Source organism: Rattus rattus, chromosome 7 (assembly GCF_011064425.1).
Source record: "Rattus rattus isolate New Zealand chromosome 7, Rrattus_CSIRO_v1, whole genome shotgun sequence".
Lineage (NCBI taxonomy): Eukaryota > Metazoa > Chordata > Mammalia > Rodentia > Muridae > Rattus > Rattus rattus.
This window is the reverse complement of record NC_046160.1, coordinates 4400665-4472480: the sequence shown is the minus strand read 5'-3', so window position 1 is coordinate 4472480 and position 71816 is coordinate 4400665. Positions and strand designations below refer to the sequence as shown.

General features: G+C 42.7%; 1 protein-coding gene across 3 annotated transcripts; it reads left to right on the top strand.

Annotated features, from left to right (window-relative positions):
- The first annotated feature begins 24223 nt into the window (after positions 1-24223).
- Positions 24224-68277, top strand: Foxn2 (forkhead box N2). 3 transcript variants are annotated; one of them, XM_032908704.1, is made up of 6 exons: positions 24224-24331; positions 45505-46055; positions 54354-54448; positions 59782-59846; positions 65166-65234; positions 67530-68277. In XM_032908704.1, exons 2-6 carry the CDS (start codon positions 45519-45521, stop codon positions 68048-68050), a joined length of 1287 nt encoding a protein of 428 aa, XP_032764595.1. In that variant the 5' UTR covers positions 24224-24331; positions 45505-45518; the 3' UTR covers positions 68051-68277. The 3 variants fall into 3 exon arrangements, with proteins under 3 accessions (XP_032764595.1, XP_032764596.1, XP_032764597.1); XM_032908705.1 differs by lacking the exon at positions 24224-24331 and adding an exon at positions 24473-24556; XM_032908706.1 differs by lacking the exon at positions 24224-24331 and adding an exon at positions 25190-25365.
- The last annotated feature ends 3539 nt before the right edge of the window (positions 68278-71816 follow it).

Here is a 71816-nt window from a genome sequence, read left to right as displayed (position 1 = left end):
TGCAGAGTATACAGTTGTCACTAGACACCAGAAGCCAAGAGGAGGCCTTTGGTTTGTACTGGGTTGGCTTGTGGGTGGCCGGCACCAACTGTTGCATGAGCACAGACAGGAGCCGCAATGGCACTGAGACAGAGGGCACATGGTGTTGAGGATGAACTAAAGTATGAGAGCAGAGGGAAAGGGATCCTAGGCATGGACTGGAAGCACAGAATAGAACAGTCACTGAAGTCTTGGAACTTGGTCTGTACAACCCTGAGGCTTCAGCTCTGTGTCTCCTAAATGCCAACCTTTGTCAGGATTTTTTGTTACAGTAATGAATGAGAAAAGTAATCCAGATCTCCAGAGTAGAATATCAACCAATGAACCAACCAACCAATCAACAGCCAACAAAACCAACCAAACCATAACCAACCAATGAACCAAGAGTCCACCAGATAAACACCAACCAACCAACCAAATCAACCAACCAACCACCAAACCAATCAAACCAATCATCCAACAAACAATAACCAACCACATAACAACCAAGTAATAAACAACCAAACAGCAAACAAAACAACAAGCAACAACCAAATAAACAACCAAACACCAAACAATTGAGCAAACAAATAACAAGGAAACAAACAACTAAAACCAACCAACCAAACAATAAACCAACCAGAGCAAGCCTGGAGAAGATGTAAAGTGTAGTTAAAGCTACTAACATATAAAAACATTCTTTTCTTCTATAACTATCCTTCTGTTGACCAATCATACTTAGTGCCATGCTTCCTCCCATGGCCATGCTTAGCTACAGCACTGAACAGAGCTTTACAGGCGCCATAGACACTAATGGCTGGGCCCAGTGGTCTGAACACCCACCAGTTTACCAGGTTCATACTCTCACCAGCCATGGGGACCAGGACATCTGGCCCTATAAAAGAAGCCACCAAAGGCCTGAGCAACCCCACACCCACACCAAAGATTGCAGCTTTTCAGTGCCTAAAAGCACTTGGTATCTGGAATCACAGATAGCCACTAAATTAATGCCTAGCGCCACTCAGAGCAGACATGGATGGCTGCCCTCCTTCCCTAACCCACCCGTGAACACCCCTCCTACCTAGGCCCTTTCCACAACCTGCCTAGGTCAGTCTCCATTAGAATTTAGACAGAACATACTCTGTTCATCCTTAACCTTGGTAGCACCCTGGCCATGGGGTTGGGCAAAGGGGAGCAGACAACAACTGGGGTGCTAGAGCTTGGGAGAGCCAGCACCCGAGACCCTATCCTGGGAAGCAGAGTTATATGGCAAGAGAATGTGAGCTAAGGGTCCAGACCTCCACTGTAACTACACTGCTTCAACAAACTTTATGTACAAAACCCAAATGCAAAGATAACATTAAGACACTTGAGGCTGGGCTGGAGAGATGGCTCAGTGGTTAAGAACACTGACTGCTCTTCCAGAGGTCCTGAGTTCAAATCCCAGCAACCACATGGTGGCTCACAACCATCTGTAATGAGATCTGATGCCCTCTTCTGGTGTGTCTGAAGACAGCTACAGCGTACTTATATATGATAAATAAATAAATCTTAAAAAAAAAAAAAAAAATGCAGTTGCTAAAAAGGGAAAAGTTAAAAAAAAAAAAAAAAAAGACACTTGAGGCTGCAAACACTAAGCTGGAAAAACAGAGTCCTTGCGCTGGCATGATGGCTGCATGGGCGAAGGGCTTGCCACCAGTTCTGACAATCTGTGTTTAGTCCAGGAGTCCACATGGTGAAAGAAGAGAACTGACTCTTATAACACGAACAATAAATAAAGCAGGGCTCTTCTCAACATGTAGCTTATGGGAGGAACCTGACCACAGCCACAAGCTGGGCCCGCATGAGGAACTGATGTCCCTTCAGAGTTGCCAAGACGAAGTCATGAACACCTGTGTGCATGCATAGGCACGTGTCTGTCTCCGGGTTGGAGTTATTTTTAGATAAATATCCAATGGCTTGGCAGGACTCGTGCATGTTATGGTGCCGAGGAACAAAATAATAAAAGTAACTCTTCCAAAGAGACTATGAAGCTTTGATGAAGAAGCAGGTGGAGAAACACTGCGGTGGATTTTACAGTATTTTAAGTGACCATATGAAATGCAATTACAGAATGCATGTACATTTTGAAAGCTTTTAGACCTTCGAAGGTGGGGAAATCATCCATGAATGGCTTGCAGAATGGCATCTCTTTACCATCCATTTGGAATGCTCACTCCAATGTCCTCTCAAGTATTGCGTTTCCTAAGGCCTTCTCCAACTCTCCCAGGGCTGTATTTAAGCCACTGTTGTTTATCTTCCAAGAAGACTTGGGCTGTGTTTCCAAACAAGAACTTTAATGTCTTTGAAGCTGAGCAATTGTGGCCTATGCTTACAGTTGCGGGTGGGTGGATTGTTAAGAGTTTTAGATCAGTCTTGGCTACAGTGTAAAATCTTGTTGAAAGAAGACAGGAGGAGGAGGAGGGAAGGATGAGGATGGAGAGACCGCTCCACCATTAAGCTGCTTTCAGAGGACCTGGCTCCATTTCCTACACCCACCTAATGGCTCACAAGGGCTGTAATCTCAGTTCCAGGGGATCTGTCTCTCTCTTCTGGCCTTCTGAGATAACAGGCATACACAGAACACACAAACATATACACAGGCAAAACATTCATATGCACAATTAAAGCACACAAACCTTTACAAAATGGAAAGAGGAAATGAGAGGGAACCTCGATTGGCCAGGAGTGGTGACCTGTGCCTGCAACTCTAACATCTGGGAAACAGTCAGGAGTTCAAGGCCAGTGTCTCAGCTTATCTGCATGGTGAGTCCTTCCAGGGCTGTAGGAAAACCTGTCTCAAAAGAAAAGAAAAATCGAATAGGACTCTGTGGTTGTGCACACCTAGAATCTCAGCACTTGGGAGGCAGAGGCAGGCTGATCACAGAGTTCTGGGTCATCCAGGGCTGTACAGTGAGACCCTGTCTCAAAACAAAGCAAACGATAACAGCTACAACAACAAAGATTAAGGTCTGGGGATGCAGCTCAGCAGTAGAGCTGATCTGATCTAGTGTGTGTGACGTCCTGAGTTTAATGACCATAAAAACGAAACAAAACATTCCAAAATCGTTAGCGTTTCTCTCTCTCTCTCTCTCTCTCTCTCTCTCTCTCTCTCTCTCTCTCCCCCTCCCTCTCCCTCCCCTCTCACTCTCTCTCTCCCTCTCTCTCTCTCTCTCCCTCTCCCTCTCCTTCTCTCTCTCCCTCTCTCTCTCTCTCTCCCTCTCTCTCTCTCCCTCTCGCTTTATTTTTCTTTTATTTTTATTTTTTTTCCTTTTATTGAAAGCATTTTTTCCCTCTCATATATCACTGATTAGTTTCCCCCTCTCTCTAGTCCCTCAAGTTCCTCCCCACCCCACCTGGGTCCACTCCTTTTCTGTCTTTCATTAGAAAACAAATGGCTTCTAAGGGATAATAATAGAATTAGTAAGAGGAAACAAAAACTAACGCATCAGACTAGGACAAAACAAACCGAAGGAAAGGAGACGTAGAAAAGGCGCATCAAACGTACAGACACAGAGACCCATTGCTTTGCTCACCCAGGAAACCCATAAACGCCAAACTGGAGGTCAGCTTGGTGAGTGAGTTCCAAGACAGCCAAGACTGTTACACAAAGAAACCTTGTCTCAAAAACCAAAACCAACCAAACAAACAAAACAAAAGACCCCGCACTGAACTAGAAGAAATGATATATACACAAAGGAAAGATAAAAAGAGAGAAAATATAGAAATAAAATGAATTAATAATAAAAATGTGAAAGGTAAAGGAAAAGCCCAGACATGACGTCATGAGACAAGGGACCTCCAAAGATAGTGTTCAGTGTGTTTGATATTGGCCAGCTGCCGCTGGGCATGCAGTCCATCTGCACTTGTTGTTTGTTTCCCCAGTGAGCCTCCCTTGGAGAATTTACAAGTGGTATTAAATTGGAGATTGTTCCTTCCTTCCTTCCCTCCTTCCTTCCTTCCCCCCTTCCTTCCTTCCTTCCTTCCTTCCTTCCTTCCTTCCTTCCTTCCTTCCTTCCCTCCTTCCCTCCCTTCCTCCCCTCCCTCCTTCCTTCCTTTCTATAGTAGTATTTGGTTCTACTGCGAGCTATCTAGGCTGTACACTGCTGCTTTATTTGAGTGATGGCGTCCTTTGCCACACAGATGCTTCTCAGTTTATGAGGTCGTGTTTATTGTTGATCTTCGTGCTTGTGTTAAAGTGTTCTGTTCAGAAAGTCGCTTCCTGTGCCAATGCATTTGAGACCATCCCTCATGTCCTTGCCTATCAGTTTCACTGTATATGGTTTTATGTTGAGGACATTGATCCAGTTCAAGTTGAGTTTTGTGCAGGTGATAGGTATGGATCTATTCGCAATCCTCTACATGCAGTGTGACCAGAACCATTTGTTGAAGACACTGTCTTCTTTTCAGTGTGTATTTCTAGTTTCTTTATCAAAAATCAGATGCCAATCAACACCATGCTGTTGTTACTATAGCTCCTTAGTACAACTTGAAATCAGGGATACGGAACCCCAACTTAAGAGGGTGATGATGATGATGACGACAATGATGACGATGATGATTCAGGTTTGTTCTAGCTGTCCTAGGTTTTCCGTGTTCCCATATGAAGCTAAAAATTGTTCTTTCAAAATATGTATTGGGGGTTGGGGATTTAGCTCAGTGGTAGAGTGCTTGCCTAGCAAGCGCAAGGCCCTGGGTTCGGTCCCCAGCTCCGAAAAAAAGAAAAAAAAATATGTATTGGAATTTTGGTGGGTAATGCATTGAATCTGTAGAGTGCTTTCGGTAGGATGTCCACTTCTAATATATTGATCCTGCTGATCCGTAAACAGGAGATCTTTCCATCTTCTCTTCTCTTACTCAGTTTCTTTCTTCAATGTCTTAAAGTTTTTATCATACAAGTCTTTCACTTGCTTGGTTAGAATTACCCCGAAGACATTTTATATCAGTTGAGGCTATTGTGAACTGTGCTGCTTCCTTGATTTCTTTCTCCGCCCATTTGTCATTTGAATATAGGAAGGCTATTGATTATTGTGAGTTGATTTTGTATCTAGCAACTTTGCTGAAAGTGTTTATCAGCTAGAGGAGTTCCCCAGTGGGACTTTTAGGGACATTTATGTATACTATCATGTCATCTGTAGATAAAGATACTTTGACTTCTTCCTTTCCAATTTGTATCCCCTTGATCTCCTTCAGTTGTCTTATTGGCCTCACCGAAACTTCAGGTTCTATATTGTGTATGTATGGAGACAGTGGACAACGGTGTCTTGTTCCTGATTTTAGTGGAATTAGTTTGACGTTCTCTCCACTTAAGCTGATGTTGGCTGTGTGCTTGCTGTATCATGGTGAGTATGGCCCTTGGATCCCTAATGTCTCCAGGACTTTATCATAAAGTAGTGTTGAATTTTGTTCAAGGTCTTTCCTTTATCTAGTGAGATGATCATGTGGTTTTTGTATTTCAATTTGTTGCATTTGTTAAACCATCCATGCCATGGTGGGTGGTTTTTTGATACGTTCTTGCATTCAGCTTGTAAGTGTTTATTATTTATTATAAGGGAAACTAGCATGTAATTCTCTTTCTTTGTTGAGTCTTTATGTGGTTTGGGTATCAGGGTAACTGTAGCCTTGTAAAACAAATTCGGCAATGTTCTTTTTCTTTTATGAAATAATTTGAGGAGTATTGGCACTAACTCTTCTTCAAACCATTTGGCCCTGGGAGGGTTTTTAATGAATGCTTCTCTTTCACCAGGGACTATAGGTCTGTTTAAATTGCTCATCTGCCCTTGATTTAATGTTGGTAAATAGAATATATCAAGGAAATTAGCCATTTCTTTTAGATTTTCCAATTTTGTGAATCATAGGTTTGTAAAATATGTGCTTCTGAATCTCTAACTTTCCTTGCTATCTGTTGCTATGTCCCAGTCTCAGCTCTAAAGTTATTAATTTGGATCTTCTCACTGTCTTTTAGTTAATTTGGATAAGGTTTGGGCAATCTTATTGATTTTCTCAAAGAATCAACTCTTCATTCCATTGATTCTTGGTTTTTGTTGTTGTTTCTATTTTATTGATTTCAGCCCTGAGTTTGATTACTTCTTGCCCTCTATTCCTTTTGACCTGATTCCTTTTTGTCCTAGAGCAGAGGTTCTCAACCTTTGTAATGCAGAAACCCTTTGATACAGCTCCTCGTGTTGTGGTAACTCCCAGCCATAAAATTATTTTCATTGCTACTTCATAACTATAATTTTGCTACTGTTATGAATCATGATGTAAATATTTGATATGTGGGATATCTGATATGTGACCCATGTAAAAGAGTCTTTCAGTCCCAAAAGGTCATGACCCATAAGTTGAGAACTGCTGTTCTAGAGCTTTTTATGTAGACACTGAGTGCTATGAACTCGTCTTTAAAATCACTTTCAATGGATCCCATAAGTTTGGGTATGTTATGTGTTCATTTTTGTTCAATTTTAAACAGTCTTTAATTTCTTTCTTAATTTCTGACTTGATACATTTTTTATTCAGTAGTGAGTTATTCAGTTTCCTAAGAGCATGAGAATGTGAGCTTTTCATTGTTTCTGTTGTTGATACTCAGCTTTAATCTATGGTAATCAGATGCAATGCAGGATGTTATCTCAATTTTCTTGTATCTGTTGAGACTTGTTTTGTGTCTGAGAAAAGGATCAATTTTGAAGAAAGTTCCGTGAGGTCTGGGAAGAAGGTATATTCTTTTGTGTTTGGGCAAAATGTTCTATAGATATCTGTTAGGTCCATTTGGTTTATAACATGTTATCTGAAGCATTTTTCTGTACAAGTTTTGTCTGGATGTGTGTGTTTTAGGTTGCTGGTCCCAGATTATTTGCCCTTGGTTTTCTTGGGTGTGGTTAATCTCTTTGGGTTGGAGTTTTCCTTCTAGTGCCTTCTGTATGTCTGGTTTTATTATGAAATGTCTTGTTTTTTTTCTATATAATGTGCATGTAAGTTTTGCAGGGTATAGTAGTACTGACTGTCATTTGTGGTATCTTAGAGTCTTAGAACATTCTGGATTTTAGAGCCTCCATTGAGAAGTCAGGTATAATTCTAATAGGTCTGTTTTTTTTTTTGGTTTTGTTTGTTTGTTTGGTTGTTTGTTTGGTTGGTTGGTTGGTCTGTTTTTGGTTTTTGGATTTTTTGTTGTTCCTTGCTCTTTTTCCTTTGTAGTTTTTAATATTCTTACTCTGTGCTGTATGTTTATTGCTTTGATTATTATGTGCCAAGGAGACTTTCCTGTCTGTTTCAACCTATTTGGTGTTCTGTCTGCTTCCTGTACCTTGCTAGGCATTTCCTTTTTTAGGTTAGGAAATTTTTCTTTGATTTTTTTGAAAATATTTTCTGTGCCTTTGACTTGGGTTTCTTCATCCTTCCTCTATTTTGTTTCTTAGATTTGGTCTTTTCATGGTGTCCCAGATTTCCTGGATCTTTTGTGCTAGGACTTTTTTAAAATGACCTAGGTATCCCTGTCTTCTATCAAGTCTTCACTGTCTGAGATCCTCTCTCTTATCTCTCATGTTCTGTTGAGGGATCCTTGACTCTGAGGCTCCTGTTAGTTCCTAAATGTTTCATTCCAGATTTCCCTAAGCTTTGGTTTTCTTTACGGATTCTATTTTTAATTTCAGGTCTTGAACTCTCTTATTCATTTCCTTTCACTGTTTATTTGCATATTCTCTCTCTCTCTTAAATTTTGCTTTGTGAGGTTTTTTTTTTTTAAGTTTGGTTTTTGATTTCTTTCTTTCTTTCCTTCTTTCTGTCTGTCTGTCTGTCTGTCTTTCTCTTTTTTTGAGACAGAGTTTCTTTATGTAACAGAGCCCTGACTGTCTAGGACTCACTCTGTAGACCAGTTTGACCTTGACTGCAGATCCACCTGCCTCTGCCTCCTGAGTGCTTGGATTACAGGTGGGCGCCACCTATGCCCAGATCATAGATTTCTTCAAAGGATTTATTAATTTCCTCCTTTAGGACCTCTATCATATTCATAAAGGCCTGTGCATCAGCTATGTTGTAATTGTGGAGACATACATTCCTGACTGCCCAGTTGTTACACTGGGTTCTAGGCATTTCTGTTTGGGAAGTTTGTGATTGTAGGTACTGATATCTGGTCCTTGTCTTTGTAGGGTGGGCACTTTGTTCCTTGGTTTTTGTTTGCCTCTTTGGTTCTTCGGAGAATGTGGTGGCTGTGTGCTCCTTGGTAGGGAATTCTGAGACCTTGATAGGTGTGCTCACTGGGAGTTCGGGGTAAAATGTGTGTCTAGATGTTGGCAGCTGACACTTAGGAATGGGGATAGTCTGCTACAGAGTTGGGGATGAGACTGGGGGATTAGACTTAGAAAAGAGGATAGAGAAGATTTGCAGTTAACCTAGCTGTTCCTTGGCTTGAGTGACTAGTGGGTACTCAGGGAATGCCTCCTGGTGTTATTGATTGATTGATTGATTGATTGATTCTTTGACAAGTTCTTTTTTTTCGGAGCTGGGGACCGAACCCAGGGCCTTGTGCTTCCTAGGCAAGCGCTCTACCACTGAGCTAAATCCCCAACCCCCCATATATTTATAAACTGAGGTGGAGAATATAATGGATTTCACCGTGTCCCTCCCCCCCCCCCCCTTGCTTGGTTGGGACCAGGACTCAAGCAGCACAGGCTGGTCTCCTACTCACTGTGTAACTGAAGCTGGCTTCAAAGCCTGACCCCCTTGCCTCTGGCTCCCAAACACTGGGATTCTAGGTGTGTACCTATGTCCAACATCCTGGTTTGGGGCGTTTGTTTGTTTATTTGTTTGTTTTTGTCTTTATCTCTTCATTCAAAATGTATTAGTTTGCTTTGTGGTTTGTATATCTAATCACGTTTTAAAAACGGGTCCCCAGATTGCTTTTTCCTTTAAGAATTTGCTTATATGAAAGTAAAATCTTTACTGAAAATATGAAGCTGTGATGGTTAACTTTTGTCAACATGACACAAATCTAGAAAGAAGACATCTCAGCTGAAGAATATTCTCCATCAGATTAGCCTGTGGGACATTTTCTGAATTTCTATGACGTGAGGGGCCGGGCACGATGTGGGTGTGCCACCCCTGAGCCTGAGAGCATGGGCTTTAAGAAAGGTGGCTAAGTCCCAGGAAGCCCTGGCAAGCAGCGCTCTCCGGTGGCTTCTGCTTCTTGTGCTTTATGTATGCAAGAGATAGATGTCTTGGGGTTCAATCTCCAATCCAGAAAGAGTGCGTGTTTCTGTCATTTTATGGTCCCCCCTTTAACAGCTCCCTTACTTACTGAATACTTCTTTTTTAGCTAGTCTGATACCCCAAACGTTCTTGCGTAAGATCTGCCTTGTGAAGCTTTCTTTCTTGCCCTACACCAACCATAAAGAACAAATCAAAACATACTCAAATCCCTTCAAAAGAAAATATGCCTTTCAAATATTTATAAGCAATGGCTGTTTTACTGGAGATTTTGTAAGGAAGCCAAGGAAGGGCTATAAACCACACCCCATCCCTCATAACACCTTGAAGCGTTCATCCTCTTTTTCTTTCCCTGGCTCTAGCAGAGGGGTTGGGTGGGGAGACAGCGATTTCCCACAGAGGGAGTCAGTTTGGCTTAGTCTTTATCTAGACAAGATACTGCAACAAATATATTCAAAATTCTAACTATAGAACAGATTAGTTCAGTCAGCGTCGATGTTTGTTGAATGTGCATTGTGTGCCAACAGCATTCCAGGTGCTTAGAATATATCAGTGAAGAAAACAAAGGCTGCTACCCCTGGAGGATTAATTTTTAAAGGAAGAGCTAGACTGACACAGTGTAATGAGTAAGCCATCTAGTGATGCCGTGGGGGAGGGCTGGAGATGCTGGGATGGGGCAGGGGTGTGTGCTTTCAGATAAGGAGACCTAGACGAGGCTCACGAGGAAAGCAACCCTTGAGCAAAGACTTTAATGGAGATAAGACCAGTAGCTGAGGGGGCTTCTTGGGCAAGGACATTCCAAGCAGAGCAAGCAGAGAGCTAAGTCCTGGGAACTGAGTCTGTGTGTGTGTGTGTGTGTGTGTGTGTGTGTGTGTGTGTGTGTGTGTGTGTGTTTAAGAAAAATAAAAGAAGTAGGGGGGTTAGGGGAGGAGTTAGACCATGTAAGACTTTGTTTATTAGCATAAATATTCTGGGTTGTTTTTTTTTTTTTTTTTCCTGAGCAAAATGGCAAGCCACTGAGTTTGAGGTGAGGAGTGGCACGGAGTGACAGTACTTTGGCTGCTACATTGCTACAATACTGCTGGTGCACTCCTTTAATCCCAGCACTTGGGAAGCAGAGGCAGGGAGGTCTCCGACTTCAGGGCTAGTCTGGTCTACACAGTGAGTTCCAGTCAGGCCAGGGTTACACAGGGAGTCCCTATCTCAAAACAACTAGACAACACACACCAGCCAGGGAAAGGGCCTCCTAGAGCAATGTAAGGGCGGTGAAGAGGTTATTCAAGCTACTCTGTTCAGAGACCAGGCTGGTATACCTGGTGGAAATCAGAGCTCAGATTCTGATGTATTTGTAGGTGAGAAAAAGAGGAACAGGGATGGAGGAGGGTGGTTAGGAGGGACAGCGCGACCACAACTTTAAAGTGCAGAGTTTGCTCATAATCAAGGAGACCAGTGAGTGAAGCGGTTGCCCCTGGTTACTGGGAAATTCTAACTCCAGAAGCCGAATCAACACCAATGCAGATCTCTGGGTGCCACGGACTTCTCTTGGCCCTTGGTGGGCTTAACTCTGGGAGCTAGAGCGCCAGGTGGGCACAGCTTCGAACACACCCTGAGCCAGAGGCTTCCGGGTCCTTGTTGGGTGCCCAAGAATAACAATGAAAAGCAAAGACGGAGGACTGATGGAGATCATTAAAGGAAAGCAAGAAAGAAGGCTGGGCTCCTAGAGGAGCAGGCCGCCCTGCTAAGCTGTGTTTCCTGGGTTTTCTAGTGGGAGCAAGGCAGAGGTAACCTGTATTAACATTGTTCATGTTAGGGGAGAATCGCAGACCTAGCCAGTAAGGAGTCCATAAAGCTTGGCCACGTTCTCTCAGCGCTGCGAGGGAGTTACTCATCATCCATTCAAGGGAGAGGTCACATGTGCTACATGACTAGCTCGGGATCCACCCTGGGCCCCACCCTTACTACCTAAGGCGAGCTAGCTTCTGCCTGCACACTAAGGAGGAGTAAAAGTTTACAAGCGATTACATAACTTAATAGATTATATAACGTAATAGAAAATCCCTTTAATACTCACTGCCAGATCTAAAAATGAGTGTCTGCTTTTGCGTTTGTTTGGTTTTGTTCATTTATTTTTTGAGACAGGGTGTCATGTAGCCCAGTCTGACCTTCCCCTTACTGTTTAGCCAAGGACGACTTTGAACTTCTAATTCTCTTGCCTCTACTTTCCAAGTGCTGGGATTCCAGGCGTAAGCCACCATGCCAGGTTTATGCAGGGCTGTGGATGGAACTGTGTACATATGCAAGGCAAAAACAAACAAACAAACAAACAAACAAAACAAAAACAAAAAACCCCAAACAAACAAACACAAAAAACCCCAAACAAACAAACAAAATGTATTCTACCAACTACAGCTCAACCCAGGTCGGCCTGTCTTGTTATCAATCGACTACATCGTTTTGTTTCCCTTTTTCTTTTCTGGGACCAAGCAGCAAACGTAGATAGGGATCAGAGGACAGTTTGCAAGAGTCAGGTTCCTCCGCCATGTGCATTTTGGGAATTGAGCTCAGGCTGTCAGTCAGGCACTTTTACCTGCCGCGTGTTGCTGTTTGCATTTTCCTAGCATAGGCTAGGCTGGCCTTTTTTTTTTTTTTTTTTTTTTTTTTTTCAGAGCTGGGGACCGAACAGGGCCTTCGCTTGCTAGGCAAGCGCTCTACCACTGAGCTAAATCCCCAACCCCATAGGCTGGCCTTTATCTTGCTACTTAGAAGATACCCTTGAATCCAAGCCTCCTGATTTCCTGTCCTAAATGCTCAGGTTACCTTTTTAAAAACGTACATTTTTTAAAAAGGACATTTATCAAGGTATGGCAGCTCATGCCAGTAAACCCAGCCCCTGGGAGGGTGAGTGGGGGGTTTACCAGGAGTTTGAAGCTAGGGCTACATAGTGGACTTCAAGTCAGCTTGGGTTACAGAGTCTTAAAAAAGACTTTAAAAGGGTGGAGGGGAAGGGTGAGGGGAAGGGCCTGTGAGCTGGATCCACGGATGAGATGGTCCAGTGGATAAAAGTGCCAGGGGGTGGGGTCTAAGTGTCGGTGAGGGGGTTGGTGAGTAGGTAAAAGTGTTTCATACCTTTTGGTGTAAGCCTAACGACTCAAGTTCTATCTCCAGGGCTCACATGAAGGTGGAAGAAATGAGCCAGCTCCACAAGGTTGTCCTCTGACCTCTTCATGGACACACAGACATGCACAGACAGACACACAGACAGACAGACACACAGAGAGAGACAGACAGGCACACAGACACACACACACAGACACACACACAGACACACACACACACACACACACACACACACACACACACACAGACACACACACACACACACACACACACACACACACACACAGACACACACACACACACACACACACACACACACACAGACACACACACACACACACAGACACACACACACAGACACACACAGACACACACACAGACACACAGACACACACACACACACACACACACACACACACACACACACACACACACAGACACACAGACAGACACACACACACACACACACAGAGACAGACACACAGACACACACACACACACAGACACACACACACACACACACACACACACACACACACACACACACACACACAGACACACACACACACACACACACACACACACACACACACACACACAGACACACACACACAGACACACACACACAGACACACACACAGACACACACACAGACACACACACAGACACACACACACAGACACACACACAGACACACACACACAGACACACACACACACACAGACACACACACACACACACACACACAGCAACAGTAAATTAATCAAAGTGAGGAGAAGGTGGGGAGGGAGGAGGAGAAATTCACACAGCAATTCTCAACGTGAAACCATCCCAGCTGCCCCAAGGCAGGGCCTGTCCTGTCACCAGCAGAAGCTGACTCGGTAAAATGAAGCAGAAGGCCCAGGAGGGTGATGTTTTCTGTTTTCTTTTCTCCCTGTCAGTGCTGTTTACTGAAACCAAGGTAACCCCGGGGACCTGAACATTTATATTAGTTTTGCTCCTTGCGTGCGTTACAGTCTCCAAACTGTGTTCAGAGAGGAGCACTTGTGGAAACCCTGGGCTTTCTTTCTCTATGACATACTCCCGGTTCCAGCATGGCAAACCTACTTTATCAATTTAGAGTTGGGGGTCCATGCAAGAGTTCAGGTAAAAAGAAAAACAATTTTAGGAAAAAGGAAAAGAACCCTCATTCAAAGAATAGGAATCAAAACTTCTGTTCAGAGCCCAAGCCACCATCGTGTTGTGTCCCCGCCACCCCACCCTCCACCCCCGGCTGCTCGTGTCTTGGTATCTTTGATAATCACGAAGGCTCTCTCGCTGCTTGGGCAGTTGTAGATAGGCTTGAACACTTTCCCCCAGTCTCATTCATTACTGTAAAATCAATCTTAACAAATGGCTCTACAAAGTCAGTTTAGCCGGAACCCTTTGCCCTGCTTGACTTTCCCATCTACCACTGTCCCCTAGGCTGATGGCTGTCTGATACCTTGCCTGTCTTAAGCAAGAATGCTCTTGGGTCAGCATAGCCTGAATACACCCTTCCCCCTAAAGTTTGCTCTCAGGAACTTTCCATCCTCTGACCTATACCCTGCTAGGTATTCCTACTTGTCCAGTCTGTCTGTTTGGAGGTCACCCTGTCCTCTGTCCCTTCTGGGAAGTGCCACTACCTACTGTGGCGACCCCAAAATAAAGTCTGCCTCACTAAAGTATTGTGTGGGGCGGGCAAGACAGCTCAGCTGGTGCAGGTACTAGCCACTGAGACTGACCAACAGAGTTCAGTCCTCCCTGGAACCCACATGGCAGAAGCAAGGAATCGGCAGAAACAAGTTGTTCTCTGACTTCCATACGTGCCTTTGGCATGCATACCCTTCTCCCCCAGAGATAAATTGGTTCTTTTTTTTCTGTTACAGAATTATCCATGAGATTTTTGTTCTGTTTTTGTTGTTTTGTTTCCAGACAGTGTAGCCCTGGCTGTCCTGCTCTGTAGACCAGGCTGTCCTCAAACTTACAGAGATCTGCTTGCTTCTGCTTCCAGAGTGTTGGGATTAATGACCTGTGCAGAGTGTTGGGATTTTACCTGCCCGGCTAAAATTTTTTTTTAAATGGAGATGTTTATTCAGTGGTCTGGAGCAGGACCTAAGATTTTACATTTCCAGAACACTCCATGGTGGCAAAGCAGCTGACTGTTCTCATCCAACTTTGAGTAGCAAGAACTGAAGGTCCTCCAAGGTCCTTAGAACTAACTCATCATTTCTATTCACTCAACAGACTTTTGTAACCTGGGCTAGACCTGAACCCAAAGTTTGCCTCTGTAGTTCCTGAGTGCGAACGAAGCCCAGGAGCATGAGCCGCATCCAGCCTTGCAGACTTTTAAATTGTGTGTATGCGTATTGTATATATGTGTTCGTATGTGTATGTGTGCATGACGCTAGAGGCATTGGATGTCCCTGGAACTGGAGTTGCAGTCAGTTGTGAGCTGCCTGGTATGAATTCTAGGAACGAAGTCTGGGCCGTCTGCAAGAGCAGCAAAAGCTCTTAACAATAGGCCATCTCTCCAGGCCCCTGAGCAGACATTTTAATGAAATATTTTCCCCACAGTGATTTAATGTCAACTAAAAAGATGAATTCTAGACTTCATTATATTTTCCCAGCCTGAAGTCTCAGGCGACTTAGCGTCTGTTTATTTCATTCTCTTTGTCTATCTCTAAGTGATATTTAAACTTGTGGGCATTTAAGAAGGCTTCCACAAACCTTGGCCAGTTCATCTCGGCAAGAACCAACTACAGAGGACTTGCAAAATTTGCTATGAGTGAAATATTCAAAGGTGTCTAGGGTGGCAGGCTCCCCTAAATTTAGCCTCTTAATGGACCTTTCCACGTCACACCCTTGCACCCTTTGCTTAAAGCATTCAGCTCATCCTTGAGGTTGACCATGTTAGAACCTTCAAGCAGCTCCTCTCTCAGAATGCTTTCTCAGCAGCCTTTCCCTGACACTACCCTTTTCCTGAAGACTGAGTGAGAGGCCGTCGGCCCTCAGAGCTGAGATAGCCCAAGCTGACTTCCCCCAGTCTTTCGATGTGCTCATATCTCTACATCTGACTGCCTTAACACCTTACTTAACGCAGGCTCAGCTAACTTGTACTGTAAAGGTCTAGGTGTCCCTTTTGGTCTGTAGTTTCTCTGTTGTGATTACCAGCTGTGTCACTGTAATTTGGAAGTACCCTTGAACAACAGACACATGCATGTGTACAGTGACGACCCATTGAATTTTCAGTTGCAGGCCAGAGAAATGGCTGCACTTGCTGAGGGGCCTGCTGACCTGAGTTTGGTCCCTGGGACTCATGACACAGGAGAGCGGACTCTTCTTGCACTTACAAGTTTTTCCCCCACTTCTATACTTGTGCTGTGACACACGCTTCCCCTCCCCCACCCCAAAGCAAATAAAAGACTGTAATAACGTTTTTAACTTAATTTACAGGAGACAGGCTGGATTTAGCTATTAAGACAATAGTTTGCTGAGCCCGTATGGCAGTGCTTAGATGCTACAGCCATCTCATTACAACTCCTGCTGGTCCTTGAGACCCAGTCAGTTAACGACTGCTGGTGGTTCAGCAGTCTAGAGAGGCAAACCGGGCAGATATGGAATGTTGACGCTGCTATTTGGGGCAGCTTTATTAGGCCACATGGAATCGGATAAGTGAGCAAAGAGAACCCATCCACAAGAGTGAAGCAAGCTGACAAAGAAATGTCAAGGCTAACCTGATAAGAAGAGAGAAAAGAGAGAGGCAAGTTCTTGTAACTCTAGCTGAGCTTCCCAGGGCTGGCTCTTGCATAATCCCTGTCTATTTTTGTATCAGTTATCTCTTATGTAGCCAATTGGCTTGCATTTCTGTTTCTTGCCACTAGAGAACTTGAGCAAGCTTTCTATCCAACTTGCCAAATGACTAGTAGTCCTCTGCTGTAAACAGCCATGAATCTGCAGCATTGGGTTTCACTAGGTTCCTTTCTCTCTTCTACTTCATATCCCAACCCCCACTCCATTCCCACCTTGTTCGTTTCCAGTGATTCTTTCTTTCTCTCCTTTTTGTTTCTTTAAGAAGCATAGTTGGAGGTGTCATTAAAAGATATTTTATATCTTTGTATATGCTTAAGCATAAAGGTGAGGAGAAAAAAAAGATGGTTAGAAGAAAGCAAGGCAGGGCTAGAGGTATGGTTTGGTGGTTAACAGTATTTACTGCTCTCCCAGAAAACTGGTGTTTGATTCCCAGCACTTCACAGGTGGCTGTAAGGTGACTTACAGCTGTCTGTAACTCCTGTTTCAGGGTTCCAATGCCCATTTCTGTTCTCTGGGGACCCCAGGTCCTCACACAGACATACACAAAGAAAAAACATCATATGCATGAAACTAAAACATAAAAACAGTGAACAAGGGAACACATAAAGTGTTGGCATGGGCGCCCCAAGCGGGACTCAGCTCAGACACTTGTCTGTCTCTGAATACAAGTAATTTTACACTAACTCAGCTATACAGATTTGCTTTCTGCCCCTCCCTTTTATTTTTCATTTGGATTTTTTTTTTAAATATAAGACTTGCTGTGTTGTAGACAAAGCTGGTCTCAAACTCTTGATCCTCTTGTTCCAGCTTCCTGGGTATAGGGTTTATAGAGGGTTCATAGGTCTGTCTCAGTTTATAGCTTTGTTTTCCATACTATTGCATGCTACTGTGTGTGTGTGTGTGTGAGAGAGAGAGAGAGAGAGAGAGAGAGAGAGAGAGAGAGAGAGAGAGAGAGAGAGAAGAGAGAGAGAGAGAGAGAAAAGAAGGATGTGTGGTGTGTATGGTATATATGGTGTACATGTGTAATGTGTAATGTGTGTAAGTATGATGTGTGTGGGTATGTAGTGTGTAGTGTGTAATATGAGAGGGATATGTGGTGTGTGAGTGTTGGTATGTGTGGTTTTATGTGGTGTGTGTGATGTGTATGTGTATGGTGTGTTTGATGTGTGTGTGTGTGTGTGTGTGTGTGTGTGTGTGTGTGTGTGTGGTGTATGTACACATAATGAAGAGACCAGAGAGAATCATATGTCTCTTCTGTATGTTGCCTTATTCCCTTGAGATAGGGTGTCTTAGTTAGTGTTCTTATTGCTGTGAAGAGACATCATGACCAAGGCAACTCTTTTTTTTTTTTTTCTTTTCTTTTTTTTTTTTTTCGGAGCTGGGGACTGAACCCAGGGCCTTGCGCTTGCTAGGCAAGCACTGTACCACTGAGCTAAATCCCCAACCCTGACCAAGGCAACTCTTATAAGGGACAACATCTAATTGGGGCTGGCTTACAGTTTCAGAGGTTCAGTTCATTATCATTAAGGAGGGAAGCATGGCAGCGTGCAGGCAGATGTGGTGCTGGAGAAGCAGCTGAGAGACTGTGTGCTTTCTGGGGATATAAGATAATATAATTCCTGGGGAGTAATTCCTAGAGTTTTTAGTTCTCTTTTGCCTTCAAGCTAATATTTTTGTTTCTTTTTTTTTTTTTTTTTAGTTTCTATTTCTCAACATGTGGGTTGCTCCAAATTACTGTTAATATTGGGGTTTAGAGAATTTTATTTGATAGAAGTGGTTGCTCTTAGGTAGAATGAAACTAGTGGCAGTGGCACATGCCTTTGATCCCAGCACTTGGGAGGCAGAGGCAGTGGCTCTCTGTGCTCCAGGACAGCCTGGGATATGAGAGAGTTTCAGGACAGCCTGGGATATGCAAAGAGACTCTGTCTTTAAAAAAAAAAGAAGAGGAGGAGGAGGGGGAAGAGAAAAAGAGGAGGAAGATGATGAAGATGACCAAGGCTGGGCATGGTGGTACACACCTGTAATCCTAGTACTTCGGAGGTGAAGGCAGGAGGGTCAAGGTCATCTAGTTCAAGGTCATCAAGTTCAAGGTCATCTAGGCTACAAAGAGTTCAGCTATTGAAGACCAACCACAACAAACAAATAAGAAACAACAATAATGCATAATTGAAAAAGTTGCATTTGCCATTCTAACCTTTTAGCCCAAGTGGTATGCCAGTACCTTGGAATACTGTATTTTAGTCTTCGAGGATAGTTACTGCTTTTATAAGACACAGTCATGGTTCTTATTACAAAAAGTCATTAAGTGTACATTATTTAATCAAGACTTTCAGAATTGTTTCTCCTTGAAATAACATTTGTTGCTCCATTACCAATAAGTGATGATAAACGCACTTTAGACGTGAATATCTACATTTTTATCTCTCCCACCTTTAGCCTAAATATGAGGGTCCACTTATTATTTATTTGAAATAGTTTATGTGTATGAATGTTTGTCTGCATGTATCATGCATTAATGTATACCTGGTGCCCTTGAAGGTCAGAAGAGGACATCAGCTCCCTTATAACTGGAGTAGGTGCTGGGAACTGAACCTAGATCCTTGTAGGTTGATGTCTATATGCAGGTGAGGGCTAGCACAAGCTAGGTCAAGGCCATGATTAGACAGTAAAAAAATAAGGCGGGGACAAAGATGGGACAGAAGGGGAAGGAGAAGAGAATCGGGATGGAGATGGAGGATGACCCAGATCCAGGTGGTCTTAAATGGCCCTAGGTAGTTATGTATATTTCTTAAGGGATGGATTTCTATAGGTAAATTTATCTCATCTAGGTGGTTATCAATTGGTTGTGAGTTTATTGTGTGGATGTATTGTGGATTGGGAATTTAACATATAAATCTGATTGTGGGGTTGCAGTTTGTTGAGTCTTGAGCGGGAACCAGATAGTTTGAGGCTAGCAGAAAGCTAATGGGAGAGATACTAATCAGAGATTAACTATGGTTAGTTCCTTATGGCCCCATAGGTGCTGGAACTGACTCTAGGGACCAGCGTGACAAGGTGCCACATTGGAATGGCTCTCGGACCGCCTGGGTCTGAGAGTACTTGGGGGCAGTGTGGAGCCAGTGAGATAAAGATACCCGCAGTGCCATGCGGCCCTACAGTTTTTCTCTCTCTCTCTCTCTCTCTCTCTCTCTCTCTCTCTCTCTCTCTCTCTCTCTCTCTCTCTCTTTTTGAGATAGGATTTCACTATTTAACCTTGTCTGTTCTGGACCTTAGTATGTAAACCAGGCTGGTCTCAAACTTAGAGATCTACTAGTCTTTGTCTCCCAAGTTCTGAGATTAAAGATGTGCACTGCCATGTTGGGTACCCCTATTTAATTTTGAGACATGCCTGAACTCTGTATTCTAGGCTAGTGTGGAACGTGCTACATAGACTGACTTGGAACTTGAAGTGATCCTCCCATCCGTTTCTGTCAGAGTGCTTGGATTGCAAGTCCTTGCAAACATGCTTGCCTTTTCTTAAACAATGTATTTTCTAAAATGTTTTGTTTTCCAGTAAACCTATCACTGAGTAAGCTTCTTTTTTATTTTATTTTATTTTATTTTATTATTTTTTTTTTTTTTGGAGTTGGGGACCGAACCCAGGGCCTTGTGCTTACTAGGCAAGCGCCTGAGTAAGCTTCTTTAAAACTATTTAATAGCTGTTTCCTCCAAAATAAAAGCATTCCATTTTGGAGGAAAGCTCATTAAGATGCAGGATATTTTATTTTCTTTTTTTTTTTTTTTTGATGCAGGATATTTTAAAGGGAAGTTAACATTCTTTCCTTTCCACTGGGAAGTTTATAAGACAGAGAAATAGACTAACAAAGGTTTCAGGAAGTCCCTGAAATTGACCAGATGAACTAGATTCTTCCCAGCCCAAGCATATGTGTAAGGAATGCTGGGATGCACCAGGGCCAAACAAGCTGTCCAGAATCTGTTCGAAGGTAAGACCTTGAAGAAGCAGAGACCGACTGAACTGTCTAGAAAGACCTGTCCCCAACCTGCTGAGCTACCTGCAGGCTGTGCCTTGGGTTCCCTGGTTTCTAACTTTTATGAGGTGTCACCATGCTGGAGTGGGCTTTTGGTGATGTTGCTCTTTGAGTCACTTCTGTTCCTGCCACCCCTGTACTCCTGTAAGAAACTCCAATAAAACACATTGGTTCAATCAGTTACACTTTGATGGCTTGTATTTGTTCTCTATTTGGGGTGAGTAGGTATTCGTTCATGTTTCCCCCGGGGCATAGAATCACACAGCAGAAATATTTTGAAGAAAGAATAAAGCTCCACAAGAAATCTGAAGTCTGGGGCTCTTTTGTGTAAAGAGTTAAAGTTCTGCTCTTTTACACTGCTTATTCTTGTAAACACAAGGGAAAAGCCGTTCTCTCTGGACCATCATTATCTTTAATCAGAGCTTTTCCTTGGTGGATGTTCAAAGTCCTCTAAATTAGCCTCTTGGTATACACGAATCCCCAGACTTTGAACTAAGTGTAACAGATTTGCTAAGACTCTTGAGCTTTACAAGTTGAGGCTGTATAAATGTACCCAGTCTTTCTGGGCTTGACCGTTCACTGCAGAGAACCAGCAGAGAAGGCTTAATGGATGAAGGAAGATGCAGAAGATTCATTACTTCACCTTGGACAAAGTGTACACTTTTTCTGTATATTTGATGGTAGGCTGGCTCCTGGGGTGATTTATCTCTGATCTCCAGCTTTCAAACTCTTATGATTCTTCTGGAATTCAGGAAAAGCATTTAGCTACTTGAGTTTAAAATAGACAGCGATGAATGGGAAAGAGAGCTACATAGAATATAAAGTTCATTCTATATATCAAATACTGTATTAGTTATATTAGTCCATCTCTGTCAGGAGGTGAAAGGCTAGCAGATAACCTTGGCCGAGGCTTCTTTTTTTGTTGTTTGTTTTTTGAGACAGGGCTTCTCTGTGTAGCCCGAGAGGTGCTTTTTCTCTTCTGTGTCTTCTTCAGTTTGTGCACGTGAAGGGCAAGCGTGATGCTATGTAAGGAGATTTGCAGTAGCTGTTGCTCTTCTAGCTGAAGCACATCTCGCATTTGGCTTGAGACATTTTTTATTTCCCTTTACAATTTAATAAATATTTCTCGATGGGCTGCACATGCAGTAAGGCTGCTTGGTAGTTCAGAAAGATCCAGTGATGGTGTTTTCCTGACAGTGTGTAGTCTTCGGTAGTGAGTGGAATGACTTGTATGATGTCACTGTCATACCAGCAAGACTGCATTTATGCACCAGTCGTTTTCAGGATTGTTGGTAACTTGAGCACACTTTCCCCAAATAACCTTGCCTCCTGTGTTACAAGACCCAACTCACTCACATTCTCTCAGTAACTGCACCTTTGGTGATCACACCCAGGGTTGTATATAATGGGGATGATGGATTCTTTTTTTTTCTTTTTTTTTCGGAGCTGGGGACTGAACCCAGGGCCTTGCGCTTGCTAGGCAAGCGCTCTACCACTGACCTAAATCCCCAACGATGGATTCTTTTTTACACTGAGTATAGGCAGGCAAAAGGTAGCTTTCAGCTCAGGATGTGTGACATGGGCTATTTTGCAATGTAGACCCATTGGCCTAATGAACCTTTCATGTTTGTAAAACCATCACCAACAAAGCAGACCTTTGTAAGCATTCTCTTCCATGACTTTTTTCTTTTTCCTGTTCGAATAACTTTCAATAGTTTTGTTTCTCCTTGGGCACAAACTCTGGGCAGAGAGACCTCCCATTTCCCTGCCCTTGCTTTTCCTTCTGCTTAATCATGTCGGAAAGTCCTTTTGCTCTCTGTCCAGCAGAGAGGCAGGGAGTGCTCCCTGTGGAGTCTTCTGATCATCCTCTGCTTGGTGTTTCTCTTTTCATGCACCTTAGTAGTCTTTTTCATTTATATTTTCTTGGTGTGGCACTGTTTAAGGGAGACCTTAGCCTTCAGGTCAATCTTTTTTTTTTCTTTTTTTCTTTGCCTTCTTTGAACGTTCTTGGGTCTCCCCATCTTCTCTTTTCCTCGTGGTAGTCCAAACGATATCCATATTGTTTGTGGTGCAATTCAATCTATTATGTGGCATGATGATAGCCGCGGAGCACCCGTCCACGACTACTGCGTTCCAAAAACCTTAATTTCTGGGTGTCACTGGCCCATGAGCCGGGCTGGAATGGGAAAGGGTCTTGACACTTCTTACTCTGAATGAAGAAAGCTGGGCTCTCTGGGACATTAAAAGGACAAAAAAAGGGTAAGTGGAACTGATAGATGAGCTTCCATGGATCACATGAATAATGTTCTTGTATGTGGAATGAGGGGATCAGATACTTCCGGTTTTGTTCTTGTACATCAGGATGCCTGCAGTTCTCCTGCATCTCTGTCATCCTCGAAGGCCATCTGCTTTACCTTGAGCAGGTAGCCTGCTTCACAGTCCGCTCACTTTATATGCGAAGACACTGAATATCTATCTAGTCAGCAGCCGTTCATCGGGAGCCCAGTGACGTTCTGTTGAGCAAGCAGGCAGGCAATGTCTTGGTTTCAAATGCCTTTTCTCTTAATCCATTTAATATCTGTGTGAAACAGGTATCAGTAGCGAGGTTTTTAAAAAGCTGGGTAATTTAAACAAACTTTAAGATTTAATTTCCATGTTCATACTGTAAACTCAAATTATAGTTTTCTTTCCAGATAGTCGACGGAATATCCCGTCCCCCTCCCCCCTACTTCCTATGTAGATGGCCTTAAACATTTGAGCATGTCCACCTTCCAAGTTCCGAGATTACAGGAATGAGGTGGCACAGTATCTCGCTTTCCCTTTGAGACAGAAACTCCATAAGAAGCCCAGCATGACCTTTAAATCATGGCACTCCTCCAGCCTCACCCTACCCAGTACTGATACATAAAACTGCACCACCCAGGGCAGCTTGATAGGCTATTTCTAGGCTTCAGTTTCCTTATATGTAAAGTGGAGGGTTGGTAGATTCGCCAAAACCTGAAACCAGGAAGTATACCCCAAAGGGAATGTACTTAATATTAAAAATAATTCCACATTTGTCTGAAACTCAGAATTAACCAGACACTCCCGTTTTGTGTAGCAGCATTGTACCAGCAATACAGTGTAGGCAATACGTGCACAATACATATTAAGTCCTTATTACTGTACAAAGCAATTAGTGAGGGCTCTGTACATTTTTTTTTGTTCTGCCTTTTTTTTTTTTTTTTTTTTTTGTTTTTTTTTCGGAGCTGGGGACCGAACCCAGGGCCTTGCGCTTCCTAGGCAAGCGCTCTACCACTGAGCTAAATCCCCAACCCCTTGTTCTGCCTTTTAATACTGATTTTTATTTGGGAGACAGGCCCACAGTAGATCTTAACTTTAGTAAAATTTGGATCCGATTACAAAGCCCATTCCCCCCACTAAAAACCGCTCCGCATGAGTTTCCACTGCACTTTAGTCAGAGGAAGGGAGCTCTGTTCACAATAAAGCTTCCCGTATCCCCACACTTTCAAAGCCCAGGGCTGTTCCGACCGTCGTAGCAGCCCCAGCACACCGGTCGCGGGCGGACACTCGCGGGTCCCGCGCCAGCTTGTCCACTCAGCAGACGCGCCGCGCCTCTGTCGCCCTCCCATAGGTCCTTCCGGGGACAGGCGACGTCTTTTCATTTTCCCGCCTGCTCGCCGGGCTCAGTCCCTGGGCGTCCCCCTCCTTGCCTTCCGAGCCCGCCCCGCCCTTCCGGACGCCACCTTCCCCCACCCGCCTTCAGGGCAGCCCGGAGGGGCAGCCGCCGCCCTAGTAGGAGGCGGGAGGGAGGCCTGGGCCGGCCGCGGGAGGCGGGACGGAAGGAGGGGCGGGGCCAAGTGCCTTGGCGCCGCGTTGCCATGGCAGCGGGGCAGGGAGGAGGGGAGGAAGCCAGCGGGCGGGAGGGGGATGTGGTGCTGCCGCGGCCGCCACCGCAGCTGCCGCTGCCTGCTCGCGGCTGGGTGTCCCGGAGGCGGCTGCTGGGAGCCACGGGAGCAGCTGCGGTGCTCTGCCATATTGTGTCTGGCCCGGCCCGGCCCGGCCTTCGCCTCCCCTTCGCGGCGGCCGAGCTGACGGTGAGTCCCCGGGCCGTGCGGCGCGGAGGCAGCGCGTGCGGCCGGCGCTGGGCGTGGGGCGCCGAGGCGGCTGTCCCGTGACGCGCCGGGACATTTTTGTCCCGTGAAGAATTGGCGCCCGGCGCGGGGGTGTTCCCGGCGCGCGGCTCAGGCGGAGCGTGGGCTCCTGGGGGTGTGGAACCGAGGCGGGCACGGCCCCGTGAGGAGTTAGGAGTTTCTCCTGAGGTAATGACCGTCCGGAGGGGGCGTCGCGCAACCGGAGCCTCAGTGGGCAGAGGACAGCCGGGCGAGCACGGCGGAAACCTGCGACCCGGGAGTTGCTCTTAGAGCCCGGGGAGCCCGCGCCACGTCGCCGCTCGGGTTCCCATCGGAGCGGGACACGCGCGGCGTGGAGTCCCGGTCCAAGCGGGATGGTTGGGCCCGGAGAAGTAGTGCCCAGGAGGCGCCGCGCGCGACCCGCGTGAACTTCGGGCGCGGGGCCCGGATGTGGGGTGGCGACCCCGGCCCGCTCTCGCGGCTTCTCGGGCCGGCTTCCCCGAGCGTTGTTGCCCGGGGGAGTTGGGGGGTTGGGACTTGGACTGTTTCGGCGTTGCAATATGGGCACTTCCTGTTCGCCATCTCTTTCGGGGCCGAGGTTACTAATGCACTCCGGCCAGCGCCGGGACCGGGAAGGGTGCACGGTGCTCGGCGGCCTTGAGGTTGGGTGCCAGCCCGCGTGCACTAGCTGGCGGCCGAAGCCGGGACGGGGTTGTAGGGGGAGGGAGTCCACGTGCGAGGTGCTGGGTCTGCACTCCAAACTCCGCCCCCGGCTGCCCCCTTGCAAAATGCCAGGGTTCTCACCACACCTCACGCGAGTTGGGGTAGCTGTTTCACTGGGAACCCACACTCTCGAGATCTTGCACTTCGTTTCTGCTTTAAAGCCTTTCCTTTTCACCTTTTGGGTGGTGGTGGGAGGAGGAGTCATAAGTGCAGAGAAATGACAGACTTCTTTTTTCCTACTTGCAACTCCGCCGCGAGCGGTTAATTATTTCCAGGTTAGTTGGTGCTCTTTCTCCTGTCTTCTGATTGTGACAGCCACGTGGCCGGCTGAGTGCAATAGAGTGCTCTAGCGGCCGGAGGGCTTGAGGCTTCTCCCGCAGCAGGGGCTTTGTAATGTTATAGTCTTGGGTTCTGCGCTCTGATAAGGGGAAGTGGAAAAAGCCGAACCGATCAGGTCTAGCTGTTTCACCTGAATCGTATAATGGCTTTCCTTTGCAATTCTGGTAAGGTGTATATTGCCATTCTTGCTATTCTCTGCAACTTTGATGATTCATCTTAAAATTTCAGCGGTGTTAGGTATCATCAGAGAGCCTACGATGTCTTTAAAAAATCTACGACTCTTTAAAAAATCGTTTGAATTTCAAAGCCATTTGCGAGCGATTCTAATGAATCTGAAATGATCACATTCTAGCGTTATTTAGGGTTTATGAAAAAACCCTCATTTTTTTCTTTTTACATAGGTTAGCAATGAAGTTATCTTTTAAAGGATAAATGCTAGTATTTTATGCAGTCAAATTTGAGCAGAATTCATAAGTGAAAATTATAGTATATAAAGGTGAAAGAAAAATGATTAAAGTTTAATAAGTGAACTTTGGAGAGTGAAGTTTTAAAATGCCTTTACACTCATAGATTATCAATGCATCATGCGTCATATTTTGATTGGCAATTTTGTTTCGGTAACATGTTTCTGTTATTAGTTTTAGTTGATTGTTAAACCAGAAGAAGGAAACACTACATTTGTAGAGTTTTGGAGAAATCATTCCAACTGTGTTTACTGGGATTTTGATTGTTCTGCAATGACAGTGTGAAGCTAATGAAGACATTGAAGAGGTGCCATAAAGGCTTTCTGTAGAGAAGAAGAGAGGCTGGAGACTGTGTGTGTACTGACCACTGAGAACAGTTCATAGTTGAGCAGGAAAAGGAAATGAACTGAAGAGAAGTAAAGGGACATTTACAGAAAGCCGGAAGACTGAAAACAGTTTGTCATGAGATTTAAAGCAAAGTGAAACTTAAAAATCGGACTCAAACTGCGTGTGTGTGTGTGTGTGTGTGTGTGTGTGTGTGTGTGTGTGTGTGTGTGTGTGTGTTTTGAGAAGGCTCTCACTATGTGGTCCAGGCTGGCTTCATAGCTTCAGAATTGGAGTGACCCTCCTGCTTCTGCCGTCTTCTGTTGTTTTGAGCAAGCTCTTGACTATGTAGCCCTGGCTGGCCAAGAGCTTGCTATGTAGGTTAGGTTGGCCTGCAATTCCCAGAGAGCCACCTGCCTCTGCATCTCGAATTCTGGATTGTAGTGTGCATCACCATATATATGGCTTGCATGTAGTTTTGGTTTGATTGTTAAAGATAGGATCCTGACGAGATCAGCCTCTTGTGTAGACAAAGACAATTTTAAACTCCTGATCCACCTGCCTTTGTCTCCTCAGAACTGTTTTATAGGTGCACACCACCACAGCTTATATGTTTTGTTGCTGCTTGTTTCAACAACTCAAAAGAATGGTTATTTTTAAAATAATTTTATTCTTTAAGACTGTCATACAGTAGAACTCTCCAGATCCACCCACATCTCTGTACCCCCCTAAATATATGTCCTTTTTGTTTAACTCTAAGGATATTTTTTATTGTACCCTTTTTGTTGTTGTTGGTTTTGGATTGTGTAATTTAATAACTGGTTTTATGTAAATGCAAACAGTCTTCCGGTAATAGTTTTGAGCACTCGGGGCTGTAGGTTGAAGAAGTAAAACATAACTGAGACAGTACAGGAGGGGCTGTAAGAGAGTAAGTGGAGAAGGCAGTTGTAGAAGGCTTGGGTGGGAAGGAAAGGTTTCTTGGAAAAAGAAGCCTTTTGCTTTCTACAGGAAAACTTATGTGCTAATAGATAATGTCACCGAAATGTCCATCCTCTGTTTATTATTAATTTATTTTGTTTGTTTTGTTTTTGTTTTTATGAGACAAAGTAGTCCTGTGTAGCCTTGGAATCCCCTGGCTGTCCTGGAACTCTCTGTTGACCAGGCTGGCCTCAGAGATCCACCCAAGTGCTGGGATTATAGGTGTGCACTACTAAACACCCCCCCCAACCTTTTAAATTAAGCACAGGTATGAAATTTATTTTTTTATTTTTTTATTTTTTCCGGAGCTGGGGACCGAACCCAGGGCCATGAGCTAAATCCCCAACCCCTGAAATTTATTTTGTTAATTTAACACTTAGTTTCCAATCTTCTTTCTTCCATCTCAATCTCTACTGTTCTGCCGAAACTTAATTATCACACCTCAGCTTGGTGCTACAATTTATATGTATGCTGACCTTACCCGTTTATATGTGTGCTGACCTTATCTCTTTTATCTGTTGGAAATGCACTTGGACACTCAAGGGTTGTTCTGTGAGCCTTGGAATCACAGCCTTCTAGATCCTTCCTTCCTTTCAACCGTAAATTCCTTTCCTTTTGTAGCAGCATATAATTCTTCTAGACTGTTGCCTTTTCTGCTGCATCTTTGATTTAACAAGATAAAAACAAAAGTTGAATACCTTGTGCTAAGTAAGTATCAAAAGTGCAGTGAACGGTGTTAAGAGGAATTCCTTCATGTTTTTATTATCTTTTAGGTTTTATTACCCTAATTAGAATATGTCTTTGACCAGCAAGATAGATAGAATTGTGTTTGCCAGCAAGACGCCCTTAGAACCTTATTTTAGATATATACTGTCTTCCTAGTCTGAATAAAGAAAAAGTAGGATTTGTGATGTGAGGTGTGAAGTTGAATAGAAAGATGTTTTTAGGTGGGAAGAAAAGAACTACTGAATTTAAATATGGTCTCATTTCCTCCAGAATGAGTTGGAGAATGACATAATCCTCTTTTGAGGAAGACTCATTTGACTCAGTTTAGTCCAACCCTCAGAGGAAATGGGAGGAACTGGAAAGAGTACTACTGAAGGAAAAAGTAATGACAGGATGCAGTTAGGACTTGTTTAGTAGTCAGGACACAGAGTTTAGTCAGCTGAATGTAGATGAATGGGTGGTGGAAGGGTGAACATGACCTCTACCTATAGGAGTTGTCCACAGAGGGGGCAATGCAGAGGGGACAGTGGTATGAATTTTCTTAAGAGCTAGTAGTTAGTATTGAGAACTAAGAATGTTGCTTGGGAAACTAGAATGTTACAGGCATTAGCTATGGTAACATGGAGGTTTGTAATGCAGACTTTATCATTCCTTTGATGTTACTTTACTGATACTTTAGTTCCACAACAGTAGAATGCTGTCACTGTCTTACCACCAAAAAAAACCACCAAGAGAACATTTATCAATTAGTTTTTATTCAAGCAAACTTTATTTTAGAATAACTTTGCATTTGCAGAAAACATGTAAAACCTTCCCCAGTTTCTCAGATTAGCTTCTTACATACCTTGTTACAATAAGGAAACAAGGTTCCTGTATTATTGTTAATTAAGCAAGTCATTCAGATTTCCTTAAATTTTCTCTGGTGTCCCTTTTTATTACACAACTAGTTTCTAGAGTTACCTTTGATGACATGAGAGCTTTAATCCTAATCAGAAATTTTATAGAATATCCTTGAATTGAGACCTAACTGTTAAAATTCCCCTGGTGAGACTCAGGTTGTGGTTTTAGTACAGGTGAACAGGTAAGGTGCCTGTGCATGCTGACATGCTGTAAACTGGATAACCGTCATTGACCATGATCTTTGCTTTCCTGATTTTAGAAACTTATCCACTCCTCCACACCAGATCTACTTTGGAAGCGAAGTACTAAATGCAGCCCATGCTCACAGGTCTTGACCTTATTTTGATTGATTTTTTTTTTTTTTAATTTCCCTCAACCTAATTTTCTGTTACATAAAACAACAAACAAGCAAAGAACCTGGGCAAATGCGTTTGAGCACTTACTGTACTTAGGTGCTAAGACACCTAAGTTGTGAGCAAGAGAGACAGTTTTATACCCAGGAGCTATGTCTGGAATAATCATAAAGTAGGCTTCATTGCCTTACTGTGTCCTTTGATTTCATTAGCATTTACACATACAAAGTTACAAAGCCCTTAAAGGCTTAAGTAAAGCTCTTCAAGTAGCCATTTGTAAGCTACTGTCATACAGCTTTAGTGTGTGCGCTATGAAAATAGCTGTCCCCTTGATACAGCCTAGTGTGTGCGCTATGAAAATAGCTGTCCCTTTGCTGTCAACACAGGTTTTCATTCTTCCCAAGTGCTTATATTCTGATAATTGAATTTGTTGTCAACTATCCTCATAGCTTTGGGGGGTGTGTGTGTGTGTGTGTGTGTGTGTGTGTGTGTGTGTGTGTGTGTGAGAGAGAGAGAGTCTGTCTCAAAGCCTGTTGTGTAGCTGAGGCTGACCTTGAGCTCCTGAGTCCTGGGATTACAGGTGTGAGGCACCGTACTAGACTGGAGTGTTCAGATGGAAAGAAGACAAGAATTTTCTTGCCTTTTAAAAAAATTGAATTTTATGTGTATGTGTGTGCAGTCTATGTATGCAGATGACAGGTGTGCACGTGCCTACGGAAGCTGGAAGAGCGTGTCAGAGCACGCACTTGTGGATGAGAGTTAAACCCTGCTCCTCTGCACGATTAGCAAACACTCTCAGCCACGGGGTCATCTCCAGCCGCTCTTTGCCTTTCTGAGTTCTTTTGGCACCAGAAGCCTGGTTTACTTGTTTGGGAAGTGCTTTGAATTGAAATTGATGTATGGAAATATATGTATAGAAAAGACCAGGGGCACGTGCCCAGTTAGAGGTCAGGACACTTGTGGGAGTTGGTTTTCAAGAGTCAAACAGAAGTTACAGGATGTGACAGGTCCTTTCACCTGGTGAGTCATCTTGCTGGCCCTCTCTTTTTATGTTCCAGACAAGGTCTTGCTGTATATTAAGACTGGTGTCGGGGTTGGGGATTTAGCTCAGTGGTAGAGCGCTTGCCTAGGAAGCGCAAGGCCCTGGGTTCGGTCCCCAGCTCTGGAAAAAAAGAACCAAAAAAGAAAAAGACTGGTGTCAAGCTATTGAGTCTCCTGCTTCAGCCTTCTGAGAATCTTAGCGTATGTAGCATTATATCCAACTTTGGACATTTTTTCTCATTTGTAGAAATACTCTTAACTTGTGCATTCACTGAGCAGGATTATTTTTTTTTTTTTTTTTTCCGGGGCTGGGAATCGAACCCAGGACCTTGCGCTTCCTAGGCAAGCGCTCTACCACTGAGCCAAATCCTCAACCCCAGAGCAGGATTATTTTTAAAAACATATTTTTATTTTTGAAGTAGGTCTAACTGTACAGCTTTGACAGTCTTCAAACTCACTATGTACACCAGGCTGGCCTCGAACTCAGAAATCCATCTGCCTCTGCTTCCTAAGTTCTGGGATCCAAGTTATGAGCCACCACCTGCTCCTCTTTCTTATTTCACTTTTGTAGTGCTGTAGATTTGACCCAGGTCTTTGGAATGCTAGGCAAGTGTCCAGCACATGCTCTACCATTGAGCTATACCCTGGTCCCCTTTGCCTTTTGAAGCTGATGGTGTGGTCTTGTTATGTTGTCAAGGTTGGTCTCAAACTTCAATGCTCAAGTTGTCTTTCTATGTAGCTCAGTCTCTGGAATAGCAGGGGCTACAGGAATATGCCACCACTCCTGCTATTGCTTTCTAAATCACTTACTCAGTCACTCAGTCAATCCAATCGATCAATCAATCTTTTGAGTTATTTACAATGTGTGCCACATGAAGGTTTCCTTTTATCACAAAGTTTTTTCTTTCTTTTTTTTTTTTTTTTTCCATGATGGTATTTTTTTTCCCCAATGGAGGAGTTAGAGAAAAGACTGAAGGAGCTGAAGGGGTTTGCAAACCCATAGGAAGAACAGTATCGACCAACCAGAGCCCCCAGAGCTCCCAGGGACTAAACCACCAACCAAAGAGTACACATGGAGGGACCCATGGCTCCAGCTGCATATGTAGCAGAGGATGGTCTTGTAGGACATCAATGGGAGGAGAGGCCTTTGGTTCTGGGAAGGCTTCATGCCCCAGTGTAGAGGAATGCCAGGGCACGGAAGTGGGAGTGGGTGATGGGTGGGGGAGCACCCTAATAGAAGTAGCGGGAGGGAAGATAGGATAGGAGGGGAAACCAGGAAAGGGGATAACATTTGAAATATAAATAAATAAAATATCCAGTTAAAACAAACAAACAAAACCCCACTGAGCAGAATTTAATATTAGATTCTGTAATGATCTGGTGCTAATATCGGTTTTGTTGTTTTGTTTTTGAGACAGGGTTTTACTATGTAGTCCTAGCTGGCCTGGAACTCACAGATATCCATCTGCGCCTGTCTCCTATGTGCTAGGATTAAAGGTGTTTATGACCATGGTTTGCTAATATAGTTACTTTGAATTTGTATACATTACTTTTGAGATAAAGGATTTAGGAAGCTGATAAAAACATGACCTTGTGGTTTATGTTAAAAGAAGAAATACAAAGAAAAATGGAAAAAGGTTTCTTTTAAATTAAGATTTTACTGTACGTTAGCTTTGTGCAGCATCCTCATCCTTTAACGTTGAATTGATACCGTACCCCCTGCTCCCTTCCCCCAATCAGAGTATGAATTCTACCTGACATGAGTACAGGGATTGAATTCATATTCTCTGGAAGAGTAATTTGAGCTGTTAACCACTGAGCCATCCCTCCAGTCTGAGGTGCTCCTTTCTGTTGTACTGATAGGACATTTATTAATAATCTTATCAATAATTGCTGTCTCTTATTGTCTGTTGTGTCCTGACATGACATTTTGCTTCTAGACACATGCGTGTATAGTTCTCAGCAATAGTCCTGCAGGGAATATTATATTTTTATACATAAGAAACAAATAATGAGAAATTATGTAAATGTAGTGCTGGCTGAGTTTTGAATACAAATCTGTCATAGTAAAAATCTATGCTTTTGTATTATAATCTGAAGTTTTTTAAGAAAAAGGGTTGTCAGAATGAAATGCTTATATATCGATCTGTTGCAAGCAGGAGCAGTAAGAATGCTTGATAGAAGCTGTTATTGAGGTGTCTACACTGACAGGAAACCACTACTTTTTTCTTTTGATATTGTGAATTAAACAACGGTGCTCTTGCCTGGGACCCAGGCAGGTCCGTCATCTGTCAGACTGTGTAGGTGAGTTGGTAGCTGGTGGGTTTGCTTGCCTCTAAATCAAATCTTAACTGTGCAGTTACCTAGCGTGACATTCTACTATAATTATTTTTTAAATGCTTGCTCCCTAAATGCTATGGGGTTTGCTGGAGCACAAAAAATGAATACAATGCACCCTGCCCACACTGACTTACTTAGATCCTAATGTCTGTCTAATTACCCATCCTTACCCTCTCCGACTCTTTATGGGCAGGGTGCCATGTGGTCCAGCCTGGCCAGGATCTAGTTGTGCAGGGAAAGATGACCTTAAAAGTTCTGTTCATCAAGCAAGTGTTGTTATTACAGGTAGACATACCTGGTCTTGCGCGCTCGCTCGCTCGCTCGCTCGCGCTCTCTCTCTCTCTCTCTCTCTCTGTGTGTGTGTGTGTGTGTGTGTGTGTGTGTGTGTGTAGAAGTTAGGCCTGGTTCTGCCTCCCAGCCTTATGCTCATAGAAATAAGACTCAGACTCAAATTACATTTACAAATGTCTTAGCCATCTAGCTAGGCTCTACTCTGTGGCTAGATCAAAACTGAAGGTTACGCCAGTTGTTTTCATATGGCTGGTTACTTGTGCTCCCGTACCATGCATCCAGCTCCTCACATCTTCCTGGGTGGATCTTCTCGAGACACTCATTTTAGCTCAGAATACTTTCTCCTTCTGGATGTCTTACCTTTTATTCTCTGCCTAAGCCATAGGCTATAGGCTTTTTAATTGACAGGTGATGCACCTGTACAGTAAGTACATAAGATATTCTGTGTGTGTGTCCTGTAACATATATACGTGTGTATGATAACATGTCCCTCACCTCCAAGTCTTTAGTATTTCTTGAATAGATGCTAGAGTCAGTGTAGATAAAGTTGTCCATCATTGCTGTGATAGTATTGGGTTCAGAAAGAGAGGAGCTGCCCTCATTTTAGACAGCCAGGCCGCATCATTCTGTAGCTTACATACACACCAGTCATCTTTTCATGTATTGCCTACTTGGCTATAGAGTTACTCATTATTGTCTGCTTGGTCATTTTATTTACACTTTGTGAAGGGTTTAAAGAGGGCTTTGGGGGCGGGTGGGGTGGGGATGGGTTGGAGGAGTCTGAGAAGAGCCTAATTAAATGCTAGTACAGCAGAGCAGGTGAGTTACCCTGTCCTTCTGAACCCACAGTGCTTTGTGCCTTTCTCATAACACTTAATAAATATGTGACTCTGCCCCCTTCAGCTAAACTGAACACCTCATGTCAATGCTGATTGAATTATTGGGTTTTGGGATTATTCTTTTTCACCTCAAAAATAAATGTTATTGGCAGTTCTAGACTATTTTTAACTAAAAAGGTACATTTACATATTTTAAGTGTTGGTTGTACTTTGGTCTAAGAATAAAGGTCAGATAATTTTAAAGGGGGTTACATTTGAGTGACAGTAAGTAGGCACTACAGACTTAACTCATCACAGTGTGTGACAACATCATGCATGATTAAATATTACGGGACACTCAGTCTTAGGTTTGCTTTCTCATTTTATTAAGCTGTTTTAAAGATTATTCAAAAATGTTTTATTTGTAGTATAAAATGAAATATAGCTACAGAAAACCATATAAAACAAATATATAACTTAATAAGTAAGTTCAGTAGTCATGTAATCAATCTCTTGTAGACTTTGGTTTTTCTAATTGTATTTTTAATATGGGTTCTTAAATACTTTAACCTCCCTTCTAGCCCACCACTCACTCACCAGAGGTAGTGGAAAAGAAAGGTTATTAGGATATGGGGGGAAGTGGACCTATTTAGAAATTGTTCTTTGGAGTAAATCCAATTTGTGTTGTCAGGAATTCAGCAGTTCCGTTCACAGAAATCAGCAGCTGCATCTGGATCCACTTGCAAACACTTCTTGGATATACAGTAGTCCAGTTTAAGGAGTGTCAGGATAGTAAATATGAATCAGAAACGGTGGCCCAACCCAGAAGAAACAGCCAGGCCTCCCTCCTCTGAATTGGAATGAGTCAGCAGGAGCAACCAGGACCAACAGGGATGCCTGGAGAAGTTCTTTGCTGTGCCTTTCAACAAAGTGAAGATCAGCTGTCTTCCCAGGCCCTCTTTGGTGTTTTTGTTTTTGTTTTTGAGACAGGGTTCCACTCTTGCTCCAGCTGGCCCAGAACTTTGAGCCAGCTTTCTGCCACTGCCTTGTGTTAGGACTTAGGGGTACTGGATCAAGCCAGCCCCCTGAGTATCTTTTTCAAGTATGTTTTATTATCTAAAAGAATGTAAGTTTACTCTTTTTTAATTGTAATTTTTTTAAATAGAATTATCAGTATTTTAGCCATTTTTTAAATATGAAGCTTCTCTGAATTTCTAGGAGGTACCTTTAATAGTCTTAATTTCATGGAGTTCTGTTCTGTTTATACGTTATTAAGATATGTACGTTGGTTTCTAAGATTTTTAGGTACAAAATTTTTTTTTAGAGACAGTCTCACTATGTAACTCTGGCTGGCCTTAAATCCCCAAGTAGACCAGGCTGGACTCAAACTCACAGAGATCTGTCATCTTCTGCTTCTCACATGCAGGCAAACCAGCTTTTTTTTTTTTTTAAATACAGCAATCTGATTTTGAAGCCCAGTCTAGCCTTTAACTCACAATTTTTTCTGCCTCAGGCTTAATGCTGGGATTATAGGTGTGAGCCACCATGTTGTTCTGTCATCCTGTCATTACTGTCTGGACTGTTCTTTGTTGACTTTCTTCTGCTCAGCTTTCTTTCTGTTTCCATTACTTTATACTAAATATGGGCTCTGTTCTGAAAGAGAGCTCCTAGAGTCAGTTTTAAGACTCCAGCTGTCTGTCTATCTGGCTGGCTGGCTGGCTGGCTTGGGCAACCTGAAGAAAGAAATCCAAGCTCCTGCTCCCTTTTTGCCAGCCTGGGGGAGGCCTGCAGACACTGCAGCACCCTGATGGATCAGCGACTGTGATCGGAGAGATAGAAAAGATGGAGCACGTGGTGGAGAAACGCAAGAGGACGTGAAGCCTAGGGGTTCATACACTAGAGAAAGGTGAGACTGAAGACTCAGGCCTTGAGGGACAGGCACATACAAAGAGGCCATGGTGAGGTCCTGGCCTGGGCTGCTGCCAAAGGCCATATCTAGGTTTGTGTTCCTGCTATAGCTGAGATCTGTGTCAATGTCTATGGCCCCAGTTACCACCAAAGGCCAAGTGGATATTCACAAATGGATATTCATGGTCTAACCTGCCTCTGGAGACCATGTACATGTCATTGTTTTGTTAAGAGAGGGGAGGTAGGTGGGGGAGAAGATTTCCCAACACACACACACACACACACACACACACACACACACACACACACACACACACACACACACAGAGGGAGGGGGGCAGAGAGGGGGGATGCTGACCTGAGTGGCCTGTGCTGCTTCCTGAGGCCGTGAGGGTCATGCTGCTGTCAGGGCCCATGTCTGAGTTTGTAGTCCTGTGGCAGCCTGGATCTGTGTTGATGTTGTCCTGGACCAGTGTTACCACCAAAGGCCATGCAGATGTTACTGGTCTGGACTGCTGCTTTGTTTGCCCTGCCCCTCACTGATTGCAGCACTTAGGAACGTGGGCCCTGAACCTTGCCTTGGCCCTGGTAGCAAAGGTGTGGATGAGCTGTCCCCCTAGGGCATGAGAGAAGGAGAGCTGACCCTGTCCCTTGTCAGCTGCAGCGTTGGGTGAGCTAGCCAGGGCAGTGCTGGAGAGTTCGCCTGGTGGTGTGGGCGCAGGAGAGCTAGCAGATTGATCAACTCCGCTACCACCCAGGCTCAGATTCAGGGCTTTTAGTTGTTCTATTGCAAAACCTACCTCATTCCTGCTGATCCAAATTCTACCTTATTTTCTTTTGGTGGAGAGGTGCCATACAAAGAGCTGGGAGATGAGTGGGATTGTTGGGGTGCCAGTGTAGAACAACCCAGCTCTGTAGGCCGTGCTGTGGATGTCCACCACGTCCTACTGTGGAGCCTGTCTAGCTTCTGTTGATAATTGTTTGTTCCTCTGGGGCTGCCCAGGGAATGCCTGCTTGTTGGTCTGTTTCAGTTCATAGCCTCATCAATACCTTGGTTGTTTGTCTCTTGCCCTTCTCTGTATTAGACATGTATAGAAAACAAGGCTGCAGCCATGATCTCAGACCTTTGTTTCTTAGCTTTGGCTGTATTCTAAGAGTTAATGTGTTTGAGGATCTGCTCCTTAGTTGTCTTTTGTTGTTTGTTGCTGGGGGTTGAAACAAGGGCCCTGCACATGATGGATAAACATTCTGATAACACCGAACCACACTCCCAGCTTTAGTTGTCCTTATCTGCTGATTATAAGTGATCAAAAATGTGCCCTGTGACTGCTGTCATGGATAGTCCTCTCTAGGATCATTAACATCTGAGATGATCACATCATTTGTCCTAAAATCTTGGTGAATCCTACTTTTCCCCCTAAAATTATTACCACTTCATGTTTTTTATAGTCATTTATATAACAAAAAGCCCCAAATTTGGTTTTTTGTTTCTTTGTTCTTTTTTTTCTTTTTTTTTTTTTTCGGAGCTGGGGACCGAACCCAGGGCCTTTCGCTTCCTAGGTAAGCGCTCTACCACTGAGCTAAATCCCCAGCCCCGCTGGTTTTTTGTTTCTTAGTTGATCTAGCATTTAAGGATCCTCTAGTAAAGTTTCTTAGGAATCAAGAGGTGGCCGTAGGATTACTATTTTGTTGCAGATATTTCTTTGATTGCCCTAATTCTTACAAGTATTTACCATCCAGCCCTCATGGCATAGAGTAGGCACATTCTAAACTTGAAGAGAAATAGCTGGGTTTAAATAGCTCAGTATTGCTGGGTGGTGTCTGGGGAACTCGTTGGATTTTATTTATTTAGAGATCACTTAACGGCAGATGGGGCTCTGTAGCGGCACTTCCAGTGAGTCACCCAGCGATAGTAACTGTGCGGTAGGGTTGTTGTTACAAGTGCATGAGGTAGTTTTAGTAAAGGTTTTTAAGTGATATCTATTACCAATAAGCATTTTTTTTTAAAGATTTTATTTATTATGTATGAGTACACTGTAGCTGTCTTCAGACACACCAGAAGAGGGCATCAGATCTTATTACAGATGGCTGTGAGCCACCATGTGGTTGCTGGGATTTGAACTCAGGATCTCTGGAAGAGCAGTTGGTGCTCTTAACCACTGAGCCATCTCTCCAGCCCTTCAATAAGCATTCTTAATACACATGTGTACATTTATCTACACGAAAGCCAAAAATACTTGAATTTGAGTGTATTTAAAGACAACATCTTGTGTAGCCTACCCTGCTAGACTCCTAAGTACTAGGATGCACCACCTGAGTTTCAGTTTTGATTATTCGATTATTCTAGTAAAACTGAATCATACCATTTCTCAGATACCAAAGTAGCATCAGAGCAGAACTGTGATTCCTCATCCAACAAACATTGGAGCAGAAAACAAAATACACACAGCTTTGCTCTTATGGGAACTTGAGCCTATTGGAATGATACGCATTGAGCCAGTTCAGGTGTTGCAGGTTTTTTATTGTTATTAATTAATTGCGGAACAGTAGAAGAGGACCTCCTTATGTTAGACCATTCACAGTTTTTAAGGTGAAATATGAAGGATGAATAGCAGTTGTCTAGAGTTTTAGGTATGCTGTGTATGAACAATTTTAATGCACAGACATGCAAGGAAACTTAATTTAGGGACATATTATCAGAGTTCCTGTGTGTTGGAGTTTCCATGTCAACATACTATGGTCTAGGTTAAAAAAAAAAAGGCAAAAGCCAATTAGAATAAATTAGTCCCATGATTTAGATAATAGTGAATGCTTTCAAATTGTTTTGTTTTCAACTTAAAATAGAAACATTCACTTTGTTGGGTAGGAGGAACTTTTCGTTCAATTGAGCTTTTGTGGTTTTATTCTAAAATTTTGTTTTTTTTTTTTTTAAAGTAAGTGTATATGAGGGGGACAGGGAAGGAAGAGGGTGGAACACAAGCCAGAAGGGAACCGGAAGGGGATGCAGAATCTCTTAACTGGAGTTAAAGCGGTTGTCCAGTGTGAGTGCTGGGAGTCAGACTCAGCACACTGGGGCAGCAGTGTGAGCACTGAGCTCGCTCCAGCACTTGTGTTGGTTTTGAGACACAGTCTCACTATGCAGCCCCAGCTGGTCTGGAACTCACACAGAGCCCACCTTGCTTCTTGCATACTGGAGTTCAAAGGGATTAGAGATATAAGCCACCTATGGCCCCTATGGTACTGTTTTTTGAAATTATTATTTATGGTTAAGAGATTTCTTGTAACAAAATGTTGTGGGTTTCCCCTTTAATTAAATAGATCTTAGTATATTTTAAGAACATTTTTAAATTAAAAGTTTTACTTTATATACCCACAGGAGTCAGGGGAGGGCATTTGTCTGTCCTGCAGTTGGAGTTACAGATGCAGTCAGGTGGGACCTGTGGAAGAGCAGCAAATGCTCGTAACTGCAGAGCCATCTAGCACCGACACTTTAAGAATATGTATTACCATATTGATGCTAACAGTATTGGATTTTATTTATGGCCCTGAAACTAGTTTTGGAAGTCATTAAATATCTAAAAATTCACTGGTAAAATTTGCCCTTGGCTTTAAAGAATGAGTCAACCCATAGACAAGTAAATACACATATCCTTGCAGTAGTCCTGAATTTTAAACTATGAACTTTAGTGTGAAAAGCCGAGTTCTTCAACAGAACTTATTAGTTAAAGAGATGTCCATGACATAAGAGAGAAACGCTTGTGGTACTGTTGTGTGCACACATAATTGAGCATCTTGATGAATGTCGTTGGAAAGAGTGACCAGCTGTGGAGGTACTGGTCAGAAGGAGAAACATTGCCGTATTCCTATTCAGCCATTGTACATTCCTGGGTGCTGAAGTAGCCAAGCTGCTGCCCCCAGTTTTAGCAAGGATCCTTCGTTAAGGTCCTGCACGGTGCCTCCACACAAAGCCCAAAATGTTTCACACATCAAAGTCCAGCCAGACAGGCAGGCTGGAGTGCCCCCCATCTTTCAGTGTTTTGTTTCTTATACAGAAAAATAACAGGTTGGCTTACCATTTACCTCTTACAGGTGAATCAAATATTGCCTCGTTTTAACTTCCCCAAGAAACCAACAACCGTCAGGGATTTTTTTTTTTTTTTTGGAGATAAGCTGAAACAATGGATAGAAATAGCATTCTGTGCAAATTATTTACACAGATGCAGAACATAAACTCAGGGTGTGTCTGGGTGAGTTATGGAGAGAGAGAGAGGAAAATGGATTTAGAGAGAGGTTGCCATATTGCTTTTTTCTTTTTTAATTTTAGTGGTTTTCAGTGTTGTTGAAAGATGTTTTTTCCCTTCATCAGTTTTATTTCTCTTGTTACCAGAATTAGTTGAGAAGCAGTTTCTCCATGAGAACTCTGTCCCTGTCTCTTAACTAGAAAGTGCAGCTGCACACATTTTTGTTGTTACTAAGAGACAGTGGGTCTCATGCTGTGTCTCCTTAATCTGACCAGGAGGCACCTTTATCCCTGAGAGGCCATAATGCCTCAGTTGTCCTGCTACATGACATCATGTAGCAGTGTGATCAGATAGACATCCTTTTGCAGTACATACGGGATTTAGAAATCTGTTTTATTCATTCTGTGTTTATATGTGTACCCCTTAGTGTGTTGCACCACATGCATTCAGGGCTCTGAGAAGATCAAAGAGGACATTGGGTCCTCTGGGGCTGGAGCTGTGGGTGGTTGTGAGACGCCATGTAGGTGCTGTGAGGTCAGTCTTCTGCACGAGCAGTAAGTGCTTGTAATCACTGGGCTGTCTCTTCAGCCTTTATATTTGGGATTTTGAATCTGTCTTCTAGTCTCAGAATTGGGTGTTATGGAGTGGGCACTATTTATAATGGAGAACCTTAAAAAATAAAATGTTAAAGCCCTAGGAAATGCAGGGTTGTATTGTGGTCCCTGTCACAGTAACTGTTTTATTGCTATGAAGAGACACTGTAATAGCGAAGGCAGCTCTTAGGAAAGAAATCATTTACCTGGGGGCTTAGTTTTCAGTTTCAGAGGTCCTTTATCATCATGGCATCATGACAGGGAGCATGGTAGTGTGCAGGCAGGGTGCTGGAGAAGTAGGTGAGAGCTACACCATGATGAGGGAAGGGAGGATGGCAGAATGGTCAAGAGAGCTTGAACTCAGATCCTTCAGCCTCTGACTCCAGAGTGCTGGGAGTAAAGGTGGGTACCATCAAACCCAGCCAGAAGTATCTTGATAATAGCTAATAGATGGATTTTTTATTTAACTTGATAAATTTCTGAAAGAGGACAGTAGATTCTGAGGGGTCGAATATGAATGAATATAACTCTGTACATGTAAAAATAACTGTTTTCATTGTACCAGTTATATTGTAATTTGTTGCTTTAGTTTTTGTTCCTGAGAATACTATTAATAAGTAAAAACAACTCATTTTTCTAAATTTCTTAGGTTATCTTTTTAAAGATTTTTTATTCGTTGTGTGTGTGTGTATGTGTATGTGTGTGTGTGTGTATGTGTGTATATGTGTGTGTGTGTGCGCGCACACGCGCGCTTGCGAGACTGAAACCATGGGTGGTTGTAAGCCACCATGGTGCTCTTTTTAAAGATTTCTTTTATGTCTGAGAATGTTGGCATTGGGTACAGCTGGCAATAAGGAATTTCTTTTACGTTAATAAAATACTAAAAAATTTGAGATTTAAATTATTTTAAGTTGCTTAAATCTCAGAGATTGGAAGTATTGTATTAAGTGATACATTTGGTAGAGTCCAATTATAAATGCAGTACATGAAACAGAATGAGGAAGTGAATGTCGACTCTACAGAAAATGGGGAAACAGTTATTGCAGAAGTCTGAGAAGCCCCGCATGGTCATGGCTGCCTTGCCCAGCGCCTGTCCTAGGTTTGGGGACAGACACACTTGCTTAATTGTAGGATCCTTTCTGTAATTTCAAAACAAAAATGGACTAATTCATGTTATAGCTAAAGCTTTGTGATAGAATAGGCTATTATAATCATCTAAGAGGTGGTTTCTGTGTAGGCCTGGAGTTTTCTGGTAAATCTATGAGGTGTGGGTGTGGGTGTGTGTTGTGTAACTACTACAAATAAAATAATCTAGCACATTTTTCTCAAGAACCTTGAGCTTAAGTTTAAATTATAAAAATACATTAAAGAAAAGCTGGAAAGACTAATGACAAAGGCCATTACCACGTTAGCACTATAAACAGCTTTTAAATACACTTCCCTCTAGTTTTCACAGGTTCTTTTGTTTATGTCAGTAATTGTTTTAAATATACTTCCCTCTAGTTTTTACAGGTTCTCTTGTTTATGTCAGTAATTGTTTTAAATACACTTCCCTCTAGTTTTTACAGGTTCTTTTGTTTATGTCAGTAATTGTTTTAGAAGCTCAATTTTAGTGGCTACCAAATAGTAGATTGAATAGGTAATTGCAGGACATGAACGTTAATAATTTTCCAACTTTAGTGATTCTTTGGATATTTGTAAGGGTGGAGGTGGGAGAGGGAAAGTTGTAGAGGGGTTATAGATATACATGATCTAATTTATGTTTCTGGATGGGAATGTTTTTTAAATTACTAATATCTTTACTTGCTATATACCATGCACTGTGCCACATAATGATAACATCAGATTTTGATTTTAGTTTTCTTGATTGCTAGTGACGTTGAATATTTTCTCACACAGTTTTGCTATGACACTTATATCTGCTTTGGCAGACAGTGCTTGGATAGAGAGTGATTGTTAGTACGCCAAAATGATAGTGTAAAACAATTCCTTGGTATCCTTGAAAATACTGCCAATCTTGCTAAGGCAGTGCCAGCCTTCAGTGTCATCTTGAGTTTTCCACTTTCCGCTTTACCGCTTTCCTGTAATGCTGAGGCACATTTGCTGCCATTTATACTCCGTTCTAAAATAATGGTCTTTGGAAATTCATATCAGTGTGGTAATATGCCGGAATTGTAACAGGTTTGAGGGACACAGAATTATAGTGTGAACACCAGTCATGTTTATGAACCCAATAAAGGAATTTTTATAAACCATATTTGCCCCATCTAAATTAGTTTCTGATAATATTTAGTCGAGAGATTTTGATTTTTGAGTCCTGCTGCACTAAATGCACTCATGTTGTGTGTAGCAGAGACAGCTCAGGCAGTTCTTTCTGCTGGAGGGCATCCTCTCATTGCTGCACCACAGGAAAGGCTTTAGGGAGAGAGAGAGTGACGAAGTAGGTTGTCATCAGACATGAGGTGTCACAGCTTGTACCCTCTAAGTTTGATAACGAGGTTATTAAATATTAAGAGAGATACGGGCTGGGGAGGAGGCAGTAAACAGTCCCAAAACATGATAGACTCCTCAAGAGAGTCCCTTTTTTTAGGTGTCTTTACAATGGCTGCTCATATGATCCTCTGGCTCAAAGGTTGTAATTTATGAGGTTTAAATATTAAGTAGAGATGTATAAGCTGATGCACTTATTTTTCTTTCAGAAACTTGTTTGTAAGTTGATTTAATCTTGTTCATGGTTACAGCTTTCAGAATGAGAAAGGAGTGTAACATCTGGGAGGCTCCTTCCCGGCACCTCACACGCCAGGTGGCACTAAAGCACAGGCCTGTAATTCCCGCACTCAGAAGGTTGAAGCTGCAGGACCTGAGGTTCAGGTCATACTTGTGTACATAGGGTTTGAGACCCTGTCTCCTGTGTATACACTCTGGCCTGAGTAAAGAGCTCACTTGGTGTTTTAGCACTCTTGTTATGAGACTCTTTTAAAGGAACACTTCACGATATCTCTGCAGTTTTGGCTTTATCAGTTGTGTGGGAGTTCCTTGACGCTGAGTCTGCAGAAGAGACAGATATTCATAGGTGGCGTTCTATACTGTTCCCATGGTGTATTGCAACTAGAGCTTTGGTTCCGAGCTTGCCCGCATGGGTGTAGATGTTTAGCCTGAGTCGTCCTCATCTATAGAGTAAGGTTCATAATTGTCTCAACTTGAATTGATGGCTGACACCGCTTGCAAGGTGTGTCTGGCCCTCACAACCTTGGCTGATGTTATCACTATTTGAGAAATCAGTGGTAGCTCCCAGGATCCAATAGACAAGTTTCATAGTTCCTAAGTGGCTGGTGACTGTGGTCTAAGCAGAAGGAACCTCTACCGTTATGTCTCTCATTTTACTTAAGTAAGCATGAGTCAGTCCAATAGGTTATAGGCTTTTTGTTGGCTTTAAAAATAAGATACCTTTGTGTACACTGAAAGGAACTAAGTAGCATTAGTTTTTTCTTCCCTCTGGTCATCGGTGCTCTGGGAGGGGATATTTGTTATGGCAGTTCAAACCCTTATAATAATGGGACACGTTGAGGCTGAGATGATTGGTAATGCAGAGTTAGATAAAATATTGGATTTTTAACAAAAGCAAATTTATTCTGGATTTAACTTAGCCAATGAATTTTTGGAGTACAAAATTGGCAAGACAATATTAAATATGTTCTTACCACATAGAGAAGTAACTGTGAAATAATTTATTCCATTTATGTGGCCTTCTTTGGTATGTGTGTGTGCGCATGTGCATGCGTGCGTGTGTATGGGTGTGTGTTGCATCAGTTTCATTACATAGTCCTGGCTAATGACAAACTTGCTGTGTAGACCAAGCTGGTCTTGAACCTGAGTTACCGCCCTGAACTGCCTTCTGGATAATGAGGTTATAGGAATACACTGTTATGCTCTGCTAATTAGTTTATTTTAATCATTTCATGATTAATACATGTGCAACTTTATATATTATTCTGTTGGTTAAAATTAATGTGAGAAGTGTTTTTTCCTTCGGTATGACATATAAAAACAAGACTCGTTTACTTTTTAAAGATTTTATTTTATGTGTATGAATGCTTTGCTTACATGTACTTATGGGCACCATGTGCCTTTTACCCATGGAAGTTAGAAAAGAGCATTGGATCCTTTAGAAGTGGAGTTACGGATGGTGGAGCTGCCGTGTGAGTGCTGAGAAGTTCTCCTAGGTCATCCTCCACAAGAGCAACATGTGCTCTTACATGAGCCATTGCTACAGTCCTAGGAATGATAAATATTTAATGATATTTTAATGATAAATATTTAAGATTTGAAGATTTATTTGGAGTTATTGTCTCAGCACTTACAAATTTGAGTAGTTTAAAGATTGAACAATATGTATGACAATTACAGTAAAATATAGATACTTAGGATAAATTATAAAGTCATGATACAATCTGTTTATTACATTTATTTATGTGTGGAAACAGCTACATGATATATGTCACTGTGTACATGTAGAGATCAGATCAGAAGACAGCTTATAGGCATTTGCTCTGATTCTACCTGATGGGTTCAGGGAGTTGAACTCAGGTTGCAATGCTGTATCCATAGTGTGGCCGTGACTAGCCCCACTGTTTGCTAATAGCTACTACTGGTTATTGTACAGTAGGAACTTTACTATTTAAGATACATTGTTTAATTTTGTTACTATCAGCCATACATATGATTCTGTAAAGTTACATTTTATTTACTATTTATTCTTTCAAACAATATAAAGCAACTAGTATTTTGTATATATTGTAACTGTCAAAACTATATTATATTTAAATATTATATGGGGAGCTAGCATGGTGGTACACACCTTTATTCCCAGCACTCAGGAGGCTCTGAGTTTGAGGACAGTTTGGATTACAAAGAGAGGCCCTGACGCAAAAAAAGGAAACAAAACCCCAAATATGTATGTGTGTATGTTTATTTATTATATGGCATAATCAATTGCAAATTTTTCTCGATTTTCATATGTATATGTGAACATTTATTTTCTTTTCTAGAGTTTTAGATTTGTTATTATTATTAATTGGTAATTTGTCTTTTATTGCAGAAATATAGGAGTAAATGGGTCCAGTAATTGGAATGACTCCGGATAAGAGAGCTGAGACCCCGGGAGCTGAGAAGGTTGCAGGACTGAGTCAGATTTACAAAATGGGGAGTTTGCCTGAAGCTGGGGAAGCTTCTAGGCCAAAGGCCACTCTAGTAGGCAGTGACTCCGCAGATGACGAACTAACAAACTTGAACTGGCTTCATGAGAGTAGTAACCTTCTAACAAACCTCAGGCTCGGCAGTGAAGGCCTTCCAATGGTTAGTCCATTGTATGACATAGAGGGAGATGATATGCCATCCTTTGGACCATTGTGCTGCCAGAACCCAGAAAAGAAGTCAGCAACTTCCAAGCCCCCCTACTCCTTTAGTCTTCTCATTTACATGGCCATCGAACACTCGCCAAATAAGTGCTTGCCTGTCAAAGAGATTTACAGCTGGATCCTGGATCGCTTCCCGTACTTTGCCACTGCACCTACAGGCTGGAAGAATTCTGTTCGGCATAATCTATCCCTGAATAAATGTTTTCAGAAAGTGGAAAGAAGTCACGGCAAGGTGAGTGTGCATAAACCTCATTCTGTGTGGTGGGTGCCGAGTCAGGTTTGCTTGAAGCTAATTATAGTCTTCATTCGCGTTAATATCTATGATGTTTTAAAATTGCTCAGTGTTGAGAGAAACTTACTAAAATCACATTCCGTTGCCTTTGGCACCTGGATGGTTCTTTGACTTTCCTTCTTGGACTTGGGGCAGGGCCTTCAGCAGGCTGTGGTGGGAAAGCACTACCACTGTGCTGGCCGCAGACCACCTAAGGTGCTTCTTTGCATCTTTTTTTGAAGGTGTGTGCCTCTTTTTTAAAGATAATGTTTGTTTGTTTGTTTGCTTGCTTGCTGGCTGGCTGGCTCGCTCAGTCGCCTGCCTAATATGTCTGTCTGTCCATCCGTCCATCCATCCATCTGTCCATCCATCTGTCCATCCATCCATCTATCAATCACCTACCTATCTACCTACCTAATCTGTCTGTGTAGCCCTGGGACTCTGTAGACCAGCCAGACTGGCCTCAAACTCCAGAGATCCACCTGTCTCTGCCTCCCAAGTGCTGAGATTAAAGGTGTATGCCACCACTGCCCAGCAAATTTTATTTATCTTTAACTATATGTGTTTCTGGGTTTGTGCTTGATTACAATATCTTCAGAAGTCACAGTAGGATGTTGGATTCCCCAGAGCTAGAATTAAAGGCATTTGCGAACTGCCTAATATGGGTGCTAGGAACTGAACTTGGGTTCTCTGGAAGAGGCAGCACACTCTTTTAACCCCTGATGTGTCTCTATCTAGCCCTACTGAGTCAATAGCCCTGATTTCTTCAACTGTGTCAGGATATACATATCCTGTTTATCCAGCATAACTCATTTACCTTAGAGGTTTTCTGTAGATGTGGGAGGTATACAAAGGCAGTATTTTATTCTGTACGAGTGAGAAGTGTAGGCAGGCAGAGTGGAAAAGCACAATGAATGTGAAGGCTGAATGTCGTAAGTTACTAGGAGGACTTCAGTGTTGAAGTCAGAACAAGGTTGTGATAAGATTTTCCTTTCTTTCATTTGTGAATGATAGTGCATTGTCATCCTAAACCTGTCTGGGTTCTCTGTAAAAAGAGAATTGCACATCATGCCACACTTGGATATAGTTTTAATAAAGATATAGGGTTTGAAGAGTTGATAAGTTTTGCTAAGGGAACTCCAGGCTCATCAAATCACCCAAAAAGAAGTGGTGGCAAGAAGTTACTCCCTCAAGCAGAGGGAGCAGGCTGGGATCGGAGAGGACGGTGAGGGTCCTGGAGCCCAGAGTGGACAGCTGTGGGGGGGGCTGGTCACTTTCTCCTCTAGATTCCCTCCCAACTGTTGGGTATTGCCTGTGAGAACCACAAAGTCAATGTGGAAAAAGTGATTACTGTCTCAGAATGCCAAAATCCAACTTCTCTTTTATAAAGCTTTTATTTTATTTACTTTTTTTTTTTTTTCTTTTTTCTTTTTTTTTTCGGAGCTGGGGACCGAACCCAGGGCCTTGCGCTTGCTAGGCAAGCGCTCTACCACTGAGCTAAATCCCCAACCCTTAAAGCTTTTATTTTAACATTAAAGTTTTGTTTGTTTTCTCTTCACATGCTAGGGCTTCTTGATTTAGCTTAGGCTGGAACTCATGATCCTTCTGCTCCAGCCTCCCAAGTATGTTGTCATCACACTAGACTCAGCCAATGCTTTGGGGATACAGAGGCTATAAGCAGATATTCAGGGCAGCTTCTGGAAGGCAAGAACTCTGAGGGAAGCTGCCTAGGAAAGACAAAAGGAAGGGCCAAAGGAGCCCCCAAAGCGGGGATAAATGTAGCTCAGAAAAATGCCTGCCTGTCTTGGTAGAACACAGAACCAGCCATGCTCTATATTCCAAGAAGATAGTCTCAACCAGATGCCCTCGGAGTCACGTGATTATCATGGCGCTCCTAGGAGCTCTGAGTGCTGGTCAGGGTCAGACAGCTAAAGCTCTGTGTTGAGGTGTGGTGACCGAACCCAGGGCCTTGCGTTTGCTAGGCAAGCGCTCTACCACTGAGCTAAATCCCCAACCTGGTGCAGTATTTTCTAATTAGTAAATCCCGTCGGCAGGTTTGCCTCGCCCTGAGGTTTATGTTCCTGAATGAACACACACACACACACACACACACACACACACACACACACACACACACACACACAGCCTTTATATTCTTTATATTTTGATATACCTTAAACAGCTCAATAGCTGGTCCCCTACCTAACCTCTATGCGGTTGGTTAAACCTGAGTTTTACTTACTAAATCTATGTTCTATCTTGGCTGGGCTGCTCAGTTGGACTGAAGTCTCCCAGCTCCCTCACATAGCCGCAGCCATGCCTCTCTGTCCCCCACTCTTCTTAGGCATGGTGTCTCTTCTCCCTCCACACTTTCCTGGCATAGTGGATCTCTCCTTCATCCCTCTCTTCTCCTGGCCCCAAACCTAGGAATTCCCAAATCCTACCCCTGTGTCCCTCCCTAGCTATTGGCCATTGGCATCTTTATTACCAATCAGAACCAACTGGGGGCAGGGTCCCAGAAGTTAAGTGCAGATACTCATTCAAACAGGATTTGGGGGGAACAGAAACATTCATAATACAAGCAGCTGAAGGGGATGGTTCTGATGCTAAGGCCCTATTCCCCAATTAGTTCTTGATCGATCAATAAGGGCCAATTGCTGGGTGAAGGAAAGAGACAGGACTTCCAGGTCCCCATAGGCAGGCTGAGAAACAGAAAGAGGAAGGGAAATTTCACCATCCTTTGGAAAGAGATTGGGGGAGATTAGAAACGCAATCAGCTGAGGGCAGTTTTGGGTTGTTGAACAAGGAGAAGGTAACCGGGGGACTAAGCTAAGGGCAGATTAAGTGTGCTGAGCTAAGAGTATTGGGAAGGGCATGCTAGTCACAGGAGATTAGAAGTGCCCAGCAATTGAGCCAAGAAGGTAGGTTGAACTTAAGTTGCCACGTGTGTGTGTGTGTGTGTGTGTGTGTATTTATGTGTGTCTGTGTGTCTGTGTTTTTCATCCATAGATCCAATATTCTCTGGGAAGGGCTGGTAATGCAGTCCACCTGGAGCTGAAAGCAGGATTGAAGGAACTACATGCTACAAGCAGCTACAGTGTAGACTAGATGGAGGTTTAGTGGTCCCACCAGGAGGATTCCCTGAGAAGACAGGGAGGAAGGCTGGAAAGGGAGAGAGATGCTTAACTTCCCCTGTAGGGAACATTGAGAAGGTCGTGTTATAAGACAGAGAAAAGAAAGCTTTATTTTCAGAGGTCAGGAATGGGAAGTCCACACAGTCTAGCATTGGAAAATAGGAGATGGAAGGAAGGAGGATTCCGTAGGTGTGTACTATCCAGCCCCGTCCTGGCATCTCACACCCTTCAGGAGAGGTGTGGGGCAGCATGGGACCAGGCATGGCTGGTGTAGTGGTTTGAATGAGATCGTCTGTAATCTCCAACATTTGCATATTTGGTCCTCAGTGGTTGTTTGAAGAGGATTAGGAGGTACACCCTTGCTGGAGAAGGTATGTTATGGAGGTGAGCTTTCAGGTTTCAAAAAGACTCCTACAGTTTCCAGTGAGTTCTCTCTTTGCTTCCTGTTTGTGGATCGAGGCGTGTGAATTCTCTCTGCTGCTCCTGTCACTTTTGCCTGGTACCTCCACTCTTCCATCATGGACGCTAACCTTACAATAAGAGGGTTACTCTTACTGTAAGCCCTGGATAAACTGTTCTGTAAGTTATGGAAAGAAAAAGGTACCATGACCAAGACAACTTGTTGGAGGAAGGGTTTATTGGGGGCTTAGTTTTAGAGGGTGAGTCCATAACCATCAAGGTGAGGAGTGAGAGCTTGAGATACAAGCATGAGGCTGAGAGAGAGGAGACAGTGCTAACTGAGAGTGCTGTGGGCTTTGAAACCTCAAAACCCACCCGCCAGTGACACACTTCCTCTAACAAGGCTGCACTTCCTAATCCTTCCCAAATAATTCCACCACCGAGGATAGGTGCCCTGGAGGCTATTCTCATTCAAACCACCACAGTGGCCTTGGACCCATTAAAGATTTCCTTTTATTTATTTATTTTAATATGAGAGTGTTTTAGAATGCTGACAAGGTTGACCTGGAACTCACAGAAATCTGCCTAACTCATGGGGTTAAAGGCATGTACTACCGTGTCCAACCTATTCCATTTTCTTTTACATGTATGTCAGTAAATGCATGTGTATGCACATGTACATACAGGAGTCTGCAAAAGGCCAGAAGGCATCAGATCACCTGGAACTGGCAGCAAGGTGGTTGTAAGCTGTTATGCAGATGCCAGGAAGTGAGCCCAGGTCCTCTGTAAGAACAGCCAGTGACCTTAACCTTTGAGCCATCTCTCTAGTCCCAGGCTTGAACTTCTGATCTTGATCTGCCTGCCTCTGTCGCCTTAAATGCTGGGATTTTAGGCCTTTTCGTCCACACCTAATCTGAGCAGTTGAAATGTTCAGAGAAGAGGATGGGAGGTAAGAGCTAGGAAGGATACTGTCTGGAGTTTAGGTAGAGTTTGAGAAAGAGAAAAGTCTGTTCATGAAAAGTAGGATTCAGACAGAAATTGTAACACTGAAGCAAAAATTGGCAAGCTATCACAGGTAAGGTTAAACAGGAAGCTTAGGTATACTTACCAAACTCCGACTTGGTGCTTTTTATTTGAATTGCTTAGTAAGAATGTAAGGGGATCACTGACAGGAGTAGAAGTGACTCAAAGACAGCTCCATCAGCAAAGCCTACCCCAGCATGAGACAGCTCAGAAGCTGGGGACCTGGAGCACACTGCAGTCTGCAGCAGCTCTAGAGACTGGAGCAAGTCCTTTCCAGGTCCTCAGGGCAGCTCAGCTGGTCTCTGCTTCTCTCAGAAGCTTTGCAGCTTATCTTGCCTAAAGAGAGTGACTCTCAGAAGCCTTTATTGTTTACTGTGGGAGGGATGGGCATAGTGAATCTGTAGATTTCATGGACTTCCTGGAGCTATTTTGAGTTGTTTATGTTCTATCTTGAGTTTCCTTGCCGGATGGAATGTTTCAACCACAGAGGAAAAAGCTTGATGTTGATGAAAATAGAAGACTTGTTTAATTGTTTAGGATTCAGGAGTATTATTACATTCAGGGGCAGAGGAGAAAGTGCATGTGGGGGAAAAAAGTTTTGAGGCGGGCCTTAGTGTAGTCTAGACTGGTCTCCAGTGACCTTGAACTCCTGCCTCCACCTCTCAAGTGCTAGAATTACAGTTTCCACTACCATCCGTCAGTGTTTTGTTTTGTTGAAACCTTTTTGAGTGTCTCAGAATCTATTTTTCTTTGCATCTGTGGAAGATAGGTCAGTTATTCTTCCATTAAATTGAAGTTGAATTTACTACCCTTCACAGTGATGTTATCTAGAGATGCAATTCTCCCCACAGAAGGCAAGGTCTGTTTTCTGACCCCTTTGTTATTACCATACCACTTCACAAAAGTCGGCCCCCAGGTCTAGAGAGTAAACTTACAGTCATTGCTTGTGCTTTACCACTGAGTCAGCCAACCTCCCAGCCAACATCCAAAGCTTACGTTTTTCTGAATTTTTATTAAATGTAAGTGAACATTATGACTGGAATTTTTGTCCATACACACAGAATTAAGTTTTGCCTAGTTTAGTATAGACAACTCTTAAAATGTAGAGAAGGCAGGAAGATAATATTTCAGAAATAGTAATATATTTTCTGAATTTAAATAAAACTTTTATTAAGCTGAATCTTTGCAATTTACCCCTTTAATGGGGTAAATTCTACAAAACCTGTGAAGCCATTCTCAGAGGTTTACCGTTCATGATAGTAAAGGGGAGGAGAGTGCTTATTTTCTGTTTTCCACAAAGTTTCCAGGCACTTCATTTTTATAGACAATTTTATGTTAGGATAGTGATCATTTGGGTTTTATCATTTAAACAAAATTTTAAGGGAGAATTAGTTTAGAAAATCTCTTTCAAACTCTAAAATATAGATGAGCAAATACATAGTTTTATTTCTTGTTACTAATGGCTCATGAACGGGCCCAGTGAAAGGAAGTGTTGCCATGGCAACAGAAGCCTGGCTGCTATTTGAAACTCTACTCGTATACTTAAATGTCCTGAAACTGCAAGTTCTTAGCTTTTACAATTTGCCGTTTCAAGGAAATAGCTTTTCTACTGTGATCAAAAACCATTTTCAGGGGTTGGGGATTTAGCTCAGTGGTAGAGCGCTTGCCTAGGAAGCGCAAGGCCCTGGGTTCGGTCCCCAGCTCCGGAAAAAAAAAGAAAAAAAAAAAAAGAATGAAAAAACCATTTCCAGTCTTCTCACTGTAGAATTTGAAAACAAAACTTGGACCAAACACTCTGTAGGAGGTATCCATGGAATGCCAAAGGGGAAGCTGGGCACTGACCCTATGTAGTGGTCAGTGCATGAGAACTACTTACATGAAACCTAACTGGAACAAAATACAAGTGTTGACATTTAGTTTTCTTCCCAATTGTCAAAATATGTCTGTCGTTTTGTCTAAGTGGCTTATTTTATCTACATTAGCTTTTAACACTTAATTTAAATCTACATCTGCAAATCTTAAGATCTCTTGGAAAAACTTGTCTGCTGCTTGGCTTTTTTGTTATTTTTGTGTGTTAGGTTTTTGAGACGGGGCACACACACACAGACAAATTATATAGTGCTGGTTGGGACAGATTTCCCCATGTAGAACAGGCTGGCCTTGAACTTAAGACAATTCTCCTGCCTGTGCCTCCGAAGTACTTGGGTTACGCCACACTTGGCCCTAATGTTACTGTTGTTTCTGTGTACCTGGCCACTGAATGCCAGAGATATCCCATCTGATAACCCAGCCTGTCTCTCCCCGTGCGGCTGTGTTCACAGACACGTTCAGTTTCCTTTTCTGCATGTCTCAGTTGCCAGGGTGTTTAAGGTGTTCTGTTCTCAGTGGCTGAACTTTTCCACAGATAAGCAACTTTCTTCCCCAAATTAGATTATTGTTTATCACCTAATTTTAAAAAAAAAAAATTTAGTCCCATTCTTATTGTCGGTATTATTGAGTTCCCCTTCAATAAATACCCTATACCAATTTCAGAATAACAAACAGGTTAATGTTCATCTATTTTTAGCCATATCACTTAGCTATAAATTACTTTATTTGAATCTTATTACAATTCACTGAAATGACCTTGGATCTTTATTTTATAGGTGAAATGTCAGGTTTGACTTTCAGAATCAGCTATTTGTCCAATTTCACATGACTAGTTCAATGAGTAGTGATTAGTATCTTGGGTTTTTAAGAGTTTTTTAAGTTCCATATTTTGTGTGTGTGTGTGTGTGTGTGTGTGTGTGTGTACACCTGTGTGTGTGTCACTGGAGGTCAACAGGTCCCTGTGACTGTATGTAGTTGTGAGCCTTCTGATAATGGGAGTTGGGAAGCTTAGGCTTCTGCAAGTCCAGTACAATGGACTATTTATTAACTGCCGAAACCATCTCTCCAGCCCCAGATCTTAGTTTTTAAACTTGTGGGGTAATATTTTCCATTATGCCATTTTATAAAAATGGAACAGTATTCGAAGATAAAAGATCTCAGGACTGCCTGATTCTGCTGTGACGGAGAACGTAGAGAATGGAAGCAGTGGGGATAACTGCATCAGACCTTACACCATACATGGCTTTATGCAAGGAAGAGCTGTAGGGGGAAGGAATAAGTCAATTTAATTGTTTCCGGGAAAATTACTAATGGAGTTGGTTATGAAGTATAATTTAAGTTCTATGCTGTGTGCCATACAAAAGCATAGGGTTGGGGAGATGGCTTAGAGGGTAGAAAAACACTGGCTGCCCAAGGTGAAGAACCTGACTGAGTTCTCAGATCCACCCAGTGAAAGGAAAAGAACTAACACACATATTTTTCCTCTGACCCTGATTCATGGCTTGTCTCTCCCCATAGATAAAAATAAGTACATTTTAAGCCTGGGTATAAATAATAAGCTTCAACTTCTCTCATCTTTGGTTAGAGCAAGTTTTACTAATTGCCGGTAACGGCCACCTATCATGTATAGCAGGCTCACTTCACTTTCTAGGGGGATTGTGGAAGCTGGTGTGAGTGAGTGAGCATTGTGGCAGATGCTGCCTGCTAGGCAGGCACGCTCCCAGTGGGCTTTGTCTTGACTCAGAAGATGGGAGGGAGGTTTCCCTGTATGCTTCTCAGAGCATTTGATGATAGATAGCTCCAAGCTACTAAGCCTTGTGCAACTTTTTTCTAGGTTAATGGAAAAGGCTCCTTATGGTGTGTTGATCCAGAATATAAGCCCAATCTTGTGCAGGCCTTGAAGAAGCAACCGTTTTCCTCTCCACAAAGGTAAGGACCTTCTGTGTGATTTAGATTTATTATGCGAGCTGCAGAGAACAAAGTTGTAGGGTCTTGTTTATTTGTGTGTTTATCTAATTGTACGGAGAAGTATTTACTGTTAACATTAACCTAAGATGTTTTCCTCTTGGTTAATTTTTTTCCTAGAAAATAAAATGCTGGGTAGTTGAATATAAATTCTCAGAAAATAAGTCAGTGCAATATAAATTGTATGACTTCAGTTGCAAAAACATTAACTCATTTTAATTGTTTGCATTGCTAACAATGACACGATAAATTAAATACATATTTAAAATTTTTTAATAAGATGATTTATCAATTGTAACCAAAACATTTTGTAAGAGTCCATGATTTAGTGAAGAATGATACCCAGACTCAAATTAGTCTACAGAGGTCCAGCATACTGGGGTCTACCGTTTACCAAGATGGAGAGGCTCAAGTGAGCTCAAAAGCCCAATTTTAAGCACATTAGGGAATTCCAAGGGGAGGTAGATGACGTTTATCTTAACTGGTTGGCTCTATATCTAGGGACATTCCAAATCCATTGCTGGGAGTTGGGGGGACTGGAAACTGTTGCTGACCCACGGCCCCTGCCTCAGGCCAGGTGGTAGTGGGGCAGCTTCTGATTGGCTGCCCAAGGTCTGGGGTTTTTCCAGTAGCTAACCTGCCAGTGCGAAGCCCGTCAATGGAGTCAGCCTGTCTCAGTCCTCTCACTATTGCCTAAATCATTCCCCCTTCAGTAGTGGGCCATCTTGAATCCTGGAGCTGTTTCTATGGGCTGGTATTGTTTCAGCATTGTCAGTTGAGCAGTGGAAATCTGTTCCTTATCAAAGCTAACTAAAGCATTGATTATGCAGGGATCATAAATTAAGGCCAATATCATCAGGATAAGAAGACTGACAGGTCGACAGAGAGAAGGGTGGTCAGCCAGGGAGACCAGTTGGAGAGGCACTCATACTAACCCTGAAACTGTTAGGGGGTTTGGTTTGGTTTTGTTTTGTTTTGTTTTGTTTTTGTCTTGCACTCTCTTTCTGACTAAGGCTGTGGAGTCTTTGACCATCCTTGAATGGTCAGCCTAAAAACAACCTTCTTTAACTTAAGGCTGCACAGAGTCCTCCCTGCTGGAGGAACAGCTGGTCTAAAACCTCTTCTGTTCTGTAAGACCACTTCTGCCAGGGAGGCCAGGGAATCCTGCAGGGTCAGGATGGATTTGTCCATCTCCTGTGTATCTGCATCTATAGCCATCCAGAAGGCCTTGTGAATTCCTAGGGCTCCTGAATTCCTAGGGCTGAGGCAGAACATAGCAACCCATGCTAGCCGTCTGCCAAGGAAAGGACCTAGTAACACAGTGGGAATGCCCACGCTTTTTTTTTTTTTAATATTTATTTATTATGTAATTATATAGAAGTATACTGTAGCTATCTTCAGACACACCAGAAGAGGGCATCAGATCTCATTACAGATGGTTGTAAGCCACCATGTGGTTGCTGGGATTTGAACTCAGGACCTCTGGAAGAGCAGTCAGTGCTCTTAACCACTGAGCCATCTCTCCAGCCCATGCCCACTCTTTTTACCTGATTGTTGAGCAGTTGGTTTGATGAAGTGGGATGTCACTGGGCAAAAGGGTGGTAGGTCCTGATGAGGTGGCCTGAGGCAGAGGTTGGGGGTGGTTGGTTGGGCCTTGTTGGGGCCTAAGAGGACCATGGGTCTCAAGAGGCTACTCTTGGAGCAATTAGGCAGCTCTTAGGAGGTTAGGCAGCATGGGAGGGGTCCTCCCATATAGGATCTCAAAAGGGGGGATAAAGTATAGGGAATATTCCTGTCCCTATATAAGGCATAAGGTAGACACCCAGTCTCTGCCAGTTTCAGGGGTTAATTTGGTCAAGGCCTCCTTTGGGGTCTGATTTATCCTCTCTACTTGGCCCTGAACTCTAGGGTTTGTATGCACAATGTAATTTCCACTTGGTCCCCAGAACCTGTGCTAGAGATTGAGTAACTTGAGAAATGAATGCTGGTCCATCGTCAGACCCAAGTAAGGTTGGCAAACTATACCTGGATATGATGCCTTCCAGGAGATGTCAGTCTCCCTTGTAGGGTAGACTTCTATCCATCCTGAAAAGGTATCTATAAAAACTAGCAAATACTTATATCCATATGTTCCTGGTTTTATTTCTGTATATTTCCCAATTAGCCCCTGGCTGTTGACCCCTGATTCTGCTTTCTGGAGCGGCTCCTTGATTGGGGCATGAGTGGTTCTCAGCCTGGCAGTGTGATCAGCTAAGTCCTGAGTCAGATGTTTTGTGCCTTGCCCCTTGCAGCCTTGCCCCTTGCAGCCTTGCCCCTTGCAGCCTTGCAGCAATTCCTTCAGTTTTCTGTGACCCAGGTGTGAGTGGACTTGATGAATCTGATGGACGAGTTGCTTAGCAGACCCCTTAGGTAGGATGATGGCGTGGCCTTCAGAGTCAGCAGTCAGCGACCATCCAGCTCTCCTGCAAACAGCTTTGCATTTCTCCTGATGGCCTTCGTCTTCAGCAGAGTACTCAGGGATGGCCAGCTGGGAGCACAGGGGCAGCAAAGCTGCCAGGATGGTGATAGTGGAAGCTTGGTGGCTTCCCTTTCAGCTGTCAGCTAGCCTGTGCCCTTGGGCTATTTCTGCTGTCCCTTCCTGATAACTGGGGCAATGGATTGTGGCCACATTGAGAGGAAGCCATAATGCCTCCAAGAAAGCAGGTATTTCTTCCTTCCTTTGATGGCTTCCCCTCTGGTATGTGGATCCACGTACATAAGCCGTCCTGAAGGCAATGTCTGCATGTCTGCTGTCAGTGGAGGTGTCGGCTGTGGCCCCTTTTGCCAGGTTTTTTTTTTTTTTTTTTTTTAAGATTTTATTTCCTTTTATTTATTTTATGTAAGTACACTGTCACTGTCTTTAGACACACCAGAAGAGAGCATCGGATCCCATCACAGATGGTTGTGAGCCACAACTCAGGACCTCCTGAAGAGAAGCCAGTGTTCTCAACCACTAGCCATCTCTCCAGCCCCGCTTTTGCCGGTTTTAAAACCTAGATTAGAGCCTTTCCTTCAGCTTTCTGGGCTGAAGTTCCTGGTGGCAAAGCAGTTGCCCAAATAACAAAGCCCAAGTCCACTACTGCTGCCCCTGCATATCTGATTGCATTCTGAATGAAGCTGCTCCATCCATGACTGTGAAATAGATACTTCTGCGTCTGGCCGGGGTATGTCAGTCAAGTCCAGCCCCAGAAGTGTGCTGCACATCTGACGATGGATCAGGTAGCAGGGTGGCTGGGTTTAGGGCAGGTTGTATCCAGTATGAGGGGGATTCAACAGCAAGGCCTGAAAGTGCACTAGTCTAGCATTGGACAGCCATCGCCTGGGTGGATTCTTGAGGGTCCCCTCAGTAGCTTGGGGGTGATGATAACAAATTCTTGCCCATGATTATTTTGTTACCGTCCTTGACTAGCAGGGCAGTGGCAGCTATGATCTGGAGGCAGGCTGGCCGTCCTCATGCCACCAGGTCCAGTTCCTTAGATGAATAGGCCACAGGTCTTTTCCATCATCCCACCCAAGGTTTGGGTGAGCACCCCCTTTGCTGTGTCCTTTCTCTCATCCACATGCAGGTGGAAAGGTTTGTGAATGTCTGGGAGGGCCAGGGCTGGTGCCTCCAGAAGGCTCCAGTAGGTAGATCTGATTTCAAGGCTAGCCTGGTCTAAGAGTGAGTTCCAAGACAGTCAAGGCTAGATAGAGAAACCCTGTCTTGAAAAAAAATTTAAGTTCAAGTTTAAAAATTAAAATGTTAAGTAAAATAATGCTCTAAAGGTTTTTATGTTGTTTTCTGAAAAAAAAAAATTAACAATGTATTTTCTTACAACCTCCTCTGGCTTTAGGGGTTTTTTTGTTTGTTTGTTTGTTTGTTTGGTTTTTTTCTTTTCCATTTTCTCAGACTTAACATCTGGACATTATGATTTCCCTAAATCTGATTTTTTTTTTCTTTTTCCTAAGGAAACCTTAAGAATCTTAAAATTCTGTTATGTTTATATATTTGTGTTAGAATATGCCTTATTAAGATAAACTTAAGGGTTGTCTTTGCTTAGTTTGTTTTTTCAAAAACATAGAAAACTAAAATGAAATCTCACTGCAACAAATTGAGAAATTTCTACTGTAGTTTATTCAAATTCTCGAAAATCATGAATGAACGGCTCTAGTTGAATGTAGTGAACAGCCAGGAAAGTAAGGTTGAAATGCCAGGAACATCACTTCTTGGACATGACGTCATCATCATGGAAGGAGCAGGAGGTGGGGTAGGTTTAACACAGTGGGTGGAGCCAGGAGTAGTGTGCTGTAATCCCAGAACTCAGGAGGTCAAGGCAGGCAGAGCTCTGTGAGTTCAAGGCCAGCCTACAGCCTAGTCTATGTGATGAAACTCTGTCTCAAACAACAAGAAAGAGATCATAGTTTTGGGAATTGATTTCTTCTTAGTTAATATTGGTGCTTATGTGCTATTCCAATTAGCAATTTGGAGCTAAAGGAAATATCTTTAATGCTAGGATTTATTTAACTTAATTAAAGTTAAAGTGGGAGTCTGCCAACATCTTTATCTATCACCTTGGTATCCTTAGCCTTATCATTATAGTATATTATTAAATGCTTTAATACAAGTTAATTCAAAATAATAACCTTTCAGACTTTTGAAAAAACAAATCTTAGGTATTAAACAAGTGATTTTTGCCTTTTTTTTAAAGAAGGGGATTCCATAACATCATGAAAGTTATTACTTAGTGACCTTAAACATTAATAAAATGAAAGCATTTTATTCCATTTTGTTGTTTCCTTTTGACGTTTTTGTGTAACCCTCCATAATTTATAAGTATGGAATAAAGAATGAGGTTTATATAAAAACTGTGAATAGGAATTACTTTCATTTTAAAAGTTACGCTCTACAATCGCAAAAACGAATCTCCTCCCCCCAAAAAGTTTTAATTTTTATACTAAAAATCTCTTGGAATTTAACTCCTATTAGTGTTATACAAAATTTAAATATGTGATATAAAACCAAATTTTTATTATTTATTGTTCAAGGCATTTAAAATACATTATGCATGAGAAACGTATTTGTCTAAACAATGACCAAGTAATTATTTTGAGTCCATTCCTGTATGCCCTTTGTGCTTGAACAGACTTTCTAATGTGAGTGCTGTTAGCAGAGGGAACAAGGTGACATTGCGTGTGGCTTTCATGGTGTATTCGTGGCTAGTTCTGTAGGAAATGAATAATGTTTAATACGCACATCTGTCTTCTCTTCCTGTTTTTAGTGCTTCTTTATCGCCTCACTACTTAAGCTCTGTTCTCAAGCAAAGTCAAGTGCAAACTCTTAAAGGTAGGTATGAACTGTCCTGTTGGGTCATGAAGCATATGTTAAGATCTAGGAGTTTTAACTTTTCTAACTGTAGGAGATAAATTTCTGGAGAGAAAGTAAAAGTCATCTTTTATGGACATTTGGAATGGTGTTTACTTGTTTTTTCTCCAGTGATGCACACTGTACAGGCATTTTATGTTCCTCTTCACTGGTTTTATGTCTGTTTTTCCTTGAGTATGGTATTTAATTTCTTAGTAATATTATCATTGGAGTTATTTTTTTCCTGTTATGTGGCCCATGATAATGTTATTTATGAAAAGGTTGAATTAAAAAATAAAACTAGGGTTGGGGATTTAGCTCAGTGGTAGAGCGCTTGCCTAGGAAGCGCAAGGCCCTGGGTTCGGTCCCCAACTCCGAAAAAAAGAACCAAAAAATAAAAAAAATAAAAAAAATAAAACTAACCGTAATACTTTGAGGCATAGTGTCTGCTATAGCTGCAGGATTAGCTGCAGCAAAGGCCTACAAATGATTCCTTTGATTTTGCCAACTGCTATAATCATAAAATACTTGTGATCCTGTGCGAAAGGATTTTACCATCCCTTAGACTTGGATATATAGTTCAGAATATTACTTTAATTTGGACTAGTAAATTGATTTCTTTTTTTTTTTTTTTTTTTTTTTTTTTTTTTTTTTTTTTTTTTCGAGCTGGGGACCAACCAGGGCCTTTAGGTTGCTAGGCAAGCGCTCTACCACTGAGCTAAATCCCCAACCCTAATTGATTTCTTTTAAAGGAATTTTGGGGCTCTTGCCTCACCTAAACTCTTCCATCTCCCGTGCTCTTCTTCTTTTTTTTTTTTGTTTTTGTTGGTTGATTTGTGTTTGGTTTTGAGACAGTCTATGTGACCCTGGCTGGCCTGGAACTCTTAGGCTATCCCCAAACCCACAGATCCACCAGGTTCTGCCTCTAAGTGATAGGATACAGGCTGGGTCACCACACCCTGCTTATGCACCTTTGTGTTGATGTCACGTGTGTCTATTACCCTCTCTATCACTCTCCCTGCTCTTGGGGCCCTTAGCAGTGTCCCTGCATCAACACAGTCTTCATTCTCACCTAGATACTCTGTATGTGACAATCAGAGGCTGAGCCCCACATACGGGAGAGAGCGCGTTCTGTCTGTCTTTGTGGGCCAGGGCTACCTCACTTAGAATAGTAGTTTCCACTTCCATCTGTTTGCCTCACTCACGTTGCATCATTTCCTGTTCCTGTACTGCTGAGTACAGTTAGGATGTGTATAAGTACATTGTCATTTTCCATTCATTGCCTGTGGACGTAGAGCTACTGTTACTGCTTGCTCTCGTGAGTACTTGAGTATCGAGCATAGATGTACAAGTACCTCCGTAGTCAGACTTGGAGTCCCAGGAGTGTACACCTAGCAGTGTTAACAGCAGGTCCGACAAATTCCTGCCTTTTGTCTTTTGGGAAATTTCCACACTGATTTTCATAGTAGCTGCAGGGGTGAATAATGGTGACCCTTTTTCCATGGTCACCGCTTGTCATTTGTTTTCTTGATGGCAGCCACTCTGACATTGTTGAAATGGAATCTCAGAGGCTGTTTTAAACACACAAAGCTAACAGTCTCATCAAGCCCAGCTGGCCTCTTAGCTTGCTGTGACCTTGAACTTCTACCTGCACCTCCAGAATACTGGCATAGCGGGCAGGCACCACCATGCCAGTTTTATGTTGTGCTGAGAGCGAATCCAGGGCTTCCTTCCTGCTAGGCAAATACTGTACCAGCCTGGCTTGGTGAGTTTTTTGATTTGGTTGTTTGCTACTTAATTCTTTCTTAAGTCCTTTGGATATACCAGGAAGGAAGGAATTCTCTGTGGTGTATAGCTGGGTTTCTGCCAGTTGTTACTGCTGTGCAGAAAGCAGTTTGATTTGGGGAATTCCCTTCGCCTCTTGTTGAGGCTCTTACTTCTGTTGTGACTGTCCTTATCAGAAAGTCCTTATCTATGCCTGCCTCTCCAGGAGTTTGTCCCACTTTTTCTTCTAGCAATCAGAATTGAGGGGATTCTTTTGCCTTGTAAAAACAAACCCAGAATGTATTGTTTCTTTTCTGGAAGTGCTGAGGGTCAGAGCCTTGTGTACCTTAGCCAGCTCCACACCGCAGTACATCCTGTCAGTCCTCAGAACTCTTGTGAGTACTGGATTTATTCCCTGCTCATAATTAATAGGTAGACTATATTAGTGGCACTGCATTTTTGTAGTGTTATTTCAATTCTTAAACATTTCCATGACCTTCAAAAATGAAAAACCTTGCAGAGAAGCCTTTCTGTTGCCAGCTGTTTTGGTGCTTTGAAACTTAGGAGCTGAGCTTTGGTGGAATTGTGCGTCTGTGAGAGTGGTGGGAGGAGAGGTTTGGGGAAATGCTGCAAAGAGCTGTAGTGGATGGGAATGAGTTCCTGATGATCGTCTGCTCCAGTGGAGCAGGTGTTTTCCTGTCACCTGCGTGGGTGCGTGGGTTCTTTTTACCTTTAGGCACTGCTGAGACACCTAGGTCTTCATATCCCGAGTACCTTCTGAATCGCACCACAAGCTCACTCTCTTCATTCAGATTTTGAGACATACTTTTTAAATAAAAAAATACTAAAATCCTGGCCCCAGGCTTTTTCCCTTCCTTGACCATTTATGTTCCTAGAGGAAAGGTGCACACAGCCTTGAATTTTAAATATGCCTTAGGGCAGGCAGCACGGTAGCTGGGCCGCTGCCCACTGTCCATGCTGTTAGAGTCTGCCTTCCTATCGATAAAGCCCATTGTTTCTTACTGTGCTTCATCTTGGCTGCTCTTGACTCTAATTAGGCAGCTCTCTTTCTCCCTCCTACATGTTTTTCTTCAATCATGGCTGTTTCTTCTCTCTCCTCCCTCATAGTCCTCTCTCCCACAAGCACAGGAAACCACAACCCCACCTATGTCTCTGTTACCCAGCTATTGGCTGTTGACATCTTTATTCACCAATCAGAATTAACTTGGGGGCAGGGTCTCAGGGGCTACATGCAGACTTCAGGTCTTAAGGACCACACTTAGCATTCCGATAGACAGTAAAAGACAAAACCTCAACATACTTTTTGTGACTTCTGGGAAGTTCTTAGAATCCATACTTGATCTGTTTCATTCCACTTGTAGTTCCACTGGTAGTTTCAGCCTTTTTTTCCGACTGGAGCATGGGTCTGTTCTCCATGCGACACTTGCAAGTGTCACCCCTCCAGTAAGTGATTTGCATCCTCCTCTCATCCCTTGCTTGGGAGAATTAGGCTTACTCTCCTCTCCACGGTGAGTTAGGTGAGGAGTGTGGTTGATAGTCTACACTAAGACCACGTTTTTGAGACAGGATTTCTCATTGTAGTCCAGGCTAGTCTGGAATTCATGATTCTTGTGCCCCTGTTGGAATACCCAGTGTGAGGTCATTCTGTAAACCCTGTTACACACACCTAATTCCAAACTCCACAAGCAGAGGCTCGGGATTCTTCGGCAAGTCTGGGTGACATAATGAGGCCTGTCTCTAATCAAAGAAACAAACAAGCAAACAGTACATAGGCCCAGGCCTGGAAAGAGAAGAAAGCACAGTGAGTAAGATGCTTCCTTACACGGCCCGCCCGTGTGGTCTGTGTGAGAAAGCTGGTGTTTATAACCCCAGTGCCGGGGGCGGGGGAGGAGGAGGAGGCGGAGGCGGCAGCACCCTGGGCTGGCTGCCAACCGTCTTGCAGGTTCTAGATCAGGAAGGTGCTCTGTCTCAAAAATACCCCACAAAACTAGGGGTCTGATGGCCTTGTCTGGGCTTCTGCAGAGATGCAGACGTTACACATGGGAAAACACCCATCTACATAAGATAGAATATTCTCTGTTTGCAAATATCAGTAAGAACTGCTTTTGTGTTTGTGGGTTTGGAGGCTCTTTTGAGTTAAAAACTTACTGAGGCCCTAACACTTTTATTCAAGGACTCTTGATAGTGAAAATTTTGGTTCAGATGCTGTAATGAACCTTTATGAAGTAAGGTGCATTGTGTCTGAAATGTTTTGTATTAATGTGTAAATGTGACTTTTACAGTGCAGAAACAAATCTTGTCATTGACAGTTTAGAAATTGGCAGGCACATGGTAGTTCTGTGTCTTTTAACAAAATTAACAAGTTAATTTGCTGTGTCAGTAAGTAATAACTATGTGAGTTTTATGTTGAATTCTTACTGTCAAAACTGTGATTCTAAAATTAATATCATGGTATATACAAAGTATCTTACATAAAAATATGCCAAGATGATGGCATTTGTATTTTGATAAGCCTCCTAAATTTAGATAGATGTTCTATAACAAAGCTACACAATGAGTGCCAACAACAGAAAAGGTGACCTGGCTTCTACACACATGTGCATGCAGACCAGCATAGACATGAGCATGTATGTGTGTGCACACCCATAAGACCCTGTAATGCTTATACACATTTATATAAGTATGGCTGAACATGGTCAATATTTTTATCCTACAATAACTTCATTTAGCATTTAAAAGTTCAGGTCATAGAGTAACCAGTTACATATATTTAAATCTTGCAAGTGTTGTGTAATAAATGTATTTTACAATAAGGTTATCCAAGGTAAATGCTGAAAAGCAGTATTCTGCATTCTAGGAGTTTGGTTTAGAAGTAGCTCTTGAGAGGTAGTGGGGTTCACACGCATTATGAATGAAGAACGGTCCTCTTACTGCTCGCATCTCTCCATTACCTGTGACATAATGCCCTTATAAACTGTTGATAATCTTAAAGGAAAACACAAGTTGCTAAATAGTGTGTATAAGGGGCTTGGGATGGGCCTCGGCCGGCATTAGTGCTTCCAGCCTGTGGGTTCTGTCTCCATGTAAGCTAGGAACAGTCGTGCACACCTGGAGGCCAGTGCTGACGCACGAGGTTACGCTGGAGGATCCAGAGTTCAGTGTCATCTTCAGCTCGTGAGACTTTGTTTCTAAACTGTGTGGGGAGAGTGGTGGGGGTCTGCTGTTTTTATTGTTTTGAGACCGGTTCTCACTAAGTAGCCGTGACTGGCGTGGAACGTGATATAGAGCAGGCTGGTTTATCCTGTGGTTATGAGCCTGTCCTTTCCTTGCTGGATGAGCCTTTGCCCAGCTGCAGGTTGATTTGACAGAGCCGCGCCTTTGCTTCCTGCGCGCTGGGGTTGAAGGTCACGACACTGGGCTATCAGAGACCCAGTGCTGATCTTTTGAAACGTGCAGTGCTTACAGTGTCTCTCGGGAAGAACATTCATTAACGCTGTCTCTCTCTTCCATTTTCAGAATCTGATATTGATGCTGCCACCGCAATGATACTTTTAAATACTTCAATAGAACAAGAGATGTTAGAGTGTAAGCAATCACCTTTTCTTTTTAAAATAAATTTTTAAGTGCCTTTTCAAATTAATGATTTAAAATATAAAATGACTAAATGTCATAGCAGAATTCTTTCTTTCCCACTAAATTGTGTTTTAATCTGAATGACTCCGTTTCTTTTTTTCTTTTTAATTTTATTTTACTTATTCACTTTACATCCTGCTCACTGACCCCCCAACCCCCGTCACCCCCACCCACAATGACTCAGTTTCTATTTCTGTGAACATTTGAGAAAGTGAAACCAAGGCTGTGAGAAATCATTGTGTTGATCAAGAAATGTAGGGAGGAAAATGCTATTCAGATAAACATGAAGAGCTAAAAGGAAAGACAAAAGCTCAGGCAATCCTGTGGACATGCGTGGTAGGAGGGAAGAACCAATTCTCAGGGGTGTGTCCTCTGACTTGAGTAGAGCGCGCGCGCGCGCACACACACACACACACACACACACACAAATTTTTTAAAGGTTATTTTGGAACAGGAGCATTAAAGTACAAATTGCAAAGTCTGTTGAGAAAAGATGAACAAATGTAATTCAAGACAACACAGAGGAAAACAAAACTGCACAATCCAGGTGTCGTGCTGAACCCTGTGAGCTCAGCACCCGGGACTGGGGTAAGAAGCCCCGGAGTTCAGGCTAGACGACAAGTTTGGGGCCACCCTGGGTCCCTGAGACCTTGTCTCAGAGCAAATAGAGGAGTGTGGGAGGCCACAGAGCTCAGCATGGATTTAGGAGACCTGCATAAGACATCCGAGGCCCTGGACTAGTTTGACCCCGGCACCACAAAAAATAAAGTAAAAAGTAACTGGAGAAGTCTTCTTAACTATGGATAACACACAAAAGCTTAATACCGTAATGCCTGTGTGTTGAAGGGTGCACCAAGTAAGAAATCAGCAAACAGGACCCACAACTGCCCTACTGGTCTTTGGGAAGAGAAGGCAGAAGGACGGAGCCAGAGGTAGAGGAAACGTGGTGTCCTTCAGACACAACAGTACTGAAGGGCTGTACCGCTTCACTACCGACAGGTCCCTGCACTGAGAAGGGAGTGGGCACAGAGGCCCACCCTAACCAAGAAGCTGGTTCTTGCTGGAAAGGGGAAACTGTGTTCTCTCCAATTGTAGGCCTCATGTCCAGGGGTAGTGCTTTGCTTTTTTTAAATTCTATTTTCCTTTTGCTGTATTTGTTTGGTTTAGTTGATCTATTGTGATTTTCAGTTTTTGTATTATGATTTTATTCTTTGAGGGAGGGGGAATAAGGTTGGGTGGGGAGGTGGGTGGGGAGGAATTAGGAAAGGGAAAGAATGTGATAAACCCCTATCACACTAAAAATACTTGAATAAAAACATTTTAAAATAAAAAAATTAAGAACAGGACAGAAGAAAAGTTAGCAAAATATATGAAAGTGAGGTTTTTTTTTTTCTTTTCTTTTTTTCCGGAGCTGGGGACCGAACTTCCCAGGGCCTTGCGCTTGCTAGGCAAGCGCTCTACCACCGAGCTAAATCCCCAACCCCATGAAAGTGAGTTTTAGAGAAGAAATATGGGGCTGAAGAGATGGCTCAGAGGTTAAGAGCACTGACTACTCTTCCAGAGGTCCTGAGTTCAATTCCCAGCAACCACATGGTGGCTCACAACCATCTGTAATGGGATCTGATGCCCTCTTCTGGTGTGTGTGAAGACAGCTACAGTGTACTCATACATAAAATAAATAAATAAATCTTTAAAAAAATATGGAGAGATGCAAAATAATTTTTAAGATAGTATCTATCAAATATAAATGATTGCTATTGTAATATGAAAATAGATTGGTTTTCATACACTGTGGAGTTGTTACAGCCATCCCAGGGTTAATTTGACCCTACTTGAATTTAAGATACGTTTAATTTTTTACTCAGAACTTGTATTTGCTATCCCTCCTAGAAATGTGTGTGTGTGTAAAGGGTGTCCAACAAGCTTGATTGCTGCAGGGTTATTTGTCCCTGTGTAACCTAAAACCTGTGTAAACACCCACAAGGACATTGTTAGGCAGTGGTGTGCCCAGACTGAGGCATCCTGTACAAACACCGGAAAGTAACTTTCATGTTCCATGGACAAGTCAGGCTGTCTTTCAAATGGTTTTGAAATGTTTCAGCCTAATGACTGTGGGTAGAGTACTATGTTGAGAAATCCTACAAAACGACTAATTCCAAGCTCTTCCTGCTCCAAAGAGAGTTTTCAGGGGTCTGGTCTTAAAATCAAATACGTCTGACTTACTGATACAAGTTCTATTTCCCGCAGGTGAGAAGCCTCTGCCTCTTAAAACGTCACTGCAGAAGAAGAGGAGTTACGGCAGCGCGTTCAGTGCCCCCAGTGCTGTGCAGCTGCAGGAGAGCCATTCTCCAGCCTCCAGCGTCGACCCAAAAGCAGACCATAACTACAGTGCCAGCGGCGTGGCTGCCCAGCGTTGTGCGTCGAGGGCTAGCATGTCTTCCCTGTCTTCTGTGGACGAGGTGTATGAATTCATCCCCAAGAGTAGCCATGGCGGGAGCGACGGCAGCGAAGGCTTCCACAGTGACGAGGAGACAGATGCGGAGGATGAGGATCCTCTCGCAGACAGTGGCTATGCACCGCAAGCTCATGAAGACAGCACTCGGAAAGGACAGCCAGGCCAAAAGATTCCAAAACAGTCATGTCAAGAGATCGATGAGGAGCTCAAGGAGGCAGCCGGGTCGCTGCTCCACCTTGCTGGAATCCGCACCTGCCTTGGTTCCCTTATAAGTACTGCAAAGGCACAAAGTCAGAAACACCGGAAAAAGTAGAAATGCCTATAGTGTGGAGTTGTTTTGAAGTGTGGCAATACTCTTCTACTTAACGTTTTACCAGGGATACAGAGCCATATCAGATGGACCTCTTTAGCTGAGGGTGGGGGAGGGGTGCCACTTGTTTCTTTCTAAATATTTTTTGGTTGCTTTTCTTTTTTGTTTAAACAGTTGCTCTTAGGATCATGCATAATTGTAAATCTGACATAAAGGACCCCACAATATAATTTCTGTGAATAAGTGTCTCCCAGATTTGGAAAATTTCGTATAGGAAAATTCTCAGCCTCTGTCTTAAACTTGTAGGGAAAAAATCTCTTTGTTAATCGGTTAAAAAATTGGTAACTCGGATTTTCATTTTTCTTCCCATTCTGCTGTGAACTAGTTACTGGTATCTCCCTGACGTGCTTCTCTCCTGACATAGTGCAGGAGGGTGAGGTGGGATCGCTTGTCTGACCTTGTTTCAGTTGTTCTTTGTTGCAGCATGAGCTTGGCCTCTTATGCAGTGGGAAGATCCTAGGTGCCTAGAAGGTTCTCTGGTCTGTGGAGAATGGAACAGTTGTAAGGCATGGGAAGGCCATCTGGGGATGAGGCTCATCTCAAGACTAACTGCTCCTGCAGTAGCATCTCTGAAATGCTTTACCTCACAGTTAATGCATAGCCTCTCGGGCCTCTGCCGTTTCCCAGAGCACTCTGCAAGTGCTTATGTTTTAGCTGCTCGCTGTTCTTGGTTAAGTAAAAATTGTCTGATGAGGATGCAGCCGGAGTGTGTTACGGAGTAGCAGTCGTCTTGACACACGTGCAGAGAGGCTTGCATTTGTTTTCTCACCGTAGTGTAGTGAAGGTAGAGTGTGACATCAGAAGTAAAGTAGGTCACTGAGGGCGGAACTGCCCAAGCTTCGTAAAGTTAAAATTAAATGTATAATGAGCTAGATTTAAAACAGTATTAAATGTCCTACTGAGGAAGATGTAGAGATCAATATCTTCAGGGATTTCAAAATACATAGAAAAACTGGGTCTTACACAAAACTTTGAGAAGGCAGTGTAATAGCCTGTATGTGCCATTAATCCACGCTAAAAGATTTTATATTACCATTTCAAAAGTGCATTGGCTAAGATTTTAAATATTTGAACAAAACTGCTTATATGAGACAGTTTTGACTATAGTGTTGAGAACAGGGATACTAAGGCTATATAACTCATATATATATATTTTTTTACAGTGGTGGGAGAAACTTTCAAAAACCTTAGTCTTATTTCATGATACGCCCTGTATTCTAGACAGTGACCTTGAGTTTTTCTCACTTACGTGCACACACACTTGCTGTGCACGCACACACTTGCTGTGCACACACACTTGCTGTGCACACACAGGCTCAGGTTAGCTTCCTGCGTTCAAATGTTTTTATGGCTCTACAGCATCTTCTTGGACTTTTTAAAGTGACAAATGTTTTTATTTTTACTTCTAAATGTTTTTCTGGGCAATATTGTCAAATAAAAACAAAAGAATGTTTCTTATGTGGCCACACTTAAGCTATAACAGTATTGATACACTCCTGAGTCCATGTTAGTTATAATTGAATTTGGAGAGCCAAATTAATGGAATTGGTGCTACTAAAATATAGACATTTTTCTTTTATTGATAATGCAGGATGAGGAATTTGGAATTTTTCTAATTCATAAATGTTATCTCTCAGAAAACAGTTAAAGTTTTTACTGCAGACTGAATGAAACACCAAACAGAAGTGTGGTTTTAGTGTGGTACAAGTCTTGAAGAGGTGGTGGAGTTCGGATGATAGCATGGACTTGTGCAGCTCCTCACCGTGCTCTTCTGAGAGGTCCTTCACAGTTGTGCTCACTGCATTCTGTTCTGACTCATGTCCCTGGGCAGGGGGCAGACTGTTCTGCAAACAGGAAAATGATCTGAAGTAGGAGGAAAGAGTTGTTCTCAGCTCCAAGAGAAGGATCTTTTCAGAATTGATGTTTAGGCAGTAACTTAAATTCCTTTCCCTCCTTCAGTGGCCTCTTATTTAAAGCAGCAGCCATTAGCAAGGATGGTGTCATGTGCCGTGCACTTAGAACTAACACGCAGAGTCCCTAACAACTTGCACTTCTTGTAGGATTCAGTGTCTCACTTTCCGTTTGCTGCTGTGCCCAGGCACCCACCTCAAGGGGGAGAACCTTCATGATTGGGTCCCTTATGTTGTTCTTGGAGATTATGTGCCTGTTTGGTATGCTCAGCCTGAAGCATGGCTTGGAACCATCCAGTTGAGGAAGTCATCCTGAATTTTATGGGCTAGAAATTCCCAGAAAACCGCAAGCTTTGTGTAATAAAGACAGCTTAGAAATCCAAGGACAACATACATGTTTCAATCATTTAAACTGGTTTTAGCTAAGGTATACTTTGTCTTACATCAAAATAAGAATTTTGTTGGAACCAATTCCATTTTTAATGGATTCCTAATAAAAGTTGTGTCTTAGCACTATTAACTTTATTTTCTACATTGCCAAGAGAATCAGTGTTTCTTGAATATGTCTTTGAAATTTGTGCAATATATTAAAAATAGTTGATTTCTTTGCTTTCAAATTTAGGATGAAACATTGCCTAGATCAGTAGAAAAGCAGGGGTGCATCACCCCTTTCCTTGGAGCCTTTTCTGTTCTCATAGCCAGCACGACTTCTCTTAACTCAGATCCTTTGTACATTGTAAAGTTTAGCACATGTTGTCGCCGCTTTCTGAGGCATTCTGTAAAGGGTTCATACTAGATGGTCAGTTAAATACACGTTAGCATAGTTGAAAGCTAGAGCAAGAGTTGAGGGAATACTTGTGTCTTGTAGACTGGAGGCCTTCTCAGCCGCAAAGGCTGTTGTCTCAGATGGACAGCAGCTTAACGAACGCCCTTTGAAAACTACAAGGCAACTTTTGAGGCTTTCTGGTTTACATATATGTCATGGAGATTTTTTATTATTATTTTGAAATGTCTAAGTTTTGATTAAAGTTTACTCCAATGTGTTGATGATGTAATCATATTTATTGAAAGGCAAAATAGAATGTTTTCATGTTAAACCTGCCATTTCCCAAGACTATTCTTTGCATTTAACTGCCAGTGCCATTGTCAAACTTGTCTTCAAAGTTGTTGTACTTTTTTTATTAAACAGAGTGCTTAATTTTAAAGTATTATGTTGCCATCATAGTGTATAAAATGTATAATTGCCATTCATTGTAACTATTATTTATTTTTAAACTAAAGTATAAGAAAACCTTTTGATTAAAGAAATTTGTTATTAAATTGTTTTCTCTTTTCTGATGTAGCATAAAAACTTCTGAGTTTAACTGCCAACAGATGACCAACCACAAGTGAACCACTTCTCAGTTGCAGCCTTGCTTATAGCAGAAACAACTTATAAACATTTAGTTTTTTTATCTAATCTCTGACTATTAAAATGTTTATAAAGTTTATTTTTACCAAAGATATGCAATTCATTATGATAAAGTTGCAGAATAAACATCATTTTATAACACTTTTGTGCTTTCTGTTATTTGTGAGTTTGTGTTCAATATTTTAACTTTTATTACTATTTATATTTAATATGTTATGTTACATATTTTGATCTTTCAGTAGTTTGTGTGTGTGTGCATGCGTGTGCATTGCAGACACACTGGTACAGTCATACCAAAGTGCGTGTGTGGAACTTAGGACAACTTTGGGGAGTTGGTTTTCTCATTTCACAGTGGCTTTATGGGCTTAAACTCAGGTGCCAAGATTTT

Bases quoted from the DNA above. Each gene is read 5' to 3' on its own strand.
- Foxn2 (XM_032908704.1), top strand. From the start codon at position 45,519: ATGGGTCCAGTAATTGGAATGACTCCGGATAAGAGAGCTGAGACCCCG. The intron at 46,056-54,353 runs GTGAGTGTGCAT...ACTTTTTTCTAG, and splicing joins TGGAAAGAAGTCACGGCAAG to GTTAATGGAAAAGGCTCCTT. The intron at 54,449-59,781 runs GTAAGGACCTTC...TCCTGTTTTTAG, and splicing joins CCGTTTTCCTCTCCACAAAG to TGCTTCTTTATCGCCTCACT.